Source organism: Sorghum bicolor, chromosome 7, assembly GCF_000003195.3.
Source record: "Sorghum bicolor cultivar BTx623 chromosome 7, Sorghum_bicolor_NCBIv3, whole genome shotgun sequence".
In the NCBI taxonomy this organism is placed as follows: Eukaryota; Viridiplantae; Streptophyta; class Magnoliopsida; order Poales; family Poaceae; genus Sorghum; species Sorghum bicolor.
In genome coordinates this window covers 23,451,558-23,523,646 of record NC_012876.2, presented here as the reverse complement: position 1 = coordinate 23,523,646, position 72,089 = coordinate 23,451,558, and the positions used below count along the sequence as shown (strand labels likewise).

Sequence of the window (72,089 nt, the reverse complement as noted above, 5' to 3'; positions counted from 1 at the left end):
CCTCTGATCCACACCTCCACTCTATCTCTCTCAATCTAGTAGAAACTAGAAGATCTATTTCTACTTTACATTGGTTGCTAAGCCTAAAAAGAAATATTATTTAGAGAAGTGGTTTTCCTTCGAGGGCACCCCTCAATCTCTATGATAATTTCTTGTCTCCTCCAGGGGCCAGAGGGGGTCTCCTTATATAGTCCTCCCCTTCTATGCGTTTTTGGGTCGATAGGCGAGGTGGTACTATGTTATTCTGGATCCAATAGGTCGGTGGAACGTCGTGTGCGAAGAGAGTCCGGAACAGAGTCCAGAGGGGGGCGGGCGCCCAGGTCCTCAGGTCGGGCGCCCTGGGCCTGGCCCCTTTCGGCCTCCGCTTCCTTCTCGTTGCTTCTGGAGTCTTCTAGATGGTAGAAAATTGCGCGGTGCATTGATATCTCTATGTAATCCTGACATGTGGGCCTTTCTTCCTTATTTCCTGATAACCCCCTGCAGAAATAGACAAACACCAAAACTCGTGGAATTCTGTCAGATAAAACCCTAAGTCTAGATGTTGATTTCATTTGGATCCTTTTCTTTGTTTATTTGATAATTAAATTTGATACTTAAGGACCGTCAACAAACTCCCCCAAGCTTACCTCTTGCTCGTCCCTGAGCAAGGATAGACTCAGCTATGGATCATAAATTGTTACAATATTTTTAAAAATTGATGTACACATGCTTTTTAAATAAGATCTCATCTCTGAGTTAGAGTAAACTGTCAAGACTTAAAACTTACTTACTTTACCTTTACCATGGCACTTGTAACTGTCACTTCTGTCTTGAGTGGTTAAAAGATAGAACAGTCTAGCCAAGTGCCATGTCTCTTATTCTTGATCAGCTATAGCTCTGGGGTTTTTTTTGCAGATTTTCAAATAAAACTCAGAAATTCCTTGTATGATTCTCTCAGGTCTCTCTTTTGTGGTATTTTTGGATCCTTACCAAGGCAGTGATGGTATATGCCTTCTCTCAAGATATGTAGTATTTGTGGTATGAAGCATAGTGACATTGTCTTCTCTCTCACCCTACTCTAATAAGGCTTTAATATCTGGAGCTCATAGGTGGGAGATAAAATATACATACTTACAAGACATTTATTGCATAGTCAAACCATGGATCCAAAGAAACAAATCAATAAGCCAAATCAAGATGTGCATGTGTGGCGAATGAATGGTGTATGGTGATGATGGTGATAACAATGGTGAAAACAATGGTGGTGGAAGTCTAATTCTACTTTTGCTCTTTGAGGGGATACATACCTTCCTTGCTTTTGAAACTTTATGAGGAGAATGAGATGCTCTTAGTTTTCTTTTCTTCGAGGTTCCGGGCACTTGCCCCTTTTTATTTCCTCGTATATTATTTATTTTTTTTTCTTTTTTTTCTTTTTTTTTCTTTCTAGAGCACTCATCTCCTGAAATAATGTAGCAAGTGGTAGTAACCAAAATAACTGGAGCATTTATTTCACAGGGAATAACAGGGATAGGAAAATGTTTTTTGGCTATTCTCTCCCGGATTAGGAGTAGAATAATTTTGGGTAAAACTGGAGATGGAAATGAGTGGATATATGTGGATGGTACTTCCGGAGTAGAAGTAGCATGTATGAGTAATCGTGCAAGTGAATCTTGATTTAACCACATGACAAGCTCCTAAGGGTTTACACAGCTTGACCACACTCAATGCTCATAAGCAGTAAATAGTAAATGTGTGGCTCAAGATCTAGCAAGCATGTATATATGGCTGTGGTAGGAATTTAAACTCTCATCATACAGGAACTCATCATGCAATATTTTAAAGATTTTTAAAGATAAAATTCTCCAGAATTCTAGCATCTCTAGGAACAGATAAACAGCAGCTCAACCTTCCCATATCGTATCCGTTAACAACTTAGACTTCAGATCAAGTTTTCATCCCACAAGTTTAGGTCTAGAGCAAGCCTTAAATTATAACAGTTATATCTAAACTTGAGAGAGAACTTAAAATATGCAAATTAGGCAGAGCAACTATTCATCATAACCATGCTTGAGTTTTATTATTAAGATACAGATTAGCATAGCCACTTTATTTATTTATTAAACATACTAAGCAAAAGATATATATATATATATATATATATATATATATAAGCATAAAATCTTTGTTTGGTTTTTCATAGTTTATGTATTTTAATATAGTATAAGTATAAAGATAGATTGATAGAAATACTTATCGAGATAAATGGGGGTGCTCTCCCCCAAGCTGAATTTTGACGTAATTTCTCTTGATGTAGCTAGCAGGTGACAGAGGTATATTTGAAAGTCAGCAGCATTCTGACAGCGATTAGAATGTCCTCCGTCTGCTAGTCTTCTTGATTCTTAATATTCTGTGGAGCTCAAATAGACAACAAAGCTTGTGGAACTGATTAAGTGTTAGCATAAATATCTAGCCTTTGTCATGTTGAGACTCCTTAATAATTATTACTCCCTATTTTTATATTTTCATTTTATAAAGCAGAAATGAAATATTTATTTTATTTTTATGCCACCACAGTGAATGTACTTATGGGTTTTATGCCACTCGTATACTCACATGGGGCTTACTGTTTTTCACATTTTTATTTTCTTTTTAGGATATTATGAACCTGATTAACTAAGTAAACTAGTTGACATAATTGAAAGGGAAAGGATAACTACTAAGTTTACCTCTTGGCAAGACGTTCGGTGTTTTTAAGTCCTCCGAACGGGACTCTCCGTTTTCTTAATTGTCCTAGGATTCGTTGGGTGGCGTAGTCAGTACTTCCGGCGGCGCCTCCTCTTCATGTATAGTTATCTTCTCTCTCCACACCTAACTTGGTGCTTCAGTCTCCTCAGGATAGTTCTAGTTAAACTCTACGTCTTCTGACCTTATCACTTCTCCTTCGTAGTCTGCCCATCTGTCCTTGATGATCTGCCTCCTCTCGTTGCGGTTGCGTTGTTTTCTTACCTGCTTAGATTCTTCAATGATATAGTTAGGGTCAGTAAAATAACGTAGTACCTTCTCTGAGGGGAAGTGCATATGGACTTCTCCGGTTCCAATATAGATAATTGCTTTAACGGTGCTGAGGAACGGTCTTCCAAGGATGATGGGTGGATCGTACTCATCTTCTCCCATGTCAATAACCTGAAAGTCTGTGTAGACAAAATAATCGTCTATCTTGACTGGGACATCAGTTACTATTCCTTTAACTTCTCGAAATGTCTGATCTTCCATCTGGAGTTGAATGTATGTTGGTCTTAGGGGCATGGTTCCGAAAAAGAGCCGATAGGTGACTGTGGCCATTATGTTGACGCCCGATCCGTTGTCGCAAAACATCTTGTAGAAGTTGTATCCATTTATGGAGCAATAGATGCTTGGCATTCCTGGGTCGTCCTTCTTGGTCAAACACGGTGACTTAAGTTGATGATCTTGGCCTCCATGAACTGCAGTGACCATCTTAGCTGACTCGGTCCATACTTGCTTGTTCCTGTTCCTCCTGTTGGTCCTCTTCCTTGATTCACGTCTAGATTGATCTGGAATTTGTGTAGTCTTGTTCTTGAAGAAAAATGTCTCCTTCCTCCCTTTGATGTAGAAACTGATCTTGGCAGCACTGACGTAGATGATAGCTCCCGTGGTGTTCAAGAATGGCCTCCCTAAGATGATAGGTGCTCTCTCATCATTTCCGGTCTCTACTACTATGAAGTCTGCTGGGGCATACAAGGTACCAACTCGGACACAAAGGTTCCTCAATATCTCTTTTGGAAAAGTTATCGTCTGATCTGCAAACTGCAAACACATGGTTGTTTCTAATAAAGGATATGTAAAGAATTTCTCATAGAGTACCCTGGGTATAATGTTGACGCTGGAGCCAAAGTCACAGAGTGCTTCTGGGACGTCCACCATGCCGATGGAGATCGGGATGACGGGGCATCCTGGATCACCTCTCTTGACCGGCAGAAGGTCAGTAGTGAATTCAGTGACGGGGTTACTCCATTTACCTGCATCAAACATGTCTACAAGATTTGCAGATTCTAATCCTTCCGGTTGTGATGGTATAACGGGGTTAGTAGCAGGAACAGCAACAACTATTTGATTTAACTGAGATTCAATCATTTTATTAAAGCTAATTTGATTCTTGATGGTAGTAGAAAAATTATCCATTCTATTATTTATATTTTCTAGCATTTTATCATTAGATGCCAATTTCTTAGATAGGTTATCCATTAGCTTACCTTGATTAGATACTAACTCTCTCAAAGGTGGAAAATTATTATTATTGTTGTAAGAATTGTTACCTTGATAATTACCTGAGTAGTTAGGCCTCTGTTGATTCCAACCTTTCATTTTGTTGAGGACGATTGTAGTGGTTGTTGTTGTTATTGTTGATGTAGTTCACATCCTCAAGCATCTCAGGGCAGTGGTTGCCTGAGTGTCCAGTATCTCCACACTCCTCACAAGTCATGTGAGAGTCGTAGATGTGCATAACTTCCTTCTTATCTCCAGCTCTATCGTCGAGCTTCTTCATGAGTAGGTCTAGCTTTGCAGACACCATGTCTACCTCCTTGAGCTGATGCATACCTCCACCTCTCTTGCGTGTCTGGGTCCTCTCTTCATTCCAGCTTTGATTGGACGCCATCTTCTCCACAAGAGCTGTGGCTTGTGGTATAGTAAGTGATAAGAATGCTCCTCCAGCTGCAACATCCATGGTTTCTCGGGCACTGTTGCCGAGCCCATGATAAAACGTCTGCATCAGTAGCCAACTCTCCATTCCATGATGGGGACATTCTAGGATGTAGTCTTGAAAGCGCTCCCATGCTTCTGGAACATATTCATCATTTTGTTGCTAAAAACTTGTAATCTTCCCACGGAGAGCATTGGTCTTGCCCATGGGAAAGAACTTAGCCAGAAAGTTTGTTGAGTAGAGTGCCCACGTAGTATTCTTCTCCTTTGTAGCGTAGAACCACTGCTTCGCTCTTCCTAACAGTGAGAATGGGAAGAGGCGAAGTAGTATAGCATCTTTGGAAACTGCTGATATGGTAAATGTGTTGCAAATCTCCAGGAAGTGTTGTAGATGAGCACTAGCATCTTCGTGTGCCTTCCCACAGAACTGGTTGGGTTGCACCATGTTGATAAGTCCAGGCTTGACCTCAAAGTTGCCATCGATCTCTGCAGCAGGTCCAGTGCGGATGTTGTCCGTAGTGGGAGCTGAGAACTCGCGGATTGATTTGTTCGCCATGGCTTCGAACTCTGAAGACAAGTTCCGGTGATCTTCTTGATTGGATGAAGCTTCTTGCTGAAGTGTTGATGATCTCTTCTTGAGCTTGGCTCTCATCTTCTTGAATAATGCTTCGGGATTGTCAACAAAATTTCCTGGAAGATGTCTTCTATTCATACATTCCCCTGCATAAGATAAAATAGAAAAATATCGGGGTAAAACTGTATGAGAGAATAGATAAGCTCAATCAGATTAGTGATGCGAATGATAACTCAAAATCTTTTATTCCATTCCTGATTAGTAATCAACCTTCCCCAGCAACGGCGCCAAAAATGCTTGTTGGATATTCTTAACATCACTACCAAAAGTAGACAATTCCTAATTCTAGTAACGGTGCCAAAAATGCCAAACCTATCCCTCATACCACTTAAGCCAAGTTGTCATCCCCAGCATGACATGAGAGACGCGGTATTGAAATATGCAATTGCTCTTCTAAATAAATAATGAATGGGATCTGCAAGCACACAGATTAATACCGATGTAGCATTTTAACCAAGAAGTATTCCAGGTATCGTTATTTATATTTTTACCACTAGGAAGGGATTAGCAATCATCAATAGTGATTACAGAATAGAATATGAGATTGAGTATCTATCATTGCATATGTAATTGAGAACAATTATCTAACTCTTTCATACAGGGGTAAGTGTCACATAAAAGATATATGAAGTAATGAATAGTGACAAAGATAATTAATCTGATCATAACTAGCCACATAATAAATATGATAAGCACCTCAATTAGATACTCTAGAAAGTCATTAGCATGGAATTAGAACGAACTACAAGAATATTTCCTAAGTTATTCTCAACTATATAGTCTAGCATTATCATAGTTAGTGCAAGCATACTTAGCAATCATTGTGAGACAAGACTACGCCCATGCATAGTGATATTAGCAAGGAATATGAGAAACATAGCAATCACTCCCCTATAATAATATTGCTCTGCCAGCCCAATATACGAGAGGGGGACTATATAAGAATCAATGAAGCTGTCACTATCACGAACTACCTCACGATCTGGCATATTGGGTACAATCGTAGATAAATACGGTATAAGCACCACGCCTACACAATATCTTTCATTTACCCATGGATCCGATGGATAAACGCTATACGATCCTAAGCATGTATATAGATCCAATCTAACTAAGCCAAGTACATAACTATGATAAACTAAGAACAATATAATCTTGAATATAAACAAGTAGAGCAAAGTCATAAGCAATATATTGAAGTAGAACAAAGTCATATTCATAATATTGAAGAACAATTAGAAGCACAATTAGAGAATTACCAAGAATCCTCTTGACAGATACGAAAACCAATCGAAGATTGACTCCTTCTAGTTCTAATCCTATGTAGCTATGCTAATCTAGATATCTAATTGATGTGGTGGCTCTAATCTTGATCAGGGGCTTCTTCTCCCTTGAGAATAATGAATTAGGGTTGAGAGGCTCTCTCCTCCAAGGGCTAGGGGGTCTGGTTTTATAGTCCCTTCAAGTGAATATGGGCCGTTGGATCAAACCGACTTAGATTGTATGGTTTAGATTCATCCTTTAGGTCGGTGGAGATCTCCCACGAAGCAGAGTCCTGATTGGACTCAGGGAGGGGGCGGGCGCCCAGGGGAACAGGGCGAGCGCCCTGCCTCTGGCCCCGTTTCGTCTCCGCTTCGGTCTCGTGGCTTCTGGAGTCTTCTAGATGTAAGATAATTGCACGGCTTGTTAATATCTCTATGTAATCCCGACGTGTGGGCCTTTCTTCCATATTTCCTGATAACCCCACTGCAAGAAATAGACAAACACCAAAACTCGTGGAATTCTGTTAGATAAAACCCTAAGTCTAGATGTTGATTTCATTTGGATCCTTTTCTTTGTTTATTTGATAATTAAATTTGATACTTAAGGACCGTCAACATTGACCTGGGCGCCCGCCCCCCTCTGGAGTTGGATCAGGACTCTTTTGCGGGACTAATCTCCACCGACCTAAAGGATCAAGGATAACCGTCCAATCAATGTCGGTTTGATCCAATGGCTCATGTTCACTTGAGGGGACTATAAAACCAGACCCCCTGGCCCCTGGAGGAGACAAGTTTATCATAGAGTTGAGGGGAGCCCTCGAAGGAAAACCTCTTCTCTAAATAATATTTCTTTTTAGGCTTAGCAACCAATGTGAGTAGAAATAGATCTTCTAGTTTCTACTAGATTGAGAGAGATAGAGTGGAGGTGTAGATCGGAGGAAGCCCGGCTTGTCGGTGTCTACTCCGAGCCTGTACCTACGGGATCAATTTCTCCTTACCCGAGGCTTGCTCCTAGGATTCTTCAGTATTTCGACTTCTAAATTCTAGTAAGTACTTGTTTTATTGTTCTTTTGGTTTATGAGTTTACTTTAATCTCTTCGCGTAGAGTTTAGAGTAATCATCTCTAGCGTAGACGTGGTGTTTAAGCTAGGATACTCATAGATATTCCCTGACTAGCTAGACCGTGGTAGTAACGAGGAACGTGACATTTCCGAGTTACCTTTGCAGACCATATCTCGTTAGCAGGAAGGATAGGGTTTATAGGTGCGGGTTGAACATCCTTTGTGGTGTCTAGATTCCGTTAGCCTCCCCAATAGAACAGTAGATCATCATTACCAAGGTTAGAAGGAGATTACGGTTGTAGTCTTCTCTATTTATCACTCACATCGAGAAACATTCTTTGTTGCCTAAAGGGTTAGTAGTAATAGACCGGGTTAGTCAGATGCACTCTTTCTCCTAGTGGTAAAAAAAATAAATACGATACTCTGGATAACCTCCCGGGTGAAGTGCTCACCGATATCCGTGCGCTTGTGGATCAATTCCTTATTGCGTTCCTAAATATCAACAGTCCTACAAATAATCATCCACTTTTATATGGTACCCAAACTAGTTTGGGTCCACTCAAGTTAGGTGCAACATACTTAGGCGATGCCTTAGTATGCATAGCGGGATGTTTTGCAATAGCAACCATAGAGGTACCATTACCATCCTTTCTAAGCATAGAATTATCATTAATTGAAATAGGCTTAGAATTATTACCTAGGGGACATGAATGATCCATGTGTCCCCTTTCCCGGCATAAGTAGAAACTTCTTTTGGATTGAGCCTTTTCTTTCTTGCTCATATGTTGCTTCTCGTTGCCTTGCCTCTTGAGAGTTGCTTGAGCCTTCTTCTCAAGCTTGGTAGGACACCTCGAGGCAAAGTGTCCATCATCCTTGCACTCAAAGCACTTTATGTGAGCATAAGCTTTCTTCTTGTCTTCATTCTTGCTCATCATCTTGGCATCTTGGATTTGGATTGGATGCCTTGCTCTTCCACCCCTTCTTGTCTTCTTCTTCTTCATAATCAAGTCATCACCATCATGGTAGATCTTGACTAGAGCTTGGGGTGTTTTCTCTTGCTCAACTTGTGGCTTTGGTTGAGGCTCTTCTTGTTGCTTCACCAATTGCTTGGTTGGGCACATTGAGGTGAGATGACCCCAAGTGCGACACTTGAAGCACTTGACATGCTTGAGCCTCTCTTCTTCTTTCATCTTCTTGAGCTTTTCTTTGTTTGGGCAACCATTAGCAAGATGTCCCACTTCATGGCACTGATAGCACATGAAATGAGAAAGCTTTCTCTTTTCTTGCTTTCTTTTGCCCTTTGTCATCTTCTCCTTGAAGCCAAGGCCACACTTGTCACCATAGATTCTTTGAGTCTTTAATATATACTCAAAGGTGACTTTTGAATTATAGCACCTCTCTAGCTTGTTGCTCAAATTCTTCACTTGTTCATTGAGCTTATTGTTCTCCTTCAAAAGGTTAGTCTCACAAGACATAGAAGTAGAACAAGCACCTAAATGTGAAGAACATGGCATAGATAATAAATCATCACAAGAGCTGGATACATGCTTCCTGCCTACATCACAAGGGTTAGTAACAATATGTGATTGATCATTTGACCCAAATGATGAGCTCTCACTTGTTTTAATTTCTTCATTAGAAAGCTTCTTAGTGAGAAACACATGATTTTGTACCAAGTTATCATGAGCAACAAAAAGTTCCTCATGAGCCAATTTTAGCTCCTCATGTGAACAAGTAGTAACATAAAGTAGATGCTTTTGTTGTTCACATGTGGTCTTTAGAAATGAGTTCTCATTTTCCAATTTACTTGTTTTTGCCAACTCAATTCTTAAAGCTTTTGAGAGTCTACATACAAGCTCAAAATTTGGATCATCACAATCGATAATTACATCACCAATGGATACCTTAGTGTCACCGTGTGACATAAAGCAATGTGGTGATGAGCTTGTGGAAGCATCACTCTCATAGCCATCATCTTCATCATCAAGTGTGCATGAGGTAGCATCATCGGTTGCATCACTTGTGGCATCATCATCGTCCTTGTCAAGTGATCTTGTGGTAGCATCATTATCACCATCACTTGACCATGAGGTGGAGCTATCCTCCACAACCACGGTGTTGTGGTCATGCTCAACATCCTCATGTGCCTCCACATTTGGCACAACATCTTCTTTTGAGATCATCCCATATTTCTCATTGAGAAATACCCAAATCTCATGGGCGGACTTCATGTCCATGATCTCACCAAATATATTATCTTTCATGGATGAATAGAAGATGTTAGTAGCTTGGCAATCGAGATGTAGGCATTTCTTTTGCGCTTGAGTTGCAACCTTTTTATCAATTGCACAAGAAAAGCCCACATCTACAATCCACCACATTTGAGGAGAAATAAATTTAAAATTGCATGTCATCCAATTTCTCCACTGTGCAAAGTGTGTGCCATCAAAAATGTGTGGACACTCAACATCTAGCCCATAAGCCGCCATCCTCTCGGGTCAGTGAAGACCACAAATGAGAGACCTAGCTCTGATACCACTTGAAGGGTCGAGATGGCGGACTAGAGGGGGGGTGAATAGTCCTTTCTAAAACTTATCGCGCCGGCTAACCGAAACAAATGCGGAATTAAAACTATCCGTCTAGCCAAGACTACACCCCTCTATCTAAGTTCTCTAGCACCTTGAAAAGATTCTAAACAAGCAAGCAAGGTGCTACGTTAGCAAGAGCTCACCTAATCAAATTTAGAAGTAAGGTCACACAAACCTATGCCGCTAGTACTTTGCAAACCGAGGAGCTCCTACACAACTAGTAAGCAAAAGCACAAAGCTCCTAAGCTCACTAGCAAGCTCAATAACAAGGCAACTAATGCCAAATTAGAGAGCGCAACTTACTTAGCTACACAAACTAAGCAATGTGACTAACAAGGTTACACAAACCAAATTAGTCACGCAAGGGGAACTACTTCTAGCTACACAAGCAAGAAGGTAACTAGCAAGCTACACAAGCTAACTAATTACAAGAGCAACTACACAAGCACAAGTATATGAAAGTAAGAACAAGCTTGTGTTAGGGACTTGTAAACCAACGGGAAGAACAAAGTTGACACGATGATTTTCTTCCGAGGTTCACTTGGTTGCCACCAAGCTACATCCCCGTTGTGTCGACCAACACTTGGTGGTTCGGCGGCTAAGAGGTGTTACACGAACCTCGTCCCCACTAGGACACCGCAAGAACCTACCCACAAGTGAGGTAACTCAATGACACGAGCAATCCAATAGAGTTGCTCTTCGCGATCCCCGCGGGGTGAGCACCGTACCCCTCACAATCTCTTCTCCGGAGCACCACACAATCTCCTTGCGTGCTTCGACGGAGTCACAAGCCACCAAGCCATCTAGGAGGTGGCAACCTCCAAGAGTAACAAGCACCACCGGCTTGCAACACGAACACCTAGTGCCACTCGATACAATTTCTCAATGCAACGCACTAGAATCGCTCACTCACACAATCAGATGAACACTATCAAGCATATGTGAGTTAGAGGCTTCACTAGCACTCCCCAAGCATGGACACTAAGTCCCAAGGCGGCTCAGCACAAGCCAAGGCCAGCCACCACTTCTATTTATAGCCCCAAGGGCTAAACTAGCCGTTACCCTTCACTGGGCAAAAGTCGACCACACCGGACGTGTCCTAGTTCACACCGGACGCGTCCGGTATTGACCAGGCCAGCGTCCGGTGCTCTTGACCGTTAGAAAACTAGCTGTTGCCTCTGACACTGACAGGGCACCGGACTCTCACTTTTGAACGCACCGGACGTGTCCGGTGTCACACCGGACGCGTCCGGTATGCACCGGACGAAAACTAAGAGAGCTTTGCAAAATGTCACAACACCGGACGCTACACCGGACTCACACACCGGACGTGTCCGGTGTGCACCGGACCAAAACTCAGAGAGCTCTAAAAACTGAGTTTTGCACCGGACACTCAACTCGGACGCGTCCGGTGTGCACCGGACGCAAACTTAGAGAGCTTCTCCGAGAAAGTGTCCTCTCCAGACGAAACACACCGGACTCCAGCTGAAAACTGTTTCCGAGTCCGGTGCCTCAACTCGGACACGTCCGACCTCATACCGAACGCGTTTGACCTGAACACGCTGCACGAAACGAACTCCAACTCCTTCCCTTGCTTTCATGTGCCAACACCAAAGTGTCACAACACTTGTGCAAGTGTGTTAGCATTTTCACAAACATTTTCTAAGGGAGTTAGCCTCTCAACTTGACACGCCACTCGATCCTAACACGTATGCAAAGTTAGATCGCTCAAGTGGCACCAGATGACCGATATGCAAACAAGTTTGCCCCTCTTGATAGTATGGCCATCTATCCTAAATCCGGTCATAAACTTCTCTACACACCTATGACCGGTGAAATAGAAATGCCCTAGGTTATACCTTTGCCTTGCGCTTTCCATTTCATCTTCTCCAATGTTGATGCAACACATGCACCAACCAATCACCAAATGATATGATCCACTTCATATCATCACGTGACCGTATTGGTTCATCGATCTTGACCTCACTTGCTCTTCACTGTTGCCTCGGTCCATCGGCACCAAGTCTTGCTCAAGCTTCACCGTCACACGCGGTCCCTCGCTTCAAAGCCTCCGACTTGCCCTTCACTCTTACAACCGGTCCATCAAGCCAAGCCTCATCTTGATCTTCTCCACCTTGGTCACATGACTCCATGTCATGTATCATATGCAATGAGCTCCTCCATCATCACATCATCACCTGTGGACTAATCTCCTGTGTATCTCACATAAACACTATTAGTCCACCTAAGTTGTCACTCAATTACCAAAACCAAACAAGGACCTTTCACCTTGTCAACAGCCGAGGCGGAATACATTGTCGCTGGTGCTTGTTGTGCACAAATACTATACATGAAACAAACTTTGCTAGACTATGAAGTAGTACTAGACAAAGTACCTTTGTTGTGTGACAACGAAAGTGCCGTAAAACTTGCTAACAACCCGGTTCAACACACCCGCACAAAACATATTGACATCCGCCACCACTTTCTTAGGGATCATGTTGCTAAAAGTGACATATCTTTGGAGAATGTGGGAACGGAAAATCAATTGGCAGATATCTTCACAAAACCCCTAGATGAAGCTAGGTTTTGTATGTTGAGAAATGAACTTAATGTGTTTGATCTCTCTAACTTCACTAAAAAATGAAGTTGTGTGTTGAATTTTTGTAAATAGCTCTTGTTTTGCATATCATGCATACCAAAACTAAAACTCAAAAATTTGTGTGTAGGGCTTGTCTAACATGGTTAAGATAACCCCCATGTGAGTGTGAAAAAGCTTAACCTTGGATCAAACTTGACAAGCATTAGTTTACTTTCAAGTATTGCATCTCACCTCATATCATCTGCATGCTTGTTAGTTGACCGTTTGTTTTTGGTTATGTTTTGAGCATCCGCTATGTTCGTCCATAGATAGGGGGAGCATTCAAAGCTCATTATGATTTAAAACCCTAGCTTTATGGCCATACGATGCTCCTTGGCGATTTCACTAGACTATTTTCATAAAAATTACTAAGCCTAAGGCTAAATATTTGTGAAAATTTGAGGGTTTGAGAGAGGTCACTCATACCAGTTCCACTTGGTGTTTATTTGTGTGTCTTTGAAGTTGGAACTCGGTTGGGTAAAAGTCGGGCGAATTTCAAAGTTGAAAAAGCACCCAGAGGTGCACCGGACGATGCACCGAACGCTGTCTCGGTGCGTCCGGTGCGGTGAGTATGCAGGTTTGCACTCAACGGACGTAGGAACAGTGTCCCTGCAGCGTCCGGTGAGGTGAGTCTGGTGCTCACCAGGCGTGCCCTAGGGCACCGGACGCTAAGGCCAGCGTCTGGTGGTTTGGCGATTTGAAAACCTCTCTGTGTTTTAGTCCGGTGGTCACCGGACGCGTCCTGTGCCACATTAGGAGCGTCCGGTGACCCCGATTCAGGCACATATAACCCGTGCCCCCTAGGGTTTTCCACAGACGGTTTCTTCCTCCACGCGATTTCTCCGACTCCGCCCGTGCCCTAGTCGCCTAGATCCGCCGCGCCGCCGTCGACTTCGTGTTTCCCGCCGGCGATCTCCTTTCCCCCACGCCAGATCTTCTCCAAGCGACTCTCCTCTTCCTCCCCACGCGCAGGAGCCCTCTTCTCGCGTGGAGTTTGGATTCCAGGGTGAGTTTCCTGAGCAGCGCCCTCAAGGTGTTTGATCTTATGTGCCAATGGATTAGAACGAGGTTTTTGACCCCGATTTTCTCCGTTTCATCTGTGTAGCACCTTGAGGAGTTGACTCGCATTCTCCGGCAGATTCCGATCGTGATATTTCATCCGGAACGCGTCTCGTCATCGGATCGTAAGCCATTCACGCCCGTTCTTTATCTAATCTTGCGATCTATAGGGTTCTCTCACCTCTAGCTATTTCGTTTGCTTATATATATCTTATCTTTTTATCTCTTGCAGCGCGTTGATCTCTCGTGCCAGTTTGTCATTTGTCGGCTGTTGTTTCAGGCAGTTGTTCTTGCGATGGCTCATTGCAAGAACGTCAGTGGTCCGGCAGCCAGCGCTGGAGGTTCCCCAGGAGGTGATGGTGGAGGTGATCCTCCCCGTCGCCTGTCAGCAGCAGAGAAGGTCAAGAAAAAAGCTAGCCACCAAGAAGAGGAAGGCCAGTGATAGAGAGGCAGAGATAGCAAAGGCAGTTGCAGCAGCGGCTAAGGCAGCTGAGAGAGGTGGTCGCTCAGGTGCCCTGAGGATTGGGGCCGATCTCATGCCACAGCAGAGGCGTGCAGTTCTTGAGGCAGAGGCACTCCATGGATCCCCTCCTGGCACCATCATGCTAGGTTGTCAGCGTGTCAGGATTGCAGTCCGCGACCCAGCTCAGGAGGACCCGGACATAGAGACAGAGGCAGAGGCCCAGGCAGTGGGTCCGACAGAGGCACAGCAGCAGCAGCAGCCCCCCAGGAGGTCGACTTGCGCTCGTACTCAGGCCATCCCCTGGACTGGTACGCAGGGTCAGTCTACCTCTGCTGCTCGCTCTACTCCAGCTAGAGGCACTCCAGCTCCTCGTCAGGCACCAATGAGGATACACAGGGACTACACCTAGGTTTCAGCTCGAGAGATCCAGCAGCTACGCTTTGTTCCCTTTCCCACTTGGTTTCCAGTTGCCAGGGATCCAAGAGCCAGTGCCAGGTTCTACACTGTGGTTCAGGAGGACATCTACGAGGCACTGGTTCGCTCACAGGCTCAGTTCAGGGAGCACAGGGTGCTTGATCTTGAGATTTTAGGGAACGTGGTCGGTGCAGACATCCGGCAGTACTTCACATACCTCCACGGTCTCCCAGAGTTGCTCGCCTTGCCTGGTACTTATTGTGAGGAGTGGGTCAGAGAGTTCTATGCTTCAGTGTGGGTTTCTCCGGATCATAGCTATATTCACTACGCACTGGCAGGGACAGACTACAGGGTGACAGCACAGAGTGCCAGAGAGGTCCTTGGTTTGAGAGCCTACCCCACCAGGATTCACCAGCTGTGCTACGCGAACTTCGAGCCTCCTCGACATCCTCACGGTAGTGAGACACCACCGGTTGACTTTGTGGCTCCCTGTTTCCATCCGCCTTTTGGAGAGGGCTCCAGCAGGACAGTGGGAGACTTGACTCGCCTAGCTAGGATCCTCGACTTTGTGTTGAGGAAGACACTCTTTCCCAGGACAGGCTACAGAGACGGCTTCACCAGGATAAAGCAATGGTTGGTAGCCCACCTCATCTCGAAGACTCCTTTTGACTTGTGGGATCTGATAGTCTCAGAGATCGAGGATACTATTTCAGAGAGCTTCAGGGGTCGGCGTCAGTTGTTGTACACACACTGGATCACCATGATCATCCTTCGTGCTAGGCCCGTACCTCTTCCAGCTCACCTGCAGAGAGAGTTGTCAGACTCAGACACGGTGTTCTCCCACTATGACCCCAGGAACATGCTGAGAGGACACTACGACCTTCAAGCTCCGCCACCTCCTCCAGCAGCACGTGGCCCAGTGCCCCCACCTTCTCCGAGGGGTACTCACAGTTTAGGAGCAGTACTAGAGACCGAGGACGAGCAGGACATAGCTATTGGGGCATTTGCAGATGCAGAGGCTGAGGAGGAGTTTGACTTTGCTTCGGACAGCTCGGTGACTATCGTCTTCCTGTGCCAGACCTTTCTCCGAGGACACACGACCACAAGGCAGGAGGCTCCTCGAGTGCTACGGACCCCGCACTGCTAGCTATTCTAGAGGGGATGAGGGCAGATCAGCGTAGAACAGCTGAGGAGCAGGCCAGGAGGGACAGGGATCAGGCTGTGATCAATGCAGCTATTCAGGCCAGACAGGATGAGCTTTAGAGGCAGTTCCTAGCTTTTCAGGCTCAGCAGACTGCGATGATGGCTGCTCTTATGGCCGCCTCAGGGATTCAACTTCCACAGATTCAGATTCCCAGCACATCGTCAGTCAGGCCGTCTACTCCAGCGCCACAGAGCCAGTCCTAGCCACCGCTCCAGCTTCCTGCTCATAATCAGCCTTTCTCGACGCCACAGCGCTAGGTCTCTCACGGTGCTATCTCGTCTGGCTTTGAGCAGGTACCACAATTTACGCCTCTCCGCTCTGGATTCACACCTCAGTCAGCGACAGCGTCATAGCTAGTGTTGGACTCGTCAGCAGGCCAGCACATCAGTTTCTCATACAGTGCTCTGACTGGTGACCCCACGCCTCCACCCCTATCGTGCCAGAGACGTCCGCTACAGCGACCGAGTCTGTGCCAGCCTCGTCAGCAGGACTTGAGCAGCCACCTCAGCCCGTGACAGCCATAGCACCCCAGAGCAGACCCAGACCGCTTCGCCAGCACCTGCAGCTTCAGAGGGTCACTCCACCTCCTCCGACTCGACGGCCGATGGATCAGACAATGCAGCTCATTTTGAGGCCGTGCCGAGGGACTCCACTGCTCCGCCTCCACCTCCGTCTTCGTAGGTTTTTGGTGCTTGATGCCAAAGGGGGAGAGGATTGTGAGTATGAGAGTTAGGGGGAGCTAGAGAGCTAGAGCTATGAGAGTTAGGGGGAGCTAGAGAGCTAGAGCTAGAGAGGGCTTTGTTATTTTGATATACTTTTGTGTGCTACTCCATCATGCATCATGTTTACGTTTATGCATTGCATTTGTGTGAGATACATTATGGTTGTGAGACTTGTCATGTGTTTTGACTCATATTACTTTTGCTTCCGCGTTTTACTCCGATGTTTTATAAGCCTTTTGTGTTTATATCCTGTTGTATTCATCTCACATATTTGGATGCAGGATGGTAGACTTGGTTGATATAAGCATGCCTAATCTCTTTGCTCTTATTGTATCATGCTTATTGAAACCAAGTCATTTGAAAACCTCATTTCCTTTCATAATCGAGGTTATTGTCATCAATCACCAAAAAGGGGGAGATTGAAAGAGCATCTAGGCCCCTAATGATTTCGGTGATTAATGACAATGTTGATTACTATGACTAACGTGTGTTTTGCAGAGGCAAAGTCATTAGTGAGGTCATGGTAATAGGTACAAGATGAACAGGGATGTACATGCCTACTTAATAGTGGAAATCGTTTCGGTTTTCAAAGGATGGATGGACATCGTCAAGACTAGACTAGGTCTAAGTGCCATATGGTGAAGAAGGGCACTTAGAGTAGTTTAGGACTTTATTTTCCTTTGACCGTACTATTAAGAGGGGCTTTGATCTAGTAGCTTGACTTAGGCAAGGCTTTAGGTTTAGGTGTGGTGCACACTTGGTAAACCTAGCACTAGGCAGCTCAGAGATAGTCATTAGATCGAGAGGAACAAACTTTGTTTTGGAACGATCGCGTTTCGACGATGTTTGGGTGCCTAAGTAGGCACCGGACGCTGCACCGGACGCTCAGTGAGTGCGTCCGGTGAGGTCCTTAGCCGTTGGAGGGTTTCGGTGCTTAGGGTTAGGCACCGGACGCTGGCACCGGACTCACCGAGCAGCGTCCGGTCCCATACCCAGGGAGGTTGTAAACCTACCCTGAGCACCGGACGCTAGCACCGGACGCACCGGGTAGCGTCCGGTCCTAAACTCAGGGAGTTTGTAAAACTCCCTGGAGCACCGGACGGTGCCGCCGGACGCTGAGAGGTAGCGTCCGGTGACCTGTGAGACGCAGGTACAGTTAGCCGTTTGGTGTCACCGGACGCTCGGTGCAGAGCGTCCGGTGCAACATCAACAGCGTCCGGTGACCCCGTTTTCAGTGAAAAACGGTTGGCTGACCTTTGGACTTCGTGGGGTGTATTTATACTCCTCCACCTCGTCCATGAGAGGTCTCTTGCCCATTTGAACATCAGAGAAACTTGTTGTGGAGCAAGAGAGTAGCAAGAGCCTAGACAGGATTGAGATTTGAGTGATTTCTTGTGAGAATCCTTCTCTAGTGAATTCCAAGAGTCAAGTGTGCATCCACCACTCTCTAGAGCCTTGTTTGGATCAAGTGAGTGTTCTTTGCTTGTTACTCTTGGTGATCGCCATCACCTAGACGGTTCGGTGGTGATTGGAGACACGAAGACCGCCCGGAGTTCTTGTGGGTGGCTCGTGTCAAGCTTGTGAGCGGTTTTGGGCGATTCACCGCGACAGAGTGTCAAAGAATCAGCCCGTAGAGAGCACTTGGTCCTTGCGCGGATCAAGGGGGAGCAAGACCCTTGCACGGGTGCTCCAACGAGGACTAGTGGAGAGTGGCGACTCCCCGATACCTCGGCAAAATATCGCCGAGCACTTTCTTCCACTACTCCTTTACATTCTAGCATTTACTTTGTGTTTAAACATTCTTAGAATTGCCATGCTAGAATAGGATTGGAACTAGGTTGCAAAACTTTTATCCGGTAGCTCTCTAGTCACACTAGGCACAAGGGGTTGAATTGAAGCTTATAGGTTGCTTAAATTTTTAGAGAAGCTCAATTCACCCCCCCCCCCCTCTTGGGCATCTTGATCCTTTCAATAATGTTTTATATTGGTAGGATAGAAATCTCCTCCATTTCTTTCGTACGCTAATAAATCTACGAATAAGTTTCACCATATCTCCATACACACGTTCGTGTATATAGGTAAATATTAGTGCTTATCACATAACTAATATCGCATGTCTTGAAAAATCTCTCACAAAACCTTAAACAAAGTATGTTATCCTAACCATATAAATAATGTAAATATTTGCACATATCACATCGGTAATATTGCATGTCTTCAAAAATATCTCACAAGACCTTAAAACAAAGTATGTTCCTAACGATATAAATATATGTGGCTTTAGATATATTCCATACAAACATGTATTGCACAGTAAGATATCCTCTTGAGTGTCTGTGTCTAGGTTCGCCATCATTAATATATATAGTTAAATCATTAGTATTGCCATGCTAATGCTACAGTAAGATGGGACAATTGCATTACTATCCTCGTTTTCAACTCTAACAGTATATATGTTTGCCTCCGTATTTCAAGTTTACATATTTACCTTAATTTTTTGAACTTGAAGTTGCGGTCTGCCCTTGTTTTCCAATTATGTGAGTTGCTGTTTAATAATGGGTCAAAAAAATTGTTTGGAAAATAAGAAGGAAATGAAAAATACTATTATGCTTATCCCTTATCTAAAACATATGATCTGATCTTTTCCCTCTCTCATCCCGTGACGTGAGAAATGCGGACGATAGGGTCGGCGGCGGGGCAAGGGGGCTGCGCGCGAGCGTGGGCGCGTGGCACGACTGCTAGCAGCATGGCGCAGCAGGTGACGCAGAGGATCCACGGTGCGCCAGGCGTAGGCGCGGAGCTCATCCCGCTGCCGTGCCCACGCTGCTGTTCTCCACTCGCATGTGGCCTGAAGCCGTGATGGACTGGACATTTGAACGGATAATAAGACATGTTTAGATGTTTTCAAAATTCTAAAAATTTATAAGATTTCCTATCAGATGGAATCTTTGGACGCATTCATCAATCATTAAATATAGATAAAAAAATAACTAATTGTATAATTTGTCTGTAATTTGTAAGTCGAATTTTTTAAGCCTAGTTAGTCTATGATTAGACAATAATTATCAAATATAAACAAAAATACTACATACCCTAAGCCTGAGTGCGGCCTTAATCTGAATGAGCTTCCTCCAATTTTTTCTTTGTTTCTATAATTTTATTAGTTAAGGTATGGGCCCTGTTCAAAAAAACCAAAGAATGGATCAAGCCTTATGAGTTACGATGAAATAGTCAACAGAGATGACAAAGCTAATATTCGTGTGTGTAAAAAATATGTGATGTCATTTCTTCAAAATACATACACAATAAGTTTGTACATAAAAAGTCATATTGATTATTGAGTCACTCATGTCAAGGATATTTGTGTCTTTTTCAGTCCTCATTTAATATCGTTATTATGTCTTTTTCACAGAATAGAAGCAAGTGAAAGCTTCATATTCAAAAAATAAGGGTAAATTTGTAAAGTTAAAAAACAGGGATAAATGTGCAGGAAACACAAATTCACAAAATAATGAAATAAAACCATGCATTATTGTGTGTTAAAAGATATTGGACTTCAGAAATAAGAAAGTGAAAAAATAAAATAAGAAAAGTGAGAAAACTGGATACTTTAATGAATCTCAACAACATCTGTACTTAGTAATTTTTGTAGGATACCCATCTCAACATTGAGGAAAATGGAATCATCGTTGCGAATCCATTCCTTCCAATCCTTGTTTTCGTCAATCCTGGCCCGTTAGACATCAGTAGCGAGCACCACAGGGCAACAGCGCTGCAACATATTTCTTCCTTCTCCCTGCCTCCATTTTTGTTGCTTCCCCTCTCTGTTCTGGCTGATGGGTCTTCCAATGACAAGAGCATCGCAGCTCCAAAGCAACATACTGAAGTATATGTGTCGTCTTGCTCTTATCATGAAAATGCAACGCTACTGTAAAAAGAAAAGGACAATATGTTTCTTGAAAATGAAGTAAATAGTGAGATAGATTAAGATTCATGCCTTGTCAAAAATAAAAACAGTTGCAGCATAGTATAAAATATTTGTAAATTACATTTTCTATAAATTTAGCAACAGTTTAGGGTTGGAGAAATTAGAGAAGCTTAATCACTAACATGCTATCAGTTCACAAGCCATTAACAATTATGTAGTGTATATAGCTTGACGGGATTGCTTACTGTAGCAGATCATAAGCTGCCTCCATAGAGCTCACGGCTGCTTGCTCGCTTGCTTGTGGTGATGAAAAGTGTCGAGCAAAATTTTAGAGCTATTTTTCAGAGAACTAACAGAGAGAACGAACTACAGCATCTGAACAACAATATGTATAACTCAGTAAGTTGTTCTTGTTAGCATTTCTAAGCACTATTAGCATAATGTATTCGGCGGGTATATAGATGGACAGATAAAATAGACATGTATTCTGCACAATTCAGATTTGGGGGAAATCAGGACCAGTGGCAAGCAGGGAAATTAAGACCAAATTGTGAGGGGTGCACTAAAGAATCCTTTCCAAATCAGGAAAATCAGAGGAAAAATTAGAGGGAGAGAGATGGGGTGTACCTGCCCTGAAGAATGGTGGTTCCAGGAACAACAGAAACACCCTTCATCAATCCATTCATATATCTATGAAATGACATCCATGGAAGCTGAATCAAATCCCCATGTACCTAGCACAGACGACTAAATAAGAAACCTGAATCAAAAGAGATCTAATTTGGAACAAGTTGTGTTGATATACCTTGTACTCGTTCTTGGGGGTTGGCGATGTCCCGTTGCGAGCCTCCTTGTACGCGTTCTGGAACCAGCGCGCAGTCGCCGACCACCTCTGACGGTGGCTTCCACTCACACTCCGACCAGTAGGCTCCATTCGGCATAACATAGTACTCGGTGCACCTGGGTTCTAGAGCTCAACGGTGCCGACGACGGCTCCGGTCAATTTACCATTGCCACCTCCAGCTTCCATGTTCTTCCATGCCTAAAATTTGGACAATCAGTACCCTGTGAGGATACATGGCCATCTATCTGCATGTCCACCTTGTATATTGGGGTTAAAATCAACCAAGCAGATGGGGCTTCAGGGTAATACGTAGTGAAGCAAAAAAAAAATGTAAATCCATAATCTGCAACTGCAAGTCTGCAATATCTCATATAAAGGAACAGATTTCACTTCAACTCGACAAATGACTAAGTGAATAATCCTACACAAAAAAACAGATTTCACTTAGCTCAACTCGACAAATGACTAAGTGAATAATCTCATAAAAAAATAGATTTCACTTAGATCCACTCGACAAATGACCAAGTGAATATCAATTTTAAATGCAGCTTATGACAATACTTTTCTTACCTGGATAGTAGCTTTCAAAACAAAAGCTATGATACTAACAGTTGATATTTGCATTTGCAACCCATTTAAGATTTTCGGAAGGATGCCCTCCAAGGATTTTGAATCGTATTCCAAAGGTGCTCACCCAGATAAAAACAAAGGACATTGTGTGCACAATAAACTGAAATTCCATTAGAACAAATTATGTCTACCAAATCTACCAATTATATTTTCCCAAAAGATGAATAGTTGGTACATGTTAGATTTAAAATACCTTATTTTAAAGTAGATCTGAACACATAAAGGTAGGAATTTGGAGCAGCATGGGTGAACTATGGTGAGTTGTCCTTGGACTATTAAGTCATCCATAGCAGCCCACCAAATGCACTGACCTCGGAGATAAAGGCCTGCAGCCTAAAGAAAAAGAAGGAAATCAGACAATGAATTGTTGTGGTTTAATAAATAAAACAAACCAAAGTTTTAGAGTAGCATCCCTTGGTGCACATATTTAGTTTGTGGTCTGAAACTAATAAGGAAAGAAAATGCCACGAGTTGAGACAGAATTTCACTAACTGCATGAGAACCACACCAGTGAAAGATCCACCGTCGCAGTACCAGACCTTCACTCTATACAGAAAAATATAATAAAGATGACATAACCACAAACAATAACTAAATAATCAATAAAAATATACTATTTTAGTGTCAGGAAAACCTCTGTATGAAAACTTATCTGCAATATCTTAGTTAAACCTTGAAAACTACAGAAAAAAGGGCACAATAGCAGCTTCAGCATTGCACCATAAATTGCCACAGGCACAGCCTATCAAATTCTCATACACTATCATCAGTTTAGACATATCTTTTTTTTCCTAATTTGTGATTGCTTTTTCACTGGCCAATTCAGAATGGAAGTTCATTAGCTAATGTGGCTGTTCCTAAACTATCAGTGCGATCACACATTACAAATGAACATCACAAAAACTCATAAGAGAAAATGAGGAAAGCATCCATAGCTTACAGGAATGTGGAACCTACCTACTGAAATTAAACGAAAAGCAAACACATTCACCTAGGATGAAAACTATCTTTAACTAAGCAAATTCGAGAGGATCTGACGTGAATATATAATGCCTCCTACTTCTACCATAATCTAATTAACCTTTAGCATCAATAAGGCCCTAATTATAAGGTCAAAGGACAGTTTCTCACGGGAAATAGCCAGACAAGATCAAAGGGATAGGGAGAAGAAATTTCAGTTCTCAGCGAGGAACAAGAGATTGTCCTCATCAGCAAACTTGGGTTATGTAGGGGCAAACATGTTAGTCAAGAATATCATCATTGTAACAAAAGCAAACATATAGCACAGTCAGTCTATATATTATTCTACAAACATTGGTTTACGTAGGGACAGAGATGATTATTTTTAGATCACAAACAATGACCATAAGAAAGTCATACATATGCTATTTAGAACCATACACCTAGGTGAAATGGCTCTTCTCATAGAAAATGATCAAACATACACATAAAAATAACAAAACTCAGCAATTAGACCATCTTATTTTGTGACCGATTTTGATTCTTATGAGAGAACACAGATAGTTAGCCAGCAGTACAAGATGTGACAATGTCTCACATCCTGGCATTTGCAGCATAAAGTGTGCACTCTAGCAGAAATGCTTTTGCTTAGCCATTAATAATCTATAATTATTCAAGTGTTTTGAAAGGGCATCTGATCCTTTTATACAGACAAATTGCTAATGATGAACTCGTAGTCAAGGCTCTCGATGGTGGCGCCAGATAAGTTCATCGTCTGCAGTGCATTTGCCAACCATTGTGGATCAAATCCTTTCTGCACAATAATAGTGTAAAATTGCCCATTGTCAGCAAGAACAAAAGGGATCGAGAAAACAATGCCATCAGTGGCTCATCATTAGAAAAATAAAAAGAGCAACATTGGTATAGACAAAAAGAACATTGCAATGCACTGATGTGCAGGCAATGGACTTCTCATGGTACTTGTACATATTTGTACAAAATTGAAGTTAGTAGGCATAATACATGCATATACAATTGTAACCAGATCAGATTCGAGCACAAATACTAAGTTCAAGTTTGGGTGCGTGGTTTGGCATAGCAGGAAGATAGACCAAGGGGCAAACGTACCTGGTGGTGCGAGGGCCCCTCATCCATCCTGACTCACCACCGCACGGATCCTTGGACGAGCACCCGCCAGGTCCATCGTGGCCTCGCCTAGGTGCAGCTCGCTAGGGAAGACGGAGCCCATGCGTGACCTTGGAAAGGAGCCTGCTACGGCCGCCGCCGGGGAGCTCACTCGTTGCAGGGGCTGAGCTACGGCCGCCGCTGGGGAAGACGGAGATGTGTCGTGTGACCTTGGAGGGGTGCCTGCCTAGATGGAGATGCGTTGTTGAACTGGTAGGGAAGGCTCTCTTCCTAGGCAAAGCCACCGCCTGCGGCAGCAATGGGAGCGGCTACGACGGGTGGCCTCGAACCGCTGACGCGAGCGCCTTCCCCGCGGCGTGCAATCTCGACGCCAACGGCGGAGAAGTGGGTGTAGATGTTCCAGGGGCTTGCGGCAAGATTGTGGTGGCACCAGGATTAGGGATCGTGAGATTTGGAATGCGAGCAGCCTCCCTCGAGGATGTCGTTTCTTTTTTGGAAGAAAATGAAAGATACGCAGGGGAGGTGGCCAGGAATCGAACCGTGGGCGAGGTTGCACGGTCGGACGGGATGAGAGGTATAGCAAAGGGAGGAGCGGACACACGGAGCGAAAAATTTTGTCGCACCAATACGTGGTCTTACTTTCTTTTATAACGACATTTATTAGTTACTCGTCTATGGTTCTAGTTTATCTTTACCGCATATAATGTACCGATTTAAATTTTTCTAAAGCCACACTAAAATCTGTCCACCATAGTTATGAACTCTTCTGAGCGCACCTAAAAAAATACACCTAGTAACATTTAACCTTTGAAATGAATGCATCAGATCCACTCTAACTTCTCCTTTCTCCACTTAAATCCGGTCCATATTGTTTGGATCAAATCTCATCACTCACCCTTTACCCTCTCTGCTATGTTGCACCCGGCTTTCGCGCCCACCCACATGCGCTCTTAACTCCTCGCCTCCTCTTCCCAATCATGCATGCAGTGGCAGCGCCCTTCACACTCCTCGCCTCCTCTTCCCAATCACAAGGAGAGCAGTATCAGCTTCGTGGCACAGGTTTGGCGTGCAACATCTGCAGGAGTTGCACGGCACTCTAGAGTCGGGAGTTGAGCCTACATGGTGCTACGCCGACTTCCTCATCGAGCTCGTCGTCCTTCTTCACAACGAACGACTACACCATGGTTGCAGCTCCTATCTGGGTGGCGCACGCGCGGAAGGGCACCCTGAGCCGCGCGGCACATAGTCCGCGTTGGGGTTCACCTAATCAGTGCCCTCACTGGATTTAGAGGAGATGTGGCGGGGAGGGGAGGGGCGGTGCACGCAACGGTGCTGGAGGGGCTGGGGAGGCACGTGGGGAAAGAGCGGGGTGCATAGCGGCAGTGTGGAGAGCGTCGTCGCCGCCTGCACGACTGGAAAGAGGAGGCGAGGAGTCAGGAGCGCGAGTGGGTGGGTGTGTGGGTGAGGCACGAAAGCTGGGTGCGACGGAGCGGAGGGGGTGAAGGGTGAGTGATGAGGTTTGATCCAAACAATATGAGCGGTTGGATTTGAGTGAGTGAGAGAAAGGAGAAGTTAGAGTGGATCTGGTGCGTTTGTTCCATAGGTTAGTTGTTAGGGGGTGCAATTTTGGGTGCACTTAGGAGATTTCATGACTGTGGTGGACAAATTTTGGTGTGGCTTTAAAAAAATTTATATCGGTGCATTATATATGGTAGAGATAAACCAAAACCATAGACGATGGAGTAACTAAATTCCATAATCTATATACTCTGTCTAATATTTAAAGCCCACGTCCTTGTCCAGCATTGCCAAAAAGAATCGGACAAGGCACTACAGCATGACCTTTTATACAAGGCATTTAAAAATGCCTTCAAAAGTGTTCAAAATGCCTTCAAAGACCTTTTTAGGCATTCTCAAGAATGCCGGCTATAAACTGGACTCAAAAGGTCTTTTGAGGCATTTTCTCAAAACGCCTTTCAAGAGCAATATATAAAGGCATTTTTTAGCTGCCTACAATACTTTTTAAAGGCATTTTCTAGCTGCCTACAATATTTTTTATAGGCATTTTCTATAAGCCTTCAAACATTTGTGAAGGCGTTATTAAAATTCCTCCATAACCAACTCATACATGCAGAAATTTGCTAGTGATTAATATCGAAACAGCACAATTCATCGAGAAATTAACCAATAAAAGCACAAGTTAACAACACAATCCAAACATTTAAATATTCCAAGCATATATACACAGTTATATTTGTAACCAAACACAATCAATGACACAGAAAAATAATCAAATATCATCTTCCATTATGTTTGGTCCTCGAACACAGATTTCTCCTAGTTGTTCGGAGGTAGATGCTTCATTGTCTTTGCATCAACTCCTAAGACAAGTACTCCACTTGAACAAACAGGCATGGCCCTTTTGCAGGTACTCCAGGGATAGTATCCAGCAGTTTTCAGTCATACCATAACCCTGCAAGAGGAGCACCCCTGAGTTTATTGGTAACATCATTGTCATCATGACTCTCGATAAAAAAATGGCAGCAAAACTACAAGTAAACTTCTTTTCCTCGCAAAAAAAGAAGTAAACATTTTCCAGCATTTTGAACAGCATGGGGAGTATATGTCTGGTCTAAAGGTAAAACATGATGCACTCCAATAATAATACTTACACGTTCAACACTGTTAGCACTGTGTTATTTTAGTAATCACCTAAACCTGTCACAATTCTAAACACGGGGCTTCCACAACTCATAAGTCTGCAGAAGAGCAATCAACGATACCATTGTTCTTTACAATCACAGCGGAGCACACCATTCAATTCCTAGATTTTATTTTCTTGTTGGCATACCAAGACCTAGCATCAGTTCCAAATCATAAAAGAAAAGATAGTACCAATAGTACTCCTCTATAGAATCTTTCTCCCCACAACTCAAATAAGTGCATTTCTAGAATTCTTAATAACATCAATGCTACATGGAAATTACATATTTACTCATGTCAAGAGCTATTTAAGCATATAATGATTGCACTTTGGAAAGTAGAGAAAGTAAAGAGATGCTTACTTTTATACATGTGCAGGTACTGTACATGTATACAAGTATATTAATCCAGATATAGATGACATTCTCCAGTGTATGAATGTGCTACCATGTTAATGGTTAATAATCCATTGCAGTGAGCCAAACAAAATTGAAAACAGAGGAAAGGACAGAGAGGCAAAGAACCTTCCAACAAAATCCATTCTGAAGAGATGCTAGAGAACAAACAATGTGATTCCTTATTTTCTATTCATCAGCAAGAAACGGAAATCCTATAGCCAATTCCACAATATAACAGAAAAGGGCAAAATAACAAAAAAAAACAAAATAGAACAAAACAGAGAATCATAGAAAGGAACATTTAAATGGGAAAGGAGATGTCAGCCACGCATGCTAAGTTGTATAAAGTAATAGGAAACTAATGATTCAAAAGCCTTCTCTATTTTACTAAAATGTATTGTTCTATCAGGCTAATTAACTCCATAAATCATGGGATGATGATCATTTGGAAATTAAATTTACCTTTCCTCCATTCTGGACCTTAGTGATGACCTGCAGCGGGGGAAAACCTAAGTTGCGTAGCTCAGTGAGACCCTGCAACAGGAAAAGTGCAACATAATATTAAAGGGATTAAACTGGATGGACAAGATACCAAAATGAATTAGGAGCTGGGCGTTGCGCAACACGGAATTGAGGGAGGAGAGGAGCAGGGGGAGTGTCGGGGGCGACGCTCGGGAGGGGGAAGGGGCAGCCCGCCACGCTATAATTAGACAGCTGCAGAAGACAAATGGATTACACAACATGAACCTCGGATGACTTGCTCATTTTTTCTCTTCATGAGACCATTTAGTTAGTGAGTTGAATAAACCAAAAGCATAGATCTGAAAGGTCTTAGCTAACTGTAGAGTACATTGATACAGAAATGGGAAATGGCAATAACAACACAAAAGTAGGAAAAACCATGCCCTGCATTGATAATTAGATAGACAGGAAAATTATTGGATTGTATTTTTAGTTGGAGGCACAAAATTATGTAGCTCCAAGAATGATTATGACTATTATGTAGTATAAGTGTATAACAATAATCCAATATCCTTACATCCACAAAAGCGTAAGCTTGCAGGGCATTTTACAGGTAATGTTCTATGAAACCAGATTAAATACTTACATTCGCATAACATTTTATTAAGGTAGTTTTAAATTATTCAAGGATTTAATCTGTAGGAAAAACCATATGATGTATCTCTAAAAATCAAAGAGGCCACTGGGAACCACATGTATCTGCAAATTGTAAGTGGAAACTTAGCAGTTTATGTGAATTCTGTAAACTTAGCTATTTAACTGAACTCTGTAATGTCAGCAATACAAGCTGAAACTGGTGTTCATTCATAGGCCTTGCACACCCAGATGAAAGTATGGGGAGGAAACTAACCAATACAACAATGATTGAGCACAGTGGCGAAGCTAGAGCAAATTGGAGGGTGGTGCACTTGCCTTGTGGGTGCATAGACTTGTGCTATACATGGTGCATATATGGTAAAATTTTAGAAAAAATCACTGTTTTTGCAAAATTTGGGTGGTGCATTTGCACCCACTGGCTTGTAGCTAGCTTCGCCCCTGATTGAGCATAAGCTATAAGATTCAGATAGGGTTATGAAAGCATACATTGCTCACCTCTAACCAATAATTATTTCTTCAATTGCAGCAGGAACAGTAGCATATTCTAACTAGTATTACCTAGGTGCTCTCATCCATTACCTTAGTAGTAATAGCAGTAAGGGCACGGTGACCTTGATGGTGGAGATGCAGTGGAGGACCTCCCTGTCAGTGAGCTCGCGAGCACTCGCGGACGCCTTAGGCCAGGATGCAGTAGAGGACCTTCTCGTTGGTGAGCTCGCAAACCCAACAATCTCGCCACCATTTATTTAACACAGATCAAATCAAATAATCCTAGTATTTCATATAGCATCAAAATTTGATTCCAGCTCGGTATTAACTAGCACCATTTATTTAACACAAATCAAATCAAATAGAGAAAATTGAGAACACATTTTGAATCAATCAACATCTCAATAGAGGCTTCAGATGATTGGTGGCTATGTGGATATACCTAGATTAGTAGTCATAGCAGAGAACAACGATGCTTGTGTAGGAACGTAATTAACTCAATGATGCTTGCGGAGGAGCTCTTCAGGATCTCAACCTCCTCGTCGGTGACCTCAGCGTGGGCACAGCTTCCTGACCTCGACGAAGCGAAGGCATGGTGGTGGTATGATGGTCGGCGTTGGCAGGGACCTCTTCGTCGGCGGCCGCGAACACCTGATGCTGCACCACCCGAGTACCAAACCCGCACTCCAGTGAGCAAGGAACGAAACCCCATACGACGGAGGGAGGAGTAGAGGGGGTTCAGGACGCGGGCGGGAGGGGCTGACCTGAACACGAAAATGCGGATGAAACGACGTCGTCGACCCCACGGCAGGGAAGATGTCCTCCTCGGAGCGTCGCCACGCCGCAACGAGCAAGGGCCTGAGCGGTGCATAGGGGCGGCATAGGGCGTACACCTCGACATACGGCGGCTTGAGGAAGCAGCGACCCTCGCATGCACGGATCCAGTCGCTGCCGCCGTCCGCGCGCCCAGATCCAGCTGCCGCCGCCACCCGCGCGTTGGAATCCCAACGCCGCAGCAGCCCGCGTGCCCGGATCTGGCCACCGAGAGAGACGAGGAGCGGGATGGACTGGAGTTCGGGTCACGTGGGGGTGGGTATTCGGCAAACGTGAGGTTCCGTAAGGCCGTAATAGACTATTTTTCGTGTCTGTGCTTTGGCCTTTTTATGGGCCCGTTGCTCGACCCAATTTTCTTTACAATTTGACTTTTTTTAAAGAAAATTCACATTTGGACTCCTGGATGACAAAAATCCAGTTTTGAACCCAGGGGGACGACGCCATGAACCATGACGTTGAGGTAAGACAGCTCGACGCCACAGACCACGACGTCGAGGTCCCTGCCACAACCCAGCATGGCGACTACGTGGCATCTTACGTGGTACGGGGTCGACGCCGTAGATCATGGCGTCGAGGTTGACACCGTAGATCAGGGCGTCGAGCCTGGATTTACAAATCACCGCCCACCCTTCCCTAACCGTGGCCTCTTTCACTTTTTCTTCTTCCCTCTCGGTTGTTTCCTCCCCCAAACTCGACCTATAAACTTGAATCCACTATTTTGACCATCAAAAGTTCGATTTGATCTAGAGATCTTGAACAAACAGGTATACTCTCTCACCTCTTACTTTTTGACGCATTGATTTGACCTATATGAGGTGTATTTTGTAGACTTAGATACACAATTACTAGGTTTTTGAAGGGATTAATAATACTTGTATTATGCAATGTAGGATGCCACGACATGGAAAAGGTAGCAACCCAAGGTAACCTTTCCACATGTTTCGCTAATTTTCATTCATTGTTGTTCATCAATTGAGCATCAGGCACGACAACCACATCTTCTACACCCACCTCTTGACTGTGTAACAGGGGATAAGAGGGTGCTGGATTGTCTAGTTGTAGTGAGAACCCACCAAGGGGTGGTTGGCCATTAGGAGGAGAACATACTAGAGGGGTTGCCTCCTTTGACAACTTGTGCACAACCAAATCTAGACATTTAAACTCATTCTTTATGATAGTTTTGACATATTTTTTCTATTGAACCTCTGATACAATTGGGACCAATTGTCTAAAGATTGTCTCTAACCTGCCATGGTGAAGTACCCCCTCAACTAAGATGTCATCTTCATTTGAATGACATTTAAGCTCATCATGAGCACTACCCATCAACTCAGAAAACAATGGCCGCTCATCAAACATTAAAGGCACCCTTTGCATTCCAACAAAAGAGACATTCCCAAACTGATCTTCCTCCACACTTCCTCCATGATACACGGTGACTACGTTGTCCATCTAATTGATAAGCAGAACACCCAAGTTACTAGGGATTTAACTAATACAAGTAGAACTATAGTACACATACGAATTACTATGTATATGTGTATCTAAAATAATAAGAGCCTAACTAACTACCTATCTATAACTAATATGTGCACCTAGTATATATAACTACAAGTATTAATACATAACTAATATATAACTAAATAATACAAAGTCCAAAAACAATTATTATTATCTAAATACCTAAATTTGGTTAAACAATTAAGCTCAAACATAACTAAGTAACTACCTACCTAATCTAATCTAACAAAATAACCTTACCTACTATATATAACTACAAGTATTAATACATAACTAATATATAACTAAATAATACAAAGTCCAAAAACAATTATAACTATCTAAATACCTAAATGTGGTTAAATAATTAAGCTCAAACATAACTAAGTATGTAACGACCTAATCTAATCAAACAAAATAACCGTCCTATGTAAATAAATTTTCTAAACTAAATTTGTTACTAATTCTAAACTAATTACTATCTAAATTATCTAAACTAGAAGCACTAATTCATCGAGGAAGAAATTTACTTTGGGCAGCCGAGGTGGCCAGAGGAGGTGTTGCAGCTCAACAAAGAATGCCGGAGCCCGCCGTCCGGGAGGACCTCCGGCGAGCACCGCTGGTCCACCCATGCCTCCGCAAAAATGAGGAGGACGACGGCCGGGACGTGCATGGCGCGGACGGCGGCGGTTGCACGTGGGGGGCTCGGACGGCTGGTCGCGGACGGGCTGGGCGCGAACGGCTTCACGGCGGCCCGCGCACACGGCTCCGACAGCGGCGGTCGCAGGCGGCTAGATGGCGGCGGTGCAGGTGGCTCGATGGCGGCGGTGCAGGCGGCTCGACGGCGGTGGCACAGCTAAAATCGACGGCGGCGGCTTGACAAGCGAGCAGCCGAGAGAATGGAGAGCCTGGGCGCGACGGGTCCTATAGTCAAGAGCTTGATGCCGTGATCTGTGGCGTCGAGCTCGACGTTACACGCCATGATGTGTGGCATCGAGCTTTGCCACGTCAGCCGCCATGCCAGCCGCCACGGAGGGCTAGGTCATGGAGCTCGACGCCGTGAACCACGGCGTCGAGACATGTAACATCAACGCCCTGTTCCACGGCGTTGAACCCCTGGGTCCAAATCTAAGTTTGTGTCGCCCAGAGGTCTAAATGTTATTTTTTTCAAAAAATGGGCCGAATTGTAAAAAAGTTAGGGTTGCTTGATGCGTGCCAATAGAAGGACTAGAATAAAGTGGTGACGTCGGTGTGATCAAACAAATGGTTATTTGGTCTCATAAGAGAATTTGTATCATAGAAACTTGCATAAAACATAATTAGTTTACTACTCTCTGGCTTCATGGGGAAGAGGAACAAACGGTTACAAGGCAGAAGGGAGAGAACGTTCGAGCCTAGGTAGTAGAGCCTTGAGTTGCATTGGAGTGAGATGGGTGTGCCCACTAGCTTTACAATCAAACAGAAGTGCGAGGGAGTGGTGGTGATGACGCTTCACCATCATTACAAATTTGGTGGTCTGTACTGTAATCAACTGGATTGGATACTAGGTGTGCCGGTATGTGTCATGAACAGTGGACTCTGCCTCCATTATTGTCTAGTGGCGGCACATGATTGAAACACACGTATATTTGCTAGTTATTAAAAGAATACTAATATATGCGAAACCGGTCCTGCAAGTCATATAACACTATGTAAAAACGACACATAATCATCAGTTCGGATATAGACGCCAAACCCAAAACGCGTCTCTAGCAAACTATCACGGACGCATGTTAACAAACGACCGTCTGTAGCAATCCAGCTGAAGACAGCGCTCAGTGATAGTCAAAGACGCGTCTGTAATTTTAAGAATTACACACCCGTCAAGAACAAGCGTCTGAACTAGTAATACTGACGTGCGTTGACAACAGACGTCTATACTAATTCAAATGTCACAGACACGCTTTAAGTTTCAGACACTTGTAAGGTACGCTTGTCTTTATTATTTGGAGATCACAGACGCGTCCTGCTGACGATAGCTTACAAGCGTCTAAGTATTTCCCTAGCCTCGGGTGCATCGATCGATCGAGCGCGCGGCACGGCGCCCGTGGGGCTCGGCAGGGGCCCGGCAGGCCGGCGCCCCGCGCTGCCGGGCCTGACAGCCAGCGCGCGCGCCCGCAAACGGCGTGCGCGGGTATGCGCGCGGCGGCGCCGCGCCAGGGCGGGCGGCGTGGCGGGCGGCGGCGGAAGAAAGCTCGCGCTCCATTCTGTCGCGCGGATGCCTGTGCGCGTCCCGGAATATATAAGCGAGCGTGTACTGCGCGCATCCCGGCGCGTCGATTGTCGGCGTCGACGTCGTCGATCGACCCTCGATCTCCCGCGCGCAAGCTTCCAAGTATTTTTTTTCTATTAGCGTGATTACTGCTGCTGCAGGCTACGCCGGCTTCACGTGCTCCAATCTGGGACTGGGCCGACGATTCTGGGATTAGCTAGGCTTCCTGGGCCTCCCTAGGTGGGCTTTGCATTGCGTGCTGCTGCTTGCTTTTTTTTAATTACCCGTGCACCATGGGTTCTCAGTGAACTGCTACCTCTACAAAGCTACAAGCCTACAACATGAGAAAGCAGACGACATAAGCTGCTTGTGGTCTGTTGGCGAAATTTTTTCCCCAACTACAAAGTATAACTTACTAGTATAGTGCCCGTACTAACGTCATTGCTTCATTTGAAGAATGCACATATAAACAACCTTTTATAGTTTAAGTTTCATGTAATTGTATATAACCATATATATAATCTGAAAACAAGATATTTTAGTGCTTGTCCTTACGCTACGAACCACATTAAGGTCAAAGATTATTCTGTCAAATTTGAAGTACTTAGTTAATTGTTCTTCACTACAGTTGTTTCCATAGTGCTAAACTGAGCACTAAGAGTTCAAACATTGCATAAACTAATTGTAACTTCTGAGAAGTTAGGAAAATGAATCATTGTTCACTACCACTCCACAACTATCTCCCTCTACTTTTGGCTTACCATGAATATACTCGTCTCCCAGATAGAGGATAGCTGCTGCCTGAGAGTTCCCCGATTATCTCTTAATCATATCAGTGAATCCAGTTAAACATGTTTATCAAAGAAGTTTAACTGTACCAGCTTTCTATAGACCAATCTGAAAGCAAAAGGTTGTAAACAGATTTTTATGCTTGCAGTTCAAGCCAGAACCTTTTAGGGTACCATAACAATATATTATAAGTTGGTGTCCATAACACAATGAGCACAATTCAAGCTATATATATACGTACATTCATAATCGTCTCTCGATCACAAATCAAAAGACTTAAGCAGTTTGCTTGGGACATATTAGCATGGGTGGCTAAAACAATTCCATCTCGGTGACCACAAAATAGATCTCCTTGATCTGGATCGCGTGCATGCAGAAACTACTGCGACGCTGATGCCGCTGAACAAAACACCGTCTTTAGCCTAATGGATTGATATCCTTCCTACAAGGACAACGACAATGTGTTGTTACTAGATTGTATGTACAAAAGGAAAGAGAAGTTATGTAGCACAATACCTTGTCCTGTAGAAAAGTCTGTAGTGCCTTGTCCAGACCTATACAGTAGGACCTACTAAATCCAAGTATCTCACCAACCGATGCTTCTATCAGCGCCACTGTATCTTAACAAGGCGCCCTGGCTACAAGGTCTATGGCTTCATTTGCTTTGTGTGCTGCTTCCACAGACTTCTCTGCACACAGCTGCATTTCAACCATGTACTCATTGTAGTTGTTCAACTCATAGAGCAATCTAGCAAGAGTGGGATAGTTCCGGTCAAGTATGGTATAGCCAAGTTCGTTTGTCGTGCACCGTAGGTATCGATAGATGGCAGCCGCTTCTGCCTCGAATAATGTCACTGCCTGGGTAGATCGGTATATCTTGCTGAAAAGGGTGCTCGAGATAACTGTATGGAAGCTTCCATCTGCTGCTCTCTTACTTGTAAGAGACGACGGTGTTCTATGCAGCCTGTAAACAACAGCAGTGACAATAGCTCTGAGATAGGCCGTGGGACAACTTGATGTGTTTGCCTGCTTTTGAAATAATAGATAGCAACAGTCATGTTATTGTTAGAGGTAACATATAGAAGAAACAACTATTGCAGCATGTCTTCGCAGAAGGAGCTGATGATACCTCATAGATGGATGGGCTGCTCCTGAATCTTCTTAGGCCAATGGGCGCAGTGAGGTTAGCATGTAGGGTCTGTAGCATAGTGCCAACAGAGACCACTTCCTTCTCTATCTGCTGCACCTGATGCTTTACTTCACTGAAGGCTGATGCACCGGGAAAGGACTGAGCACAGTTGTATATGTCCTGAATAGCTGGATCAAGATCTAGATACAGCTGGTAAGCAGCATCGTAGATCTGATGGCATGATATCTTAGACTTAAGCAGGGCGTTATACTTTTGGTTGTACAGGTTCTTGAGCTCCAGAATCATTAAGTAGCTGAAATCCAACATAGGGCCTGGTGCACAAGCTGAAGAGAAAACAAGGAATTAGAAAACATTTTTTATCTGTATGGCCTAGCTAAACTAGGACGAGCAACGTCGACAGCAATGGAAATGAATAAGGGAGTGTCAATTTTTGTACCTGGAAGTGTCCTACACTGTAGATACGCTTCATCATGGAGCTCAGGTACGTAAATCTTGCTGCTATCTAGCTCAGCAGCTGGCGTCGTGTTGGAAACATTTATGTAAGGGAAAGGATGGTATATACAGTGCTAAACTGATTAAATTTGGTAACTTACCTAGTCTGAAATGTGCAGCCTTCCACTGAGCGATTGCTGCAAAATCAAAGTTCTGTAAGCATCGTGATTGCCTCGGCACAGCTGCTATTTTTATAATATAAACCTCAAAGAACAGTACTAAGCGCACATGATGTTGGACGCGATTGACAGCGTGGATCTAAAGAAATTAGGGACTTTTCTTAGCAGTTAGCAGGTACCAACCAACAATGCAGGCTATTGGATTAAATAAGAGGGAACTAAAACGCACTGGCTGACTAAAGATAGAAATAGGAGCAAATAGATCGAAGACAGGTTCATTTACAGAGCCTATATGTTTGTTTAGCATTGTGAACCATATACATAATAGGACAAATTCCGTACTGTGGTCCTACATAAGTATCTTTGATAGCAAAGTTAAACAAGCAAGTCTATTGACCAAACGTAGTAAAGCTCTAAGTCTAAGGTACTTAGAAATGTCAGAAGACAATGAGAAGCCTATATGAAAAACAAGACCTCTATCAACCTTTATACTACCCCAATCCTTCTTTGAACATGAGCAGATCACGGTATAAAAAACATGAGGCATATACATTAAACCCGGTGATAACAAAACCGAAGCATATACCCTAAAGTCGTATCACCTTCGGGGTTCCGATCAACGATCCACGGCAGATCAAAGCTCTCATACTCAAGACACCATGACACCAAGTCTACACTGAAGCCTTCTCCATCCAGCGTCCGGCAGCCAAGAAGATACAGGTGAGCTGAAGCCAACGCTGTTCTGAAGATGTAGTTCGGAGCAACGTATGTAACGCTGAACTTGTCCAGGAACTGTTTCAGTTGCTGTTCAAGCTCCAGACATGTCTGGAGTGGGCTTTTTAGAAGTGGCTGATCCGATTTCTTCAGCCTGCCAACAACCAGAAGCAGCTTCCATGTCCATGGCAATGAAACATAGCAAAGCATAGGCATCAACTAAGTATGTGCACGTAATCGAATCAACCATGTCGTGTTCTAGGTGGTGCATCTTTCTTACGTTCCATAGGAAACATCGTGTCCTTGCAAGCAATGCAGGGCACGCAGCGTAGCTCGTTTCTTCGGCTGCAGGTAGACGAGCGTACTTAGACACACAAAACATTATAAGAACATGTAACATGATAACCAAACAACCGCCAGTGTGCTGCCTCAACCTACAGGTGGTCTGTCCCTATGAGTGCAGGCCAACATGGCAAAAGGTAACCATCAAAGGCTAAAGAAACCAATCTACTAAACTGAAAGGCACTGTGCTGCACTGACAAACACATATTTGTAGCCACAAATGTGCAGACCGGTAAAAGAACCAAAAGTCAGCTCTGAATAATTACAGCAGGAGCCATAAGCTAGCTACAAATCGAAGTGCATGGCCGCTACATGTACATATATGTTTTCATAATCTTGCTAGCATTCATGACTGGAAACAGAGAATAGAGGACATGTGCAATCCAAAGAAAATCAAGAAACCTTGGTTATTCCAAGTCCATCGCACTGTCATCTATAATCAATATATCTGTTTTCATAAGACTAAAAGAATTCATGTTCGAAAATCGACCACACAGGACAGATGAGAAGAAGCAACAAGGATGTAAATCAAAATTTATGTACAAAAAGCACAGACGACATACATGAAGATATGGCCAAGGATATAAATTCCACAATCATTTTAGGCTAGTTCACTTAAGTGGAATACACATAGGCATGGACAAAACCATAACTACAAAATCCAAATAGATGAGAACCTGGAACTGGCACAAGCCCAACATGTTAATGAACCTGCCCAAGAAGGCAACCCTGTTTGTAAGCACGGATGAATGTACAGTAGATCTATGATAAACTAAAGATTGTCCGAACCATAGTGTTTCAATCAGCAAGGCTAAAAACGCTAATCTACTAAACTAAAAGCAAGGGTCGTGGATTGACCAACACATTCTGCAGACACAAATCTGGGTCCTGGTTAAAGAACCGAAAGTCAGTTCTGAATATCTATGCAGGCCCGGCCCTGGGGCGGCGTGAGAGGAGCAAATGCCCTAGGCCCAGAGAGCCGATGGGCCCCTCACGCAGCCGAGACTCCTTGGGCTCGCGACGGCGCGAGACTCTTCGACTGCGACTGCGAGTTGCGTCACCGGCGGCCAGGCACCGGCAGACAGGCACGCCCGCATCCGCAAGTGAATGGCAGGGGGTGAACGACAACAACTGAACTCTGAACGTGATCCACAACCGTATTGCCACAACCGCATAGGTACGATGAATTTGTGTGACTACTGTTTCCTATGATCTCTGTTCCCTTAACATGTACAGCAGACCGCTAAGATTAATTGGTGATTCAGATTTCAGAGACCTTGACAGACATGATTTGGGATTTCAAATTGTAATTGAGTATTCAAATATTCAATCTGCTAGGCACTTGACTCCTATGGTAGTGTATAATTGTTTAATCTTTGTCAATTTTTCTTTGTATATAATTATTTAATCTTTGACTAATTTTTTCTCCCTAAGCTGAAAGAAGCTTCTTAAAATAAAAACTGGCCAATAAATATTTGAGATATACTTACAATGTCATAAGAGAGCTTAAATGGATTGACAACATTATACATTGAGAAGCAATTGTGGATGAGATTGATATTGAAACCATCATTGCTGACTTCGCATCATAGAATATTAGTAGAAAATTTTAGTCAATTTAACATTTATATAAATTATTTCATATGAGTATTGCTTTTGCATATATATATACTAGCAATGAGTAACACTAATAGTATTATCATGTCTAGGTCCAAAATTTTTTAGTTTCGTTTTAGGTCCAAAAATACTCAGGACCGGCCCTATATCTATGGTAGGACCGAGCCGTGTACATGCCATAAATCCAAAGCGCATGGGCTGTACATGAACATCTTTTTTCCACAAAGTAAAACGGAGGAAGTAAAGAAACAAGAAACAGAGGAACATGTCTCCTAAACACCGAGCAGTAAACAGTAGATCTAGGACAGAATCAAGATTTCCTGACTGTAGTGCTTCAATCAGTAAACAACCAAACTGTTCAAATCGCAAATTGAGCAGGAAATCGATGCTGGCACGCTCATTTCCTAGATAAAGAGTAGAGATAAAGAGAGGAGGAGAGGAAACTTACTTATCGACTGGATGAAGCAGAACAGAGCCGCGCTGAGCCGCCGGAGAAGAGCGTGGCGTTAGGGGAAATAGAGCAGCGACGCCCAAACTGAGAAGGCCTGCACGACCCTGGCGAAGATAATCACCGGTGAGGAGTGCTCAGCAAGGAATGTGGAAGGTTGGCGCGCGGAGGCTTCTAGGCGACGCCTCGCTGCCTCCCTCGTTGCCTCGGTATATGTACCGCTGCACACGACTTGGCTTCCGTGTTCACTCCAGATTCTCGGCAGCCATGGGTCGCAGATCTTCTATGGGTCGTAGGTGCTCGGTGGCCGGCCCACGATGTGCAAGACCGGCCGGCCTGCTGCTAAACGAGGCAGACAAGGCTCCTAGGCTCTGGAGCCCAACTACAATGTATGGCTTGGTCTGTACCCTCGGGCCAGCGGCAGCGACAGCCAACGTGGCCCGCAGCCTCACCGGCGGCCCGCGGCCAACCGGGGGGGCGACGGCGGCCGACCTATAGCGGGCCTGCTCTCGTTGCTCATCCTCTAGAAACGCCGGTGTCGGCCTTCACCAGCAAAGAAGATAGAGCAGGGAAGAAGGTCACAACAAAGACCGTCTCGGGAGCCGGCGAGCGACTGCAGACAGCGGGGGCCTACAGTCGCCCTGCTCGCCCACGGCCGCCAGCCGGCAATGCGCGCCTCATCGGCGTCTCGTGAGCAGCCGGGTCGATGGCGACGGCCGGCGCGTAGCCGACCTGCTCGCCCGCACCGGCGGCCACGGTCGTTCACGACCAGGCAGGACGGCGGCGTCCAGCGGCCAAGCGGCATCCAGCGGGGCCCGCAACCTCACGGGCAGGTTGTGCGGCGTCGGCGGCGCGCGCCCTCGCGCCCTGCATCGAGAGCTATCGACGCCCACGCCTCCGAGTTCAGAGGTGACGAGTTCAGGGGTGAAGTAGTCCACCCTAGTTTGGGAGATTATGTAATTTTTTTTCCAAAAAAAAGCCAGATATAGTTGGGTTTGAACCGGACATCAATCAGAGTAACCAATAATAGGAATTAGGCTCTCCACAGTGGTGAGTCACTTTTTTGTGGAGAGAGAAAACCAGTGAGTTGGCTCTTCTGGTGGGCCAAGCAAATAAAATATTATTTTATTCTCTTGAGCAACACACATGCACTTCAATATCCCTCTCCTTGGCATTAATACTATTTTTGCTTGCTCCATAGACTCATACCACCAATTAAAATATTCTCATGATTTTCTTTAAAAGCACCACCGGAGAAGTGCTGTAAAATTCCGATGTGATAGAGAATTTTGAAAAGAAAATTGGGTTTTGGGATAAACTAAGCTAATATCATCTCACTTTAAATAGGGCACCACCAGAGGATTAGCTTTTTTTTTACACGTATCTCAAATTGGATCAATTCTACACTAAGGAAAGAAACAATAATGTTAATGATATCGAACAATTGTACACAAAGAAAGAAATATTATTCGCTGATTTATTGTGCGAGAAAATCATGACTAGTAGAAAAAGTACGGCTTATAAGACAAGCGAACATGCTCCTAATATTCATGACATCAAGCAATTATCATTTAAAGATTCTGTGTCACATCTTTGTCAAATACAAATAAAAATTCTACGGTGTTCGTTTTGCAAAAAGTTTTGGAACTAAACAAGGTCTGAATATATACACAATTTCTTGGTATATAGATATTTTTTTAGTTTTAACTGTTGGTACTAGTTTATATAATTTTTTTAGTTTTATAAGGACTCAAATAGCACATATATATGACCGGTGCTAGCTTTCATGGCAAATTTGCGATAGTATCTCAATTCATTTTTTTATTTTATTGTGTATTAATTATTAGTATGTTATTTTTAAGCAACTCAATGACAGAAGAGAAGGTGGAAACTTCCACCGTTAGCTAATTTAAGCCCGAAGCATGCAGGCGTGAGTGACCAAAAGTGAATGGAAAAAAAACATATTGACCATGGCTTGTTGTCTTTGTATTTTTGGCCTTGTTCACCCCAAAACTAAATTTTTTCAAGATCTCAGTCATCACATGGAATCTTACGGCACATGCATGGAACATTAAATATAGATAAAAATAAAAAACTAATTACACAGTTTGCCTCTAAATCGCGAGACAAATCTTTTAAGCCTAGTTTTCAAATAAAAATGGAACTAAACAAGGCCTTTGTCAAATAAAAACGAAAATGCTACAATGTCATTTTTCCAAAAAAAAATGAAACTAAACAAGGCCTTTGTTGGATAAAATTGAATTTAAACACGATAAAAAAACTAGGTTATCAGCATAGCAAATTTCAATTTTCTCTTTGTATGTAATTGTGTAACCTGTAACTTGTTGTATAGCGTTTGACGGCACGCTTCAAATCGTATTTTCCTCGTGATACGCTCTTTCAAACCATCAACCCTAAGTATATATTTTTCTTTTGAGAAGTGAAACTTTACAAACTGTGTCAAAAAAATCAAATCATGTACTTATTCCATGTACAAATAAATGGTTGCATAAATCTGAACTTGTTGTATATAGTGTTTAATTTGACGGCACGCTTCAAAAATGATGTGTTGATTGTTTAGTTGGCCCTAAAATCCAAAAAAAAAAAAAATCAAAATCCCTATCACATTGAATGTTGTAGCATATGCATAGAGCATTAAAAATAGGTAAAAAATAAGTAATTGCACAATACCTATAATTTACGACATGGATTATTGATTTTGAGCCTATTTTAGGCCACATTTTGAATAATATTTATTAAATACAAATGAAAGTGATGAAAATCTAAAAAAATTGCAAAAATTCTCATGGACTAAACCAAAAACTTTTCGGAGCAACTTGTTGGAGCTCGAAAGCTCCAACATTTTTGGTTCTTTGCGTGGCACCCGCGGCCAAGTGGAATATTCTAAGGTCCTAGATGGCTCGAGGAGGGTGAATAACCTATTAAAAAACTTCAAAACACTAGAGCAAATTGTTAGTAACACAAATGGCTATAAATGCAGTTTGCTCTAGCTCTAATTGTTAGGTAAGCCTCCTATTGCAATTCTAGTATTTATAGTCACTGTCACACCCATATTTTAAGAATAAAATAGGATGCATAAAAGACTCATATGTGTCCCAGAAACAGTCGCACACATAAGTAGACAAATCTCAAATGTACCATTGCAGTGTTTATTACATAGCGGAATATAATATATGACATAGTCTCATACAAAAATGATAGCATGAAGTAACAACGCTCTCGACAGAAGCTCCACACAGGGACACTGCTGACTGGTTGACTCCAAACCTAGTACTCATAACGGTAATCCTCATTCCAGTCATCTTCATTATCATAACCTGGGGGTGTTGGGAAATTGCAAGAGTGAGCACATATCGTACTCAACAAGTATAACCAGGGATTCATGAGGCTCAAATAGCTGACACGGGTTTGACTGCATTTAGCTTTTAATAGTGGATAGCAAGTTCATAATTAAATAGCAATTGCCAAGGTAGCATAAATAATCCATTAATCCCACGATTAAGTGTAAGCATAATTAATTCTTAACATAAACGATAATCAAATGAACATAACAACTTAATAAGCTCATCGTCGGCGCAGCAAGAACCCCCAAGGCCGCTCATAACCGTGAGCACGGCTAGTATACCAGTTTTACACTCTGCAGAGGTTGTACATCTTTACCCATGAGTCATGATTTACCCTTTCGCCCGAGGTAGCTAATCTCTTAACCCCCTTCCTAGGGAGGTCGGCAGGGATCACTATGAAGCCTTTCAAAAGTTTGTCTAACAAGTTAGGGCCGCAAGGTTTCCTTTGCGCGTAGATATAGAGCCCCCCTTCCGATGGCACAATGACTCGCAGCCTATACACATACAGACAGAGGCCACACTATACCCAAAACGGTTCAGCCCCTCCGCCCTTTCGGGTAACCTCTAACAAGCTAGATAAGGGCTTCATACTGAGCTAAAGCCAGAGCCATTATAGCCCTCATGGTTGCACTGTTGTCCCGGTGATTACTTACAGACAAGATCTCATACAGTTATTTGTCATTCTTTTATGTTCATTGCATAGCTATTAATCATCTTACAAGATCATGGATTATATCAAGCACTAGCACATCTACAACAAATGCATATCAAGTAGGTAGCAAGGAATACAGTTAACAATCATCTATGATTTTGCTAAGGTCGTCAAGGTGATAGCATGCATATGATATATATGTATTTATAAGTGAATAGGTAACAAGGATGATCCCTAGTTATACTTGCCTTGATTAAAGCTCTCCTGAGCCTGCTGCTGGCCTTCAAAAGATTGACCTTGATCACCGACGTATCGCTCACCGTCTATAACCGATCATCAATCAACAACACGCATTCCAATGTAGACAATCATACACGAAGCAAACAAGCTATAATTAGAACAATACACCAAACAGTGGTAAAACAAGGATAAAAGTTTAGAAAAATATTCTACGCAGCGCTACGATCATCCAAACGCAAAGTTCACGAAAATCGGAATTAAAACGTGAAAGATATGAATTTTCTAAGATTTCCTATAGAGAAATAATTAATTAAATGCTACTGCAAAAATAAAAAGTTTCAAAACAGTAAACTAATATTTCTAACATGTAGAGCATATAATTACGAACCTAACGCAATTTGAATGGACAAAAACGGAATTAAAATGAATATTTTATGAGCAAACTAAATCCAGTGGCAATTGTGTAATTTCTGGAAAACGTATTTTACTCAACCGGTTAGGAAATACGCTTTCGGAGAGTTGAGTAACGGAATCGTCTCAGGGCGCCAAGGACTGCGGCTCGATTTCCAATTTCACCAGGGACTCTTTAACAATTTTTACCCCAAAGGGGTAAGTTCTAATCACGGCCGTCCGTGATCGATCCGACGGTCCTCAGGCCTCCGGGGAGAGCCAGGCGACGGCCGGCCGTCTGCCTCCTCTCCGGCGCGGTGGTCGCCATGGACAGAGCTCCTGAGCTCGCCGGCGTCCGCTGGCTTCTTGTTTCCGAGCACCGTTTCAAGAAAGAAAAGCACCATCGGAACGAGGAGCTCACCGCGAACTCGAGGAGGTGCTTTGCTGGGGCCGAAGAACGACGGGAGGAGCTAGCGGCGCGCGGCAAGGCGCTCGGCTTGCGGCGAGATCCCGTCTGGCGGCTGCTGTAGCTAGGGCACGGATTTCGCGCGGCGAAGATGGGAAACACGTGCGGGGGCGATGCTAGGGATTATATAGGGGCTCGGCTAACGCGTTTGGCAAGTAATCCCGAGAAATCGGGTTCGATTGGCTCCCGGCCGTGTCCGGCTCGGTTACGAACAGAGGAAGGAGATGGAAGCGCTGACATACGGCCCCAGGATGTCAGCGAGCAGTGAGGAGGGGAAGGGAGCGCTGCACGCGCGGGCCTAGCCACTGGGCCGAGAGCGCGCTGGGCCAGGCGCTGGCTGGGCCGCCAGGCCGACAGGGAGGGCTTTGTTGACGGTCCTTAAGTATTAAAATTAATAATGAAATAAACATGAAAAAGGATCAATATGAAACAAACATCTAGAATTAGGGTTTTATCTGACAGAATTCCACGAGCTTTGGTGTTTATCTATTTCTGCAGGGGTTTATCAGAAAATATGGAGAGAAGGCCCACATGTCATGTTTACAACGAGATAATTACGTGCCGCGCAATTTTCCTCAATCTAGAAGGATCCAGAAGCCACGGGAATGAACGGGACACGATTCGGGCTCGGGGGCTGGGCGCCCGCCCACCCCCCTTGGGCGCCCGCCCAGGGTTGGAGGCCAAACAGGACTCTGCTTCGGGGCAAGACTCCACCGACCTAAAGGATCAATCTAAACCATACAATCTATGTCGGTTTGATCCAATGGCTCACGTTCACTTGAGGGGACTATAAAACCAGACACCCTGGCCCCTGGAGGAGAGAGGAGAAATCATTATTCAGAGGTAGCCATCAAAGTTAGGGTTTAGAGCTTCTCTCCCACAGTGAATTAGAATTAGCTACTCCCTAATCCTTCAAGTTTAGAGGTTGATTAGATAGCAATTAGAGAAGTAGAGCACTACGCTCTGGATTCGGATCTTCGGTAATAAAGATTGGTATTATTCATATCTTTCTCTAATTCTATTGTTCTAATTGCATTATGTCTCTAATTATTATGTTCTTAGTTTGCTCTAGTTCTATATTTGATATAGTTATGTATAAGTTTGCAAAGCGCTTAGCTCTTGTCGCGAGGGAGTTAGGTGATAGATCACATGTGAGCGTGGTGCTTAGATGTTATTTATCTGCAAATGTATCCTATTGGCCGAGTCGTGTGGTAGTTTGCGATAGTGACAGCTTCGTTGATTCTTATATAGTCCACCCTCCGTTGATAGGACAGGCAGAACCGGTATTGTGGAGTAAGTCATGCGATGTTCTGATTTACTTTATCAATGTTCCTTATACATGAATGAAGAGTCTTTTATGCTATATATGATCTTGTAGATAACTAGAGTAGATTATGACTTAGTAGTTAGTAGATAACTTAGAATCCATTCTCTAGCTAATCCGACATCACCTACATATATGAGGAGTAGTCTATTTTCTAATCGCTGTGCTCTCTATCCCATGAACTTATACTTTATTATCATTATCTTTATGGTTTACCCCCTGCTAAAGTATGTGACTGTGTGACGAGTTTCTCATTAGTAATCATGTTCTTGCAAGTTTATCTCTAGTCTATGCCTTGATAGATTTTGCCCATTGATTTAATTCCATCTTCTTAAGATCCCCTAAGCAAAATTATAAATAACGATACCTGGAATACTTATCCTGGTGAAATGCTACAATGAGGTGTTTTATTTGTGCGCTTGCGGATAGAATAGATTATTTTCTAGAGAGCCTTTACATTTATAAATACCTTTGTACACTCTGGCGCCATGCTAGGGATGACAACCTAGTATCTAAGTGGTGTTAGCTAGTGTCAACAGGCTTCCCCCTTTCTCTTTTTTTTCCAAATTCTTTTCTGTTTTCTTTTCCAAAACCTTTTCCAAATAGCATTTTCAAAGCACAAACAAATAAAATAAAAACAGGAACAACACACAAAAAATACTATGCTCCGGCATGAATGCAAGATTCAAGTTTCTAAACATATGATGAGTTTTTAACTTGACAAAAATTATTTATTTACTAGATTAAATGCCCACAACAATACTTAAATAAATTCAATTAATTCCTATTAATTGAAATCAAAATTTTTGGTGTTACAAACTCTACCCCCTTAAAAGAATCTCGTCCTCGAGATTGAGCAGTGTATAAACAAACCACTGTGGATATGACCTTCTCCAAACATCCTCTCTTTTTCAGGTTGCTTCTGCCTCTGAAAACCAATTCCATTGCACTAGCAATTCAATGTCTCTAATCAAGTAGCATACCTGGTAGCTTTTCTGAGAAATCACCTAGGAATTTATTCAATGCACGATCCGAAATATCATCATCCAGCTGATTCACTGTAGATGTGGGTGGAGCCTGCACTGCTACATCCACACTGATTCTCTCTCCCTTGGGTGTTGTCACAACTACTACTTTCTCTTTGCACTTAATTTCCGTAGTATATTTCTTCATCCAATCCAAACCCAATATCACATCTATGCCTAAGGTTCTCATAACCATGGGACTAACCGGGAAATCTACCCCCCTTAAAGAAAGACTTGCTGAGGGGCAACAATATGAAACTGGTATAGTCCCTCCCGGTGAGTTTACTAGCATATGGGTTTTCATGGCAACTAGTGGAATGCTATGAGCTCTAACAAATGCTTGTGATATGAAAGTATGCGACGCTCCAGAATCAAATAAAACAGTAGCGGGGATAGAGTTGATACTGAACGTACCCATCATAATTTCTGGTCCCTCTTGTACTGTTTCTGCAGCCACATGGTTCACCTTTGCTCCATGAGAATTAGACTTCTGATTGTTGTTCTGCTGGTTGAACCTCTCCGGACAATCATATGACATATGACCTTCTTTCCCACAGCGAAAACACCTGGTAGGGGTATTGGGAGCACTTCTCTTCATAGCGGTGGCATTGGAATTTCCTGAGCGGTGAATCTGCTGACAACTCTGCTGTTGATTAGGATTACGCTGAGGTTGTTGGTTGCGATCCCATTGACCAACCGGTCCCTGGAACCTCTGTTGATCGCCCTGCTGAGAATTGAAACGTTGGCGGTTGTTGCCTCCAGAACCTTGGGCTAGCATTCTTCTCTTCTTGTCCTGGCCTTTGCGCATGTTATCCAACACAATAGCACGGTTCACCAGAGCCTGGAAGGTAGGATATGTGTTTCCAGCTAGTTGCAACCTAAGTTCATAGTAGAGACCCTTCATGAAGAGACGTTGTTTGTCAGCATCTTCTCTAACTTCGTTTGGGGCATAGCGAGCCAACTGCTCAAACATGTGATGATACTCAGCCACAGACATAGAACCCATCTTGAGAGTTCTGAATTCTTCCTGCTTGAGCTCCATCATTCCTTCATTGATATGTCGTGCTCTAAAGTCTCTACAAAACTCCAACCAAGTGACAGGAGGAGCATTGTTGGGACGAGCAGCTTGATATGACTCCCACCATGTCTGAGCTGCCCCCTGAAGTTGTCCAGAAGCATACAACACTTTTTCCATATCATTGCACTGGGCTATGTTCAGTTGTCTCTCCACAACACGTAACCAATCATCTGCCTCCATGGGATCAGCTGAGTGTGTAAACACCGGAGGTCTTCCCTTCATAAATTGACCACGCTTATCTCTCACATGAACTGGTGGTGGTGGTGGTGGAGGTTGCTGCTGTAGGTGCTGCATGAAAACGTGCATCATCTCATTTTGGGTTTGCATGAGTTCCTCCACAGTGATTGGGCCATTGCCACCATTGCCATTGCCACGGCCTCTGCCTTTGCCTCTTCCCCTTGCTGCCATCTCAATTCCAAGGTATATAAAGACATCTTAGTAATGTCTAACATGACAATTACAAGAGTTAACGGAATCTAAAATTTTCTGGGTGACATCCAACATCAGTAGATCAAAATATTAGTCATATCTCGAGTTGCAGAATTCAAAAGGATGCATGCTATATACCGTTGGAAAGATAAAGAAATTGTCTACAACTTTCATTTAGATCATATTAGCAGATTCCAATGTTAGGTTAATCAAAATTTGGGTACAACCGAAACTGTTCCAGAATTCCAGACTGCATAGAAACTTCAACTTTGAACAGCCATAACTCACAGCTCATAACAGATAATAATGTCATTCTTGAGGCATTGGACAGATATGAAAGTCTACTTGTTCCCAGAAAAATTTGATGAACATTGCACGAACAGATTTTGAGATGTACCAGATTCTTTGCAGACTGCTCCAGAAAACAGCAAAGGACAGAAACAGAATTTTAACCAAACCCAACTTTTTAGTTCATTAATCCTTATGCCTTAAGCCTATAACTAAATGAAATTGTAGCGAAAATCTACAAGATCATTACACTCATTACAAATATCCAAATCAAGCATAAGCATAATAACAAACCAAACCAAGCATCAAAGGTTCACACTTCAAGCATTGACTTAACTTGCGGTACTATCGTTCTCTTCCTATTAAGGGCAAGGATCCTAAATCTCCTATTTCAAAGACGCCAGAAAGTGGTAAGACAAGGTTCTAAAAGCATACCGAGCAAGGAGTGGAGATGAGAACAAGTCTTTAAAATAAGCATCAAGGTGAAGATGAATAGCAATGAAGAGGATATAGTATAGGAGAAAATATCAAGGTTTACAGAGCAAGGATTTTATAGCAATTTCAAAACCTTAAGACGGTCAAATTCTAACTAGGCTTGCGTCCGACAGTCAACAAAGCTTTGATATCAATTTGTCACACCTATATTTTAAGAATAAAATAGGATGCATAAAAGACTCATATGTGCCCCAGAAACAGTCGCACACATAAGTACACAAATCTCAAATGTACCATTGCAGTGTTTATTACATAGCGGAATATAATATATCACATAGTCTCATACAAAAATGATAGCATGAAGTAACAACGCTCTCGACGGAAGCTCCACACAGGGACATTGCTGACTGGTTGACTCCAAACCTAGTACTCATAATGGTAATCCTCATTCCAGTCATCTTCATTATCATAACCTGGGGGTGTTGGGAAATTGCAAGAGTGAGCACATATCGTACTCAACAAGTAAAACCCAGGGGTTCATGAGGCTCAAATAGCTGACAGGGGTTTGACTGCATTTAGCTTTTAATAGTGGATAGCAAGTTCATAATTAAATAGCAATTGCCAAGGTAGCATAAATAATCCATTAATCCCATGATCAAGTGTAAGCATAATTAATTCTTAGCATAAACGATAATCAAATGAACATAACAACTTAATAAGCTCATCGTCGGCGCAGCAAGAACCCCCAAGGCCGCTCATAACCGTGAGCACGGCTAGTATACCAGTTTTACACTCTGCAGAGGTTGTACATCTTTACCCATGAGTCATGATTTACCCTTTCGCCCGAGGCAGCTAATCTCTTAACCCCCTTCATAGGGAGGTCGGCAGGGATCACTATTAAGCCTTTCAAAAGTTCGTCTAACAAGTTAGGGCCGCAAGGTTTCCTTTGCGCGCAGATATAGAGCCCCCCTTCCGATGGCACAATGACTCGCAGCCTATACACATACAGACAGAGGCCACACTATAGCCAAAACAGTTCAGCCCCTCCGCCCTTTCGGGTAACTTCTAACAAGCTAGAAAAGGGCTTCATGCTGAGCTAAAGCCAGAGCCATTATAGCCCTCATGGTTGCACTGTTGTCCCGGTGATCACTTACAGACAAGATCTCATTCTTTTATGTTCATTGCATAGCTATTAATCATCTTACAAGATCATGGATTATATCAAGCACTAGCACATCTACAAAAAATGCATATCAAGTAGGTAGCAAGGAATACAGGTAACAATCATCTATGATTTTGCTAAGGTCGTCGAGGTGATAGCATGCATATGATATATATGTATTTATATGTGAATAGGTAACAAGGATGATCCCTAGTTATACTTGCCTTGATTAAAGCTCTCCTAAGCCTGCTGCTGGCCTTTGAAAGATTGACCTTGATCACCGACGTATCGCTCACCGTTTATAACCGATCATCAATCAACAACACACATTCCAATGTAGACAATCATATATGAAGCAAACAAGCTATAATTAGAACAATACACCAAACAGTGATAAAACAAGGATAAAAGTTTAGGAAAATATTCTACGCAGCGCTACGATCACCCAAACGCAAAGTTCACGAAAATCGGAATTAAAACGTGAAAGATTTGAATTTTCTAAGATTTCCTATAGACAAATAATTAGTTAAATGCTACTGCGAAAATAAAAAGTTTCAAAACAGTAAACTAATATTTCTAACATGTAGAGCATATAATTACGAACCTAACGCAATTTGAATGAGCAAAAACGGAATTAAAATGAATATTTTATGAGCAAACTAAATCTAGTGGCAATTCTGTAATTTCTGGAAACGTATTTTACTCAGAGTTGAGTAACGGAATCGTCTCAGGGCGCCAAGGACTGCGGCTCGATTTCCAATTTCACCAGGGACTTTTTAACAATTTTTACCCCGAAGGGGTAAGTTCTAATCACGGCCGTCCGTGATCGATCCGACGGTCCTCAGGCCTCCGGAGAGAGCCAGGCGGCGGCCGGCCGTCTGCCTCCTCTCCGGCGCGGTGGTCGCCATGGACAGAGCTCCTGAGCTCGCCGGCGTCCGCTGGCTTCTCGTTTCCGAGCACCATTTCAAGAAAGAAAAGCACCATCGGAACGAGGAGCTCACCGCGAACTCGAGGAGGTGCTTTGCTGGGGTCGAAGAACGACGGGAGGAGCTCGCGGCGCGCGGCAAGGCGCTCGGCTTGCGGCGAGATCCCGTCTGGCGGCTGTTGTAGCTAGGGCACGGATGTCGCGCGGCGAAGATGGGAAACACGCGCGGAGGGCGATGCTAGGGATTATATAGGGGCTCGGCTAACGCGTTTGGCAAGTAATCCCGAGAAATTGGGTTCGATTGGCTCCCGGCCGTGTCCGGCTCGGTTACGAACAGAGGAAGGAGATGGAAGCGCTGACATGCGGCCCCAGGATGTCAGCGAGCAGAGAGGAGGGGGAGGGAGCGCTGCGCGCGCGGGCCTGGCCACTGGGCCGAGAGCGCGCTGGGCCAGGCGCTGGCTGGGCCGCCAGGCCGACAGGGAGGGCTTCCCCCTTTCTCTTTTTTTTTCCAAATTCTTTTCTGTTTTCTTTTCCAAAACCTTTTGCAAATAGCATTTTGAAAGCACAAACAAATAAAATAAGAACAGGAACAACACAAAAAAAATACTATGCTCCGGCATGAATGCAAGATTCAAGTTTCTAAACTTATGATGAGTTTTTAATTTGACAAAAATTATTTATTTACTAGATTAAATGCCCACAACAATACTTAAATAAATTCAATTAATTCCTATTAATTGAAATCAAAATTTTGGGTGTTAGAGTCACTATGCACTAAAATGGCTATGTTTCTACTCTAACTAAAAAGAGAGCTAACAAGATTAATATATTACTCTACTTGCTACTCTAACACAAGATATATTGCAAGAATAAAAGAGAAGGGAAATTGACTAGCTCCAAGAGTAATAAGAAATCAACAGTGGCAACAATCACCTAGTGGCACAAATATGAATCACAAATGCATAAACACTTGGGTTTTCCCAACTCTTCTCACCAAGGCCTTGTTTACTTCCCGAAATGAAAATTTTCGTGACACTGTAGCACTTTCGTTTGTTTGTGGTAATTATTGTCCAACCATAGACTAACTAGGCTCAAAAGATTCGTCTCGTCAATTTCGACCAAACTGTGCAATTAGTTTTTATTTTCATTTATATTTAATACTCCATGCATGTGTCTAAAGATTCGATGTGACAGGGAATCTTGAAAAATTTTGCGTTTTTAGGTGGAAGTAAACAAGGCCCAAAGAGTACCAGTCATGGATGGAGAGGAGAGGGAGGAGATCTTCTTGGAGCTCTCAAATCGATGAGCTTACTCTCTCACTAGGGGCTCAAATCAAAGGAACGAGAGGAGAGGTTTGGAATGAGCACAAGCGAAGAGGGGCCTCGCCACGCTCCACTTTCCAAACGGCAAGGCTCGGTCAACAAGGGACAGAGCATCAAACGGCAACGCTCTAGAGCTAACGGTGAAGCTGACGCCAACCAATAGAGCGACAACGTAAGCACCCAGCAGCACTTCAGGCCAGTTCCAAAATTTTTTTGGAAAATCGACACGATAACACTTTTGTTTGTATTTGACAAATATTGTCCAATCATAGATTAATTGGGCTCAAAAGATTCATCTCGTTAATTGCGATCAAACTGTGTAATTAGTTTTTATTTTTATCTATATTTAATTGTCTCAAGATTCGATGTGACGAGAAATCTGAAAAGATTTGGAAAATTTGTTGAGAACTAAACAAGGCCGGCTGGCTCCCTCTCTGTTTTTTTTTTTTCGCCAGGACAGGCCGTCAGGAGCACATGCAAAAGCACGAACCTTCCTGGAAGCTGCTCATGCATGCAAATTGTGGGTCCCGCGGCTCCATCCTTCTCTCACGACCAAGGCAAGGCGCAGGCAAGCAAGAAATTTCCATCGAGCTTCTCTCTCTTGCACCTGCACCCAACCAGCTCGGGTGGATTTAATTCCAGCCACACCCGAGGGCAGCTGCTGAGAACCGGAATTTCGTCCTGCAAATATTCTCTTTTCTTTTTAACCCTTCCAAGCACTAACTTAACCCATATATATATATATCAAAAATAAGATGGGCATAGTTTTTCACAAAAATTTTTAGGGTTTTCTCATGCATTTGATCACAACGTCACTAAGCGTAAAGAATATGCAAATGCAACTCACACTTAGTGGCATTAGATAATCATTGCAATTAAAGATTTCTCATCTTTATAATATGATTATCTATTCTAAATCCGATCTCGCACTCTATAGCGCCTTGATCGGCAAAACAAATATTCTATTTTATACATTTGCCTTGAGCTCATAGGATTTTGTTTTTCTCCAATTCTTTTCCAAGTATGAGCACTTGATCAATATTTTGGACCACCATCCACCATCATGATGCATCATATTGCTCCATCACTTGGATAGGACCACCTTGTCTAATTCAACCACTTAGCACAAAGGTTCGTCCTTAAGTTTCATCAATTACCCAAAACCAAACTAGAGGCTTTCAAATATTCTCCATTATATTTCACTTCTCCCTATAAACCTCCACTACTCGACTACCCCTCAGCCCCATCCTTCACCGTAATGTAGCACCTGTGTATTTTCCTCGTCCTGCAGGTAGCACTCACTGTGTCGCCGCCGCTAGCTCGCCGCGCAACAACGCAATGACAGCGGCGGGCTGGGCGCGCATCAAAGAAGTTAGAGGGCTCGTCAGAGTTTGTTAAGCTAAAGTACGACATGAGCCCGGTGCTGGCGTCCGCCATCGCGGTGCACCCGGCTGCCTAGAAGCGCGCACGATCTTGTGTGTTCCTCCGCTCTGTCAAGCCACGCCCGGTAAGGATCTACTGAAATGATCAAGATGCCCAAGAGGGAGAGTGAATTGATCTAATTCTGAATTTTCATGCAAGAATTAAAAACCCTATGCCCAAGATGCTCAAGCGATGGTGGAGGGAACACAACGAGTTGATGGATAAGGAGTCACACGCAACGTAAAAACCCTAGTTTGATTTTGTATAATTGATGAAAACCTAAGTGTACTAATCTTTGTCATGAGTGAAATGGAAAGATAGGTTAAGAACTGACCAAGTGATGGAGGTGACTAAAAGACGATATTCGAGTGCTCCAACATGAAAAAAGAAGAAATAGAAAAAAACAAAATAGGCTAAGGCAACAGTATAATTATCTCATTTTGATTTGCCACCTAAGACACACTAGGTGTGAGTGGATTCAAGATGGATAACCTTCAGTTATAATGATTATCTAGCGCCACTAAGTATGAGTCTTTTTTACATACGCCTTGCGGTTAGTAACATGGTGAAATACATAAGAAGATCTTGTATAAATATTTGTGAGATTTGCTATATCAAATGCTAATTTTGGTTTGGCATTTTTGAGAAGATAGTATTAATATAAAAGGTTAAAAAAGAAAGGAGAAGATACTTCTTGCCGCTTTGCATGCAGGCGAAGAAATCTGAAGGAGCTTTGGAGCCCACGCCAAATATAGGCATATATGCAGGCCTGGCTCATCCATAACTCTTATAAAGCTAAACCCCACTAGATGAATTCTCTTTTCATGCAAGGTGTCCACATCATTCCCCACTAAGTGACCCACTAAATATTTTATCTCTTCATGCAAGGTGTCCACATCATTCCCCACAATGTCCATGTCATCCTATATTAATTACAAAAAATGACCATGTCATCTATATCATATTAAATACTTTAAATCTTTAATCTATTAACATACAAGTCATGTACATACACTATTTGTTTCATCACCAATTAATTTCTCTATAATGTAACCAAATATTAGTGTTTGTTTAGCAATTTTTTTACTAGATTTAATACAATAAAATACATGCAAGTCAAATTCATATGTATAAATATATAATAGACTGAATTTCATATAGTAATTCTATGTATATAATGATTTATTTTTAAGAAATTACCGTAACAACGTGTGGGAAACTCACCTCTAGTTTTAAAAGAATTTTGAAGGAGCTTGTGGAGCCCACGCCAAATACTGCATGGAGCGCTCGTGACACTTGTTTAGTCCACCCAAAACCAAATTTGTTTAAGATTATTTGTCATATCAAATATTATGACATATATATAAAGCATTAAATATGGATGAAATAAAAACTAATTGCTATAAATTGTGAGATGAATCTTTTAACTCTACTTGGTCCATCATCAAATAATTATTACCAAATAAAAATGGTAAAGTACCAAAAGAAATTCGGAACTAAATGCACGAGAGAAGCACGAAGTTTTGCGGTACCTGCCTAGCACCGCTCCACACTGGGGCCCAACCCTATCCGCACTTGGGTGCATGAGGGGCCCGCGCGCATGTTTTTGTTTTCTTTTTTTTGAGAGTGCGCACGTGTTTTTGTGAGCAGAGACACGGTTGTCAAAGGAAGCACATGGTCGCTAGTGCTGTTGAGTGTGCAAGGAAGCTTCGTGGGTACTGTCCCGGCAGCCACTAATTTTTGGCATTTGCATGGCTGAGCTGATGCGACGGGTCGCGCGATGGGACACGCGTGCAGCGGCCAGTACGATTTTTTTTTGTTTTGGCAGAAGCCTGCTCATAGGGCATCGGTGCCTGGAGTGGAAAGAGAAAATCTTAGCACCACTATAAGAGCACATCAAATTTTCCATCACATCGAATCTTTACACACATACATGAAGTATTAAATATAGACAAAAATAAAAACTAATTGCACAGTTTGGTTGGAATTGATGAGACGAATCTTTTGAGCCTAGTAGGTTTACGATTGGACAATATTTGTTAAATACAAACGAATATGCTACAGTGTCGATTTCCTAAAATTTTTCGGAACTACAAGGCCTTAAAAGCCGGGCCACCCTTGCCCAGTGCTACTCCTCCTCCACTGTTAGAGCATCTCCAAGGGCTTTGCAAACAAACTTTGCATTGCCTTATTACAAAAAAGAGTAGAAAATACCTCTCCAATGGTTTTGCAAATAAGGTTTGCAATTTGGTTAACTTTGCAAATAGAGGTTGAGGCTTTGCATATATGTAAACCTTCCCACCACTTTGCATCTACAATTTCGGCCTTCCACGTCGGACTCCATCCCCCTGCCCCCCGCGCGATTTCTCTACGCTCGTCCGCCCTCCCTGCCGCGCGCGCCCGCCCTCCCTACTTGGATGCCATTTGTGCCGTCCCTGTGTCTTCACGACGATGCACCGAACTGGCGGCGGCGCGACCACGGAGACTCGCGCGCGTCCACGAACAACGACGTACGCTGCCACGTCTGGACGACGTATGCGGCCACGGCGCGGGAACGGAGGTGGACCTTCCCTCGGAGGAGGACGGAGGTGGACGGAGCCGAACTGACACGAACGACGACGGTGACGAACGACGAACGCGGCCTGGGCTGGGCGGCGACTGGCGCGAAGACCTAGGCTAGGCGGCAACTGGCGGCGACCTGGCTTGGGCGGCGACGGGCACGCACGACGTACGTCAAAATGGCGCGAAGGGAAAAAACACGCGGACGTGATCGGTGAAAAAAAAATCGGAGGTGGAGTCCACACTTTAGGTTTGCCAATTCTAAATGCAAAGTTCCTTGTAGTTGGACTATTTTTAGACTTTGCAAATGAGTTTGGGACTTTGCAAACAACACCAAATGCAAAATTCATTTGCAAAGTCTCTTGGAGATGCTCTTAGGCCTTGTTTAGTTCCCAAAAAATTTGCAAAATTTTTCAGATCTCCCGTCATATCGAATCTTTAAACGTATGCATGGAGTATTGAATATAAACAAAAATAAAAACTAATTGCACAGTTTTGTCGGAATTGACGAGATGAATCTTTTGAGCCTAGTTAGTCTATAATTAGACAATATTTGTTACATACAAACGAAAGTGTTACAGTATCGATTTCTCAAAATTTTTTGAACTAAACAAGGCCAGACTTGTGACCGCTGCAGGCTGTGCCGGCTTGTGACAAGTCGCATCACTGTTTTAAAGAGACCAGGTGCGCATACATGTGGTTCAGTTCGCCAACTTTTTTTGATTTGAGCACTTTTATTTTTATTTAATAATTATTGTCCAATCATACTAACTAGTCTAAAAATTTTTGTCTCACATATTATAGATAAACTACGTAATTAGTTATCTTTTTTATTTATATTCAATATTTTATGTATGTGCCATAAGATTCGATGTGATGAAAAATTTTAAAAAATTTTGGAAACTAAATAAGGCCTAAGATGTGTTTTTTGGATTTTGATACCGTAGCATTTTCGTTTTTGTTTGACAAACATTATTCAATTATGAAGTAACTAGTCTAACAGATTCGTGTCGCGATTTATAGATAAACTGTGTAATTGCTTCATGCATGTGCCGCAAGATTCGATGTGACCGTGAATCTTGAAAAGTTTTTGGTTTTGGGGTGAACAAGGCCAGTTAAACGTATTTACTAAAACATCTTTAGCTCCACATTTGATCGAACTGCACATGAAGTTGAAGCAAACAAAAAAATTGTTGACGCAAAAGTAGATCTGCAAACACAAAAGGTATACCCGATTCAATGTTAAGGCGTGTCCGCCGATTTGACCTTACAACCGACAAATGTGATAACTCGAATACTTTGGTCCCGACAACAGCGATACGCCCGGATGCCACGGCCAAGAGGTATTCACGCGGTGTGGGGGTATAAACGCCTATACCCTTACGGCTAGACTTAGGCCAGGAGGCTTGGCCCATTATGAGACGAGTTTGATGCTTGATCCAACTACTCGGAGTTTCGCGCAAGGAAACAAGACGTGGATGTCAAGCCAGATTTTAGTCGGTTAGAATAGGAATTGATATCATGTTATTTATGGCAATTGTAATCGACTAGGATTATTTTTTGGATCTGTAACCCCGCCCTCTGGACTATATAAGGATAGGCAAGGGACCCCCCTAGGACATCTTATCTCAACTCAACACAATTCACAGCAATACAATCAAACGCAGGACCTAGGTATTACGCCCACACGGTGGCCGAACCTGGATAAAAACCTTATCTGTGTCTTGCGTTACCATCAAGTTCGTAGCTTGCGCACCTGTCTGCCGATAAACTACTACCGTGGGTATACCCCAAGGTAGACTGCAGACTAGCTTTCGTTGATAGTGGCGCGCCAGGTAGGGGGAGTGCGCACAGCTTCCCAGATGAACAAGATGGTTATCGTCCCAACTTCCACAGCCGTGGCTGAAGGTCTCACATTTACCGTCGGGCAGATCACTTGGACAACTCACGGCGGCGGCCTGACGACCACGACTCCGGAAGAAACCCAGATCCAATCTGGGACAACAGAGGCGTCGACTCCGATCATGCCGACTCCGAGAACCCGACCACTACTCCCTCGCTACATGGCAAAGCGAGTCGACAACTAGGATCTGCTTCAAGCCCTCGATCGCGCCGACCACAAACTTCTCGAAGCCTCCAACATGGTGGATTAGATTTCACGCAGGCCCGGTCAGGCGGCAACATCAAATTTTTTCGACTCCCGTCGACCAACTCGTGTCTCCACACACGAACGACTGGAGACGTCCCTGATGATAACATCGACCACCACGGGACGGACTATCAAGTTCAAGACAGCCTCGCTAGACTAGAACTTCCCTCACGGTCTGAACAACGCGGCTGATCAGTTTTCGCGGCATACCGATTCTCTATTCAGGAAGATGGGATTGTCGCCAGGGCAAACCAATAGGTCGGCTCGTCACTTTGTCAACATGGTATCCATCCGAACCCTACCAGACGACAAGGCCACCAGCACGAACTCTAGCACAGGATCTGTCCCTACCGAGGTTTTACACCCCGAGGACGAAGACTACGACCTGGATCTACCACCTTACCCCCCGGGTTTTTCTCACTTTCCAGTCTTTCCACCTCGATGAGGAGATCTGGTTTTCAACGTCGGCAATGACGAACCAGTCGTCGACGGTGAAACCGACGAACAAAGACAACAGCGCGAACAGCGCAACGCCGATCGTGCTCAGCGGCGAGCAGATGAGGAGTGGCAATTAACCCCAAACAACCTTGACGATGCTTTTGACATGGTTGGAAATCAGCAAGTGTTTAAGACACCAAGTGCCAACGTGGCCGTCGCCATGGCAAATCTTGATCGACTTCCGGATACCCCAGAATATCAGGACGTTTGTACCAACATATGGACGCATCTGATCGCGGCCATGGGGTAGACCGCCACTCTGCTCAAAAGGGTCCAAGCCATCTCCTATATGGAGGTCACCTCTGACCAGACTCACCGCAATCGCACCTCACCGCGAACCTGCGGACACCGTCGTAGCCGTTCGCCTATCAATAATCGGAGGAAGGACACCCATCGCGATAATCATGGTCGGGACGCTGGCAGTTACCACGAACAAAGACGCGGACGTGGTCAGGAGGTGAACCAAGACCGAGATCTACGACACAACATCCCTCCTAAGGATGTCCGCGAGCACATCAACAGGCGCATTACGGAAAGAGCAGTACACGAAAACGTGCGACGCATCGAGTACGATGCAGCACATGGCCCTCCCGGCCTAAGACAGTTCTCCTCACACCTTCGCCAAGTCGTACGGCCCCGCAACTTCAAGCTCGAGAAGCTTAAAAAGTTTGTTGGCAAGGAGAATCCCGAAAACTAGATCACTCTTTACGAGATTGCAGTCCGATCAGCAGCATGGGACGAGCACGTCATGGCAAACTACTTCCCAGTCGTCGTCGACCAAGCTGGCCACCAATGGCTCCTCGGTCTACCCGAGGACTCTTTCGATTCTTGGGAGGAATTACACCAGGCGTTTATTGATAATTTCATCGCTACCTGCAAGCAGCCTGGAAACAAATATGATCTCGAGAGGATAAGGGACAGGAAAAATGAGCCCTTGCGCGATTACATCCAACGCTTCTCGGATATGCGCCTCAAGATTCCGAAGATTTCCCACGACAAGGCCATATCGGCCTTCATCAAGGGCCTACGCTTCCACGAAGCATTAAGAAGCAAGCTACTGCGCAAAAGGCCGACCACGGTCGCCGAGCTCCTCGCTACGGCCAAAAACTACGCCGATGCCGACGACGCAGAAAAGCTTATCTAAGAAGACGTAAGAAGAGCCGGGCAGCCTCGGTGACAAGCTTATCTAAGAAGACGTAAGAAAAGGTAATCACGACAACCGTGGGCGTTTCGATAACCGGAATTCCCGTCGCGGTGACAACCGCGACCACCGAGAAGGGTGGGACAGGCGTCGTGAAAATCATGACGATCTGAGAGGCAAGCGATCTCGCGACAGCGATCACGAGGTTAACACAATCAAGCGTCCCAATAGACGACGAGACTACCAGGAAGACTACAACAAAACGCTGAAAGGACCGTGCCAACTCCATCCCAAGTCCAACCACACAATGGAAGAATGTCGTGTCCTCAAAAGCATCTACACACAACGGGCCGCTTAGGGAGATGCCACCAAGAAAAAAGGGAAGCAGGACAGACGTAGTCAGGAAGACGAGGACGATGACCAGGATAGGGACCCACGGCACCAATATGTCAGCCCCACCGACGTGGTACACTCCATCTTTGGAGGCAAAGTCTCCATCGAGTCAAAATGAGAAAGAAAGCTCTTGAAGTTGGCTTGCCTTAATGTGGACTGCGCCGATGGTTTGATCGCGATCCTAAATTCCCTCCCTGGTCGCATCGTGAGATTTCCATCAATAGGCAGGACCAGTGGGCCGCCATCCCAGAACCAGGGCGTTTCCTGTTGATTCTAGACCCATGCATCAACAACGTCAGGTTCGAGCGCGTGCTCGTTGACGGGGGCAGCTCCATCGATATCCTGTTCTGCAACAGCTTGCCTGCTCTCAAGCTAACTCCGGCGCAGCTGAAACCGTATGACGCTCAGTTCTGGGGCATCTTGCCGGGTCCAAGTTCAGTGCCCCTTGGCCAGACAATGCTGCCTGTCTAGTTCAGAACGCCCGACCACTTCCGCACAGAGTTCGTCAACTTCGTGGTCGCTGACTTCGACGGGACTTACCACGCAATTCTAGGCCGTCGTTCGCTTACAAAGTTCATGACAGTTCCGCACTACTCATACCTGGTCGTCAAGATGCTAACCGAGAAGGGCGTTTTAACCGTCAGGGGCAACGTCTACACTGTGTACACTTGTGAAGAGGAAAGCTTCAAGATCACCGAGGCAATTGACCTCTCGATTCGCATGGCAAAAACTGTAGCACAAGCCGCGCAAGTTCCACCCGACCAGCTCCAACTACCCGAGCAGGAGACTGCAAGAAAAAGCTCCAAATCCAAAGAGCACAAGGAAGTACAACTGGTCGACGGCAGCCCAGAGAAGACGGCTCTCATCGGGGCCAACCTGGACGCCAAATAGGAAGACACGCTCGTCCGGTTTCAAAGGGACAATGTAAGCGTTTTCGCATGGAAACCCGCAGACATGCCCGACGTCCCACGACGCCTGATCGAGCACTCCTTAAACGTCTCGAAGACCGCAAGACCTATCAAGCAGAAGCTACGACGGTTCGCTCTTGACAAAAAGGAGGCTATTAGGACAGAGATTACACAGCTTTTAGCAGCCGACTTTATTAAAGAAGTGCATCACCCCTATTGGCTTGCCAATCCAGTCCTTGTAAGAAAAAAGAATAATGAATGGCGAATGTGCGTTGATTACACTGATCTCAATAAACACTATCCTACAGATCCTTTTGGTCTCCCCCGTATCGACGTGGTGGTCGATTCAACGGTCGGTTGCGAACTACTCTCTTTTCTCGACTCTTACTCTGGTTACCACCAGATTTCGCTAAAGGAAGACGACCAGATCAAAACTTCCTTCATCACTCCTTTCGGTGCGTATTGCTACAACACCATGTCCTTCGGACTCAAAAACGCTGGAGCCACCTATCAATGCGCAACTCAAGAACTCGTCGAGTATGACTCGAAGAATTCTTAAGAACTCGTAAGTAAAAGGAAAATATGCAAATTGACGATGTCGTCGGAAGTAAATGCAAGAAAAAACTTATGTTTGATTGATTGGATTGTCCCTTACATCGCTACCAAGTCTACATTTATACCTTGTCTTAAAGAGTTACAATCAGGTACGACTAGGATTCTAATTCCAAACTAAACAGAATCCGTATACAAAACAAACTCTAACAATTATGGAAAAGATCAATCTATCCTAGGCGATCGGCACACCATCATCATCTTTCCTGATGATTCCTACGCCTTCCTCCACTATCATCGGCACATCATCCCCATCGGCATCGACAACCATCAATATCAGCCATCGGCATAGATCAACCGTTATCCCTGGACTTGGTCATATCCTGCTGTTTTATCATCGGCATCATAACCCATCGGCAATTCCTTTGTCAACCAATCATCACTTTTTCGCCTACCGATCCAAGTTCTATCAAAATTCTAGATACGTGTCCAAAACGGTGTCAATACATGCCCCCCAATTTTGGAGTATAAAATCATTAATGCTCCAAAATTCTCTCCTAATAATGACACCCTTTTCGCAATTATTCCTGTCTGACAGCCATTAATTACCAAACCCAAAAAACCATAACCCGGATCTCCTGCAGGCACCTCGAATTCCTCAACTTCCCGAACCAAATCTCCTAAACACCCGCTCATCGGCAACTATTCCGTTAGAGTAGATTGCCGATGAGGCGACGAGGAGATCTTGCACAGTAAAATATCTCCTAAAATCATGACCGTCTGCTGTCAAATCATCTACACAATCCCTTGATTACCGTGCGAACAGTTACCATATCCATCTGAACACCCTCGAATTTCACGGATACGGCAAAGAGATAAGACAGAAATGCCCCTGCTCATTTTACCTATAAATACTTCCTTCCTTGGTACTCTTTCTCTACCTTGCCATCCTTCATTCCCCAAACTCATCTCTCTGGCGGCGGCATTGTTGAAGAACCCAAGAACTCCAGCAAAATCCTCCCCAACCGTTTCTCAAGTCTCCGATCTTCTTCTTCTCCGAGAAGCAATGGCTGTCAACTTCATCGTCCCTGAGGTTAATTTATCCCATCTTTCCTCTTTTTGTCGCACCTCTTTACTTTTTACAAGTTTACTTACTTAGCATTTTTCTTCCTTCTTTCTTTTTCTCCGTTCTTCCAATCTTCAAACCTTAGGAACTGAGTGAGAAAATCGTCATTCCTACCGAGCAACCTCACCTTCAATATCTCGGTCCACTGGGTAATCCAGATCCTACCGATCTGATTAATGCAGAGACAAATATAATTCCCTTTAGAGCCTGTTGACGGTCCTTAATGCTCACATTTAACCATCAACTAATCATGGAAAAGGATCTAAATGCAACTAACACCCAGACTTAGGGTTTTATCTGACAGAATTCCACGAGTTTTGGTGTTTGTCTATTTCTGCAGGGGTTATCAGGAAATACGAAAGAAAGGCCCACACGTCGGGTTTACATAGAGATATTAACGTGTTGCGCAATTTTCTACCATCTAGAAGACTCGAGAAGCCACGGGAACGAACGGGAAGGCGATCGGGCCCGGGGCAGGGCGCCCGCCCTCCCACCTTGGGCGCCCGCCCTGTCCCAGAGTCCAATCAGGACACGTCTTGCGGATTACGCTCCACCGACCTAAAGGATCAAGGATAACCGTTCAATCAATGTCAGTTTAATCCGACAGCCTAGATTCATCTGAAAAGACTATATAAGCAAGGCCCCCTGGCCCCTGGAGATCATACCTCTTCTACAGAATCAAAGCTAGGGTTTCAATTCTTCATCCAAGTACAGAGGATCCCTCTAGTTCATCTAGTTCTAGTTCTAGTTCATCTAGTTCTAGTTCATCTAGTTCTAGTTCCTCTAGTTCTAGTTCTAGTTCGTTCTAGTTGTAATCTAGAAAATAGGGAGAGAGAAGAGGAGAGCGGAGGAGGAGCCGGATCTGTCGGATCTTCCTAAACATTGTACTTTTGCAGCAACTGGTTCGTTCTTCATCGTTCTCCAAGTTCTTCAATTCATAATTCCTGAGTTCTTTAATTAATTTTATCTACATTCAAGTTATTTATTGGATTCCCGCTTGCATCAAGTGCTCTAGTCTTTATAACACTAGAGTAGTAATTAATAGATTAGACGTGGTGTTGAGACTTGCAATTACCTGGAATTGCACCCAATCCTACGGATTTTTGTGGTAGCCCTAGGGTGGTGACAGCCCTAACGGTCGACGTATTCCACCTCGTTCGGATCGGTGTTTGTAGGACCATAGTCAGAGCTTCGTAGCCCGCTTCTCATCTCTTTCTGTGGTTAGTGTTCTGATGTCCTGAAATAAATAATCTTGAAGTAATTCTTGATTCTTAGATCAACTAGAGAACTCTCAGGAAACTTCCTCTCTTCCCACCAAAAAATAATTATATAGTTATCCTTGGGCGATCTTGAATCTTAATTAGTACACTCACGTTCCCTGTAGAAAATCGATACTCTGGAATACTCCCAGGTGAAAGCTACATCGGTATCCGTGCACTTGCGGATTTTTCTGTTTGCGTTTAAAATACCCAACAAGCTTTCTGGCGCCGTTGCCGGGGAACGGTAGCTGTGCTAGTTTCGAACCAAGTTGTCCGTGTATCCTTTTTATTTTCCTTTTTTTACCACACTCACCTTACCATTTTCACCACACCACATGGATTTCACTCCAAGCATTAATGAGCATGGAATTTATTTTATAGCCACTTCATTTACTCTATGCGCATATGCAACATCTTCCCAATCTTTTGGTCTCTCCAACATCACCACATTCGAGATCTCCAACCCCCTCTTCCTTTCTATTTATAAAAACTTGGGAAGTTGTCGATGCATATGTCTATAATAAATATTGCAGATCTTGTTGAGTTGATCTTGATATAGGTCAGCGTTGGAGGGGAAACCACTTCGCCGACATAAATTGATGGTTTCCCAAGAACAAGCTTAGTGTCCTAAATTCAGATTGTAACATGAGCTTTTAATTATTTGCAACATTACCTTGTGTATTTAGCATATAAGTATATTTGTAAAAAAAATTTCCTTCAGGTATTCTTGTCACTAACCTTTCCAGGATTGGAGCAAGAATATTGGATGAATGACCAGCACAAGGTATGTCCAACCAATCATCATACAACATTGAATTAAATTCATCCAAACTTGAATTTTGCAAAATTCAAGCTTGGGGGAGTACTTTACATAAAAACATCCTTTGCCATGTTGCTATGTTGGTTGTCCCTACCTTTGAGACATGCTCAATTTTTTAAGTACTAATCGCACTACTTCATCTCCACTTGAGTAGAACTCTATAAATGCTCTCATGCTACCTTTATTTGCTTTAGTATATGTCTAGGTTTGGAGTAGTTTTATTTATCTCTTAATTAAGCATGGTGCTTTGTTTAGGAATGATGATCTTACTTCCAAGGGATTTTAAATTAAGCATGGTGCTTAGGTTAAAATGCCCTCCTAAACCAAATTAGACATGGTGTCTAGGTCGATTTTTGAGCCGAGAGTATGCTATAGTAGATATTGGATATTTTGTTGGACTAACCCCTGCAGGAAAACTTTCAATATCAACCTGGGAAGTCCTGAGATAAACCCACATTGGAGACAAAGAGAGAGACACATGAAGTTTAATAATTTACACAAGGAAGACATAGCTCACAAGAGATGATCCATGGAGGGTGCCACAAACACGATGCACAACCGCTAAAAAAGGAAAGCTTCCACAAGGTGATATTGTACCATCACTCTTCAAGTAAGGTAACATCTTAAGGTACTTGACTATCACTTTTATAAGCTTCTCCTTTGTTCTGGCGTTCACATGAATAAAAGAGACAAACATGTATGATTTACAACTCAAGATTAACCAACCCAATCGATTCAACATGTTTAGTCCTTCCACCTTTGTGATCCCACACTCCTAATCTTATGATCTAAAATGTTGCACACTCAATCTTTGGAAGATATATATAAAAAAAACATAAGTATAGATAGATTATCTTTCCATTAGGTTGAGCGATCTGATCTAACAAATGTTTGAAATGCTATACTCATGATTTTATTATCCATCAACTTTGTCTTGCTCACAATGCTTAACGTTAGATAGAACAAATACACTTTTGGTTATGTTGGCGTTTTCCACCAATAGGACCCATGCACTTGATCTCTGCCTTGTCTCTATGAGCAGGTACACTTCGAGCAAAATATGAAGGACTTTTACAACTCCCAGACTCCACCAAGTGAAGAACCTAGTTCTACGAGCACAAACACATTGGAGATACTGGACACTCAGGCAATCACTGCCCTGAGATGCTTGAGGACGTAACTATTGGAGTAACCCCGTTGTGGAAGTAATTACTAACCTTCTACCGGTCAAGAGAGACAATCCAGGACGCCCCGTCATCCCGATCTCCATCGGCATGGTGGACTTCCTAGAAGCACTCTGCGACTTTGGCTCCAACGTCAACATTATGCCCAGGGTACTTTATGAAAAATTGTTTACACATCCTTTACTAGAAACAACCATGTGTTTGCAGCCTGTAGATCGGACACTAAGTTCGCCAAAGGGAATTTTAAGAACCTCTACGTCCGAGTTGGTGCCTTGTACGCCCCAGCAGACTTCGTGGTGATAGAGACTGGTACTAATGAGAGGGCACCCATCATCCTAGGGAGGCCATTCCCGAACACCTCAGGAGCTGTCATCTATGCTAGTGCTGTCAAGATCAGTTTCTACATCAAGGGGAGGAAGGAGACGTTTTCCTTCAAGAACAAGACTACACAAACCTTAGAGCAATCCTGACATGAACCAAGGAAAGGACCAACAGGAGGAACAGGAACAAGCAAATATGGACCGAGTCAGCTAAGATGGTCACTGCAGTTCAAGGAGGTCAAGACCGTCGACTTAAGTCACCGTTCCTGATCAAAAAGGATGACCCAGGCATGCCAAGCATCCAGTGCTCCATTAATGGATACAACTTCCAGAAGACGCTTTGCGACACCAGGTCAAGCGTCAACATAATGGCCGCAGTCATCTATCAGCTCTTGTTTGGAACCATGCCCCTAAAACCGACATACATTCAGCTCCAGATGATAGATCAGACATTCTGAAACGTTGAAGGTTATTGACATAGGAGAAGACGAGTACGATCCACCCATCATCCTTGGGAGACCGTTCCTTAGCACCGTAAAGCAATCATCTACACTGGAACCGGAGAAGTCCACGTGCACTTCTCCTTTGACAAGGTACACCGCTATTTTACTGAACCTAACTATATAGTTGAAGACTTTAAGCTGGTCAGGACAAGAAGAAGACGACGCAACCGCAACCAGAGGAGGCAAATCATCAAGGACGGATGGGCAGACTACGAAGGAAAAGTAGTAAGGTCTGAAGACATACAGCTTGAACAGAACTGTCCTGAGGAGACCGTAGCACCAAGTCAGGTGTGGAGAGAGAAGATAGTTATACACGAAGAGGAGGCGCCACCGGAACCACCGACTACGCCACTCAGCGAATCCCAGGACGACTGAGAAAACAGAAAGTCCTGTTCGGGGGACTTAAAAACACCGAACGCCTTACCAAGAGGTAAACATGGTAGTTATCCTTTTCCTTTCAATTATTTAAAATAGTTTGCTTAGTTAATTAGGTTCATATCATCTTGAAAAGAAAATAAAAATGTTAGAAATAGTAAGCCCCATGTGAGTATGCTCATGGCATAAAACCCATAAGTACATTCACTGTGGTGGCGTAAAAATGAAATAAATATATTCCTGTCCTATAAAAATAAAATTATAAAAATAAATTTATGATCCTACTAAAGAGAGTAACATTTATTGAGGAGGCTCAACATGATAAAGGCTAGATATTTATGCTAACACTTAACCAGTTCCACAAAGCTTTGTTGTCTATTTGAGCTCCACATAATTCAAGGATCAAAGAAGACTAGCAGACGAAGGACATCCTAATCGCTGTCAGGGTGCTGCTGACATTCAAATACACCTCCATCACCTGCTAGCTACATCAGAAGAAATTACGTCAAAATCCAGCTTGGGGGAGAGCACCCCCATTTATCCAGCTAAGTGTTCTACTCACATTTATACTTTACTCAAATAATAAAAAGATGCATGATCATAAAAACCCAAATAAAGATTTTGTGCTTATATATATATATCTTTGCTTAGTTTGCTAAATAAATAAATAAATAAAGTGTCTAGGCCAAACTGAACTTAAATGATAAACTCGTACATGGATATGATAAATAGTTGCTCTGACATGTACCTAGTTTTCAAGTTTGAGCTTTCTCTCAAGTTTAGGCATAACTGTTATAATTTAAACCTGCTCTAAACCTGAACTTGTGGGAAGAGTACTTGATCTGAAGTCTAAGTCGTTAACGGATATGATATGGGAAGGTTGAGCTGCTGTTTATCTTTTCCTAGAGATGCTAGAATTCTGGAGAATTTTATCTTTGAAAATATTTAAAATAACACATGATGAATTTCTGTATGATGAGAGTTTAAATTCCTACCACAGCCACATATACATGCTTGCTAGACTTTGAGCCACACATTTACTTTTTACTGCTTATGAGCATTGAGTGTGGTCAAGCTGTGTAGACTCTTAGGAGTTTGTCATGTGGTTAAATCAAGATTCACTTGCACGTTCACTCATACATGCTGCTTCGACTCTAGAAGTACGCATCCACATATATCCACCAATTTCCATTTCCAGAACCACCCAAAAATATTCTACTCCTAATCCGGGAGAGAATAGCCAAAAACATTTCTATTTTCCCCTGTGAAATAAATGCTCAAGTTATCTTGGTTACTACCACTTGCTACATTATTTCAAGAGATGAGTGCTCTAAAAAAAGAGAGAGAAAAAAAGATATGAGGAAATAAAAAAGGGGGCAAGTGCCCAGAACCTCGAAAGAAAAGAAAAAGTGAGACGAGAGGTAAAAATGGACAAGTGTCCGATAGTAGAATTAGGGATACAAGCTACCCACCTCAGAGGAAAGAAAAAGAAAATACAGAGCATCTCATTCTCCCCAAAAGTCTCAAAAGAGCAAGGAAGGTATGTATCCCCTCAAAAGAGCAAAAGTAGAATTAGACTTTCACCATTATTATCACTATCATCACCATACACCATTCATTCGCCACACATGCACATCTTGATTTGACTTATTGACTTGTTTCTCTAGAACCATGGTTTGACTATGCAATAAATTTCTTGTATGTATTAGTTGTCTCCCACCTATGAGCTCCAGATATCAAAACCTTATTAGAGTAGGGTGAGAGAGAAGGCAATGCCACTATGCCTCATACCAGAAATACCACAAAAGAGAGATCTGAGAGAGTCATACAAGGAATCTCTGAGTTTTATTTGAAAATCTACAAAAACTCCCTATAGCTGATCAAGAATAAGAGACATGGCACTTGACTAGACCGTTCTATCTTTTAACTGCTCAAGACACAAGTGACGGTTGCAAGCCCCATGGTGAAAGGTAAAATAAGTAAGTTTTAAGTCTTAACAGTTTACTCTAACCTAGAGATGAGATCTTGTTTAAACACATGTGTATTTTTAAGGCATGAAACCACTGCAGAAACTCTTGAGTCCATCTTTGCTCAGGGACGAGCAAAGGTTAAGCTTGGGGGAGCTTGTTGACGGTCCTTAATGCTCACATTTAACCATCAACTAATCATGGAAAAGGATCCAAATGCAACTAACACCCAGACTTAGGGTTTTATCTGACAAAATTCCACGAGTTTTGGTGTTTGTCTATTTCTGCAGGGGGTTATCAGGAAATACGGAAGAAAGGCCCACACGTCGGGTTTACATAGAGATATTAACGTGCTGTGCAATTTTCTACCATCTAGAAGACTCCAGATGCCACGGGAATGAACGAGAAGGCGATCGGGCATGGGGGCAGGGTGCCCGCCCTCCCCCCTTGGGCGCCCGCCCTGTCCCAGAGTCCAATCTGGAACGTCTTGCGGATTACGCTCCACCGACCTAAAGGATCAAGGATAACCGTTCAATCAATGTCGGTTTGATCCGACGGCCTAGATTCATCTGAAAAGACTATATAAGCAAGGCCCCCAGCCCCTGGAGATCATACCTCTTCTACAGAATCAAAGCTAGGGTTTCAATTCTTCATCCAAGTAGAGAGGATCCCTCTAATTCATCTAGTTCTAGTTCTAGTTCATCTAGTTCTAGTTCTAGTTCGTTCTAGTTGTAATCTAGAAAATAGGGAGAGAGAAGAGGAGAGCGGAGGAGGAGCCGGATCTGTCGGATCTTCCTCAACATTGTACTTTTGCAGCAACTGGTTCGTTCTTCATCGTTCTCCAAGTTCTTCTATTCATAATTCCTGAGTTCTTTAATTAATTTTATCTACATTCAAGTTATTTATTGGATTCCCGCTTGCATCAAGTGCTCTAGTCTTTATAACACTAGAGTAGTAATTAATAGATTAGACGTGGTGTTGAGACTTGCAATTACCTGAAATTGCACCCAATCCTGCGGATTGTTGTGGTAGCCCTAGGGTAGTGACAGCTCTAACGGTCGACGTATTCCACCTCGTTCGGCACCTCGTTCGGATCGGTGTTTGTAGGACCGTAGTCAGATCTTCCTAGCCCCCTTCTCATCTCTTTCTGGGGTTATTGTTCTGATGTCCCGAAATAAATAATCTTGAAGTAATTCTTGATTCTTAGATCAACTAGATAACTCTCAGGAAACTTCCTCTCTTCCCACCGAAAAAATAATTATATAGTTATCCTTGGGCGATCTTGAATCTTAATTAGTAAACTCACGTTCCCTGTGGAAAATCGATACTCTGGAATACTCCCGGGTGAAAGCTACATCGGTATCCTTGCGCTTGCGGTTTTTTCTGTTTGTGTTTAAAATACCCAACAGAGCCGAGAACTTTTCTTTAGATCTATGGAAAGATACCTTCCGATCCTAGCCAAGTTCCACCAAGGGATGGAAGGATTGGTTCCTGAGGGTTAGCGACACAAATGACGTGTTTTGGGGTGAACGCAAACTAGATCAATGCATCAGGCTATCTATTGCGGATATGGAGAGAAATGAGACACTGCTGATAGCTGTCTCATACTTTTGGTCAGATGCCCTCAATGCCTTCCTTTTTGGTCACGGCCCAACTTCCCCCAATCTTGCCGATGTTCTCATGCTTACCGGTTTAGACATTGCAACTGCCGATGATGGCCACTTGTTCGATCGCAAGGCCGAACGCAAAGTAGAAACCCGTAACATCAGCGGTTGGTCATGGTACATCTAGAAGCACCAGAGAACGGGACCAGTTGGGCAGAGGGAACACACCATTTTCCTAAACATGTGGCTAGATAAATTCATCTTTTGTGGCCGATCGGTAGGGCCAACTTCCGTATACTTATCGGCAGCAGAAATGTTGGCTGATGGTGGCCGATACCTGCTAGGCTCCACCTATCATCTCCTCCATCAAGTGACTAAGAAACTCCTGTTAGGTGAACCCATCGGCAACCTAGGAGGCCCCTGGTGGTTCATCAACATGTGGCTCAATGTACATATGCACAAACACCTTCGGTTTGATTTCTTTGCACAACAATTCCCCAAAGACATTGCTGAAGATTATGAACTGGCCAACGATGAATCGGCAACTCGCTCACCCCTCAATTATGGTGAAGCTGCTATAGTTCATCCTGACACTGGCTGCAACGAAAACCAGATTGGCCGATTCTTACAGACCTTGTATGATGGCCTCTCCAAAGATCAGCGAGCATGGATGTCTTATGAAGATCCAGAAACTAGATTCCCACTCACCTTCCACCCTTTTGACAACACTCTCAACAATGATAATGACTTGATGATGGCAATCATCACCCCGAGGGCAATCCGAGTGAACACCTTCGGTAGTGGGAAGAACACCAACCCCACCTATGAGTTCTACAACCCATCGGCATTAGCTCGGCATCTAGCGTTTGTCCAATTACCAATCAGACTCTGTTATGCCGATGTGGTGAAACCAAGGGAGACCATAACCAGTGGACTTGAGTGGATAAGGATAGCCCAGCTCCAACCAAATGCTGATATAACAGACATCG

General features: G+C 43.5%; 1 protein-coding gene and 2 long non-coding RNA genes across 8 annotated transcripts; all 3 read right to left on the bottom strand.

Moving 5' to 3' along the window:
• Window positions 19,262-24,819, bottom strand: LOC110437046. Of its 5 annotated transcripts, none has more exons than XR_002455092.1 (8): window positions 24,237-24,818; window positions 22,641-23,922; window positions 22,342-22,481; window positions 22,089-22,248; window positions 21,480-21,939; window positions 21,302-21,408; window positions 19,839-20,674; window positions 19,266-19,610 (listed from the first exon to the last, which is right to left on the bottom strand). It is a non-coding gene; the product is annotated as an uncharacterized LOC110437046 (long non-coding RNA). The 5 variants fall into 5 exon arrangements; XR_002455093.1 differs by having other exon boundaries at window positions 21,480-21,716; XR_002455094.1 differs by having other exon boundaries at window positions 19,262-19,610; window positions 21,480-22,248; window positions 22,657-23,922; window positions 24,237-24,819.
• Window positions 26,474-30,074, bottom strand: LOC110437134. Of its 2 annotated transcripts, XR_002455262.1 has the most exons (5): window positions 29,728-30,074; window positions 29,406-29,620; window positions 29,054-29,245; window positions 27,818-28,069; window positions 26,474-26,727 (listed from the first exon to the last, which is right to left on the bottom strand). It is a non-coding gene; the product is annotated as an uncharacterized LOC110437134 (long non-coding RNA). The 2 variants fall into 2 exon arrangements; XR_002455263.1 differs by having other exon boundaries at window positions 29,054-29,620.
• On the bottom strand, window positions 34,408-37,151 carry LOC110436927. Its single transcript, XM_021464651.1, has 7 exons — window positions 37,093-37,151; window positions 36,701-36,966; window positions 36,081-36,116; window positions 35,924-36,001; window positions 35,467-35,810; window positions 34,854-35,366; window positions 34,408-34,779 (listed from the first exon to the last, which is right to left on the bottom strand). The coding sequence occupies exons 5-6, from the start codon at window positions 35,791-35,793 to the stop codon at window positions 34,959-34,961; spliced, it is 735 nt and encodes a 244-aa protein (XP_021320326.1). The 5' UTR covers window positions 35,794-35,810; window positions 35,924-36,001; window positions 36,081-36,116; window positions 36,701-36,966; window positions 37,093-37,151; the 3' UTR covers window positions 34,408-34,779; window positions 34,854-34,958.

Bases quoted from the DNA above. Each gene is read 5' to 3' on its own strand.
- LOC110436927 (XM_021464651.1), bottom strand. From the start codon at position 35,793: ATGTTGGATTTCAGCTACTTAATGATTCTGGAGCTCAAGAACCTGTAC. The intron at 35,367-35,466 runs GTATCATCAGCT...TTATTTCAAAAG, and splicing joins GCAGCCCATCCATCTATGAG to CAGGCAAACACATCAAGTTG.